Here is a 59,355-nt window from a genome sequence, read left to right on the forward strand (position 1 = left end):
CTCAATGTGTATTCTGACTCAGATCCTGTGAAGAGTATAATAAAACAGATTACAAAGTGCAAACTCTCCGATCCATATCATATTTTTTATTCCACATTTTGACACGTGCAACACCCTTATTGCAGTACCTAAATGAAATTAAAACATACAGCTACAGCATTGTCTGTAAATGCAAAAATAGCACAACATTATGAAAAATCATGCTTTAACAACAATGAAGGACTGCAATATTAAGTCCTATGAAATACTAGTTGCATTATGTCTGTGTATGTCACTAGACATAGATTGTCACAACTGTGCAGTGAGTAACTGCAGCGTTTTTCTTTATATTAATAAGCTCACATGTCAAAAATGTGTTTTTTCCTTGAATAAACTCACAAATTATTGTGGTAGGAGATCACCTTTGTCTGCCCTACACAGAAATATTACAATAACTAATCACATTTCTATTTTGCATGCAGAGAAAGTATGTATAGATACTATGTAATATGTGTGTATATATATATATATATATATATATATATGTGTATATATATATATATATATATATATATATATATATATATATATATATATATATATATATATATATATATATATATATATATATGTCAGCATAGCATCAGAATCTAAACACTCAAACTAAGCCACCAAAAATCGGTAGTGTCTTTGGAACTAAGTGCCCCAAAAATTTTTGAGTAAAAGTAAGTGAAACTTTTTGATATGTTTTCTCCAAAAAAGTTGAACACTTGGCTCATTTGTGTATTATTATGTAGTAATCTGATTACTAGAAATTTGACAGATTCTGTATTTTTCAATAATGCATATTGGAAATCAGTGAATAACTAAAACAGACTGTAGATAAAGAGTATAAAGCAAGTTTAACTGCTAAAAGCTGCATGAACACAAAAGCATTTCTATCTTGTTTGAGCAAAATGTTTGTGTCTCCGTCAGCTTTCAGGTACTTTCTATTCATTACAACTCTACTACCATGCTCTGATATTACATGTTCCTGTGGAGTGATCAGGCTGAAAGTGTGTTGTAGGAGGTTATGCACAGCCATCTGCTAAACACTAAGCTTGTTGATCAGTACAGCTGCAACACCTTTTTCCACTGGTGTCCAGTAGAGGGCCCACTAAACCATTCAAACCCAGATGCAGTGAAATACCCTCCAGCCAAGTCTCAAAGTGAACAGTCATGTGGAGCATAATGGAATGCTGAGTAGCACAAGACATAGTAACCAGATTTCTACAGCATTTCTATGGCTACGTTAAATTTTCAACACATTTGTTTTCATCTATTAAGCCTCTGGCTAACTTTTCGTGTACCCTAAATTTTCACACTTAGCCACCATTCCTGACCATGCTGACAAGAGAATCTGCATCTCCCTGAGGATCCAGGCCCAGCCTCTGGAGGTCCAGACCCATGGCTACCAGCATCTGGAGCAAGGTAAGCTCCTGCTGGGTGGTCTTATCCACCAAAGCTGGGCAGGTGGGGTTACACTGTGGCCACTGACAGGTATCCACGAGGTGAAAAGGACATCCTTTAGCCGGGGTCCTGTTGTTACGTATTGCTTCCAGACTCCTGTCCCAGCATTGAAGGGCGCGTGGCAGAGACGTGCCTCTAACTTGAAAATTTGTCCAGTTACTTTAGGAACAACAAGAAGGAGAAGTTATGAATTAGAAATAAAGAAAGAAAAATGGGAAGGTTGTCAGAGTTAGTAATTAAGGACCAGAAAAGGGCAAATGGCAGGAGACTGTTTTACTTTAAGGTTTGCAACTGCAAGTGTTGCAACATACAAAGCTACAAAAGACCTTGAACTTTCAGCTCCTGACTGTGATTGAAGTATACTTATATAAGACTGCAATGACCCATCAATGTCCATGTGAACAACTAAATAATCTCTATGTTAAAGTGGTACTGGGAGGCTAGAGAAAGTGTGAAGTGGCATTTGGTGACAATGTGGTTTGATGAACAAGCAAAACAAAAACAGCAGCATGAGCTCACTGGGTAGAGATGACTGCTGGGGAGAAAAAACAAGGGTGCCAGGTGAACTTGAATATCCATTCTTACCTTTTGGTAATTAGTGTGTGGGAGAGACAGGACGGAGCAAATACAGCCCTAAAAGACACGCAAAGAGAGAGCATTTGTTAAAATCCATCTTGATTTATTTTTCAACTAGCTACAATAAGATTTGAATCTAGTCACCGCGTGATGACGACTTTTCACAGGAATGCATAGATGGCACAGAGAACTTCGAGGAACTGTTGGATGTTAACATAGAATTTGATTTTCTGCTGTTTTAAATAGCTGGCAGTTCACTCAACAGTTACAGGCTTTGACATGTAAATGCTACTTCTGTGAAATGTACAAATGGAAAGTGGATAGTAGCTCACCACCACTGCTCTGCAAGCTCTAACAGTTTTTATAATTATAAATTGTAGCTTGAATTGATTTCCTGATCTATTAAAATGAATCATTGTATTTGCCACTATCAATGGTCAAGAATATAAAAAGAAAACACTAAAAAGCAGTTCCGCTTTGTCGCAAGGGCTTAATTTCAATTTCAGGTCCATGTGAACGGAGATGTTACGGCTTGTAATGGCTGGAAATCAATGAGTGCTAAACATACAGTTTTTATGTTCTGTTAATGTTAGTAATGTTTGGACGTCAATATATGATAAGTTCTACGGAACTTACGTAACATCTCTCAGGGAGTTTTTGAGCTCCAAGCCCAGGTTCTGGATGTACTGCCACTGCTCCTCAGACATGCTCTGTCCCCCTATATAGATGTTTTCCACCCTCAGCTGTTCCTCATCAAACAGCCACTGTACAATAAACACAGGGGCTATAGGGAAAATAACATTTAGTTGATCAAATGAGTAAATTCAATCAAGTCTATTAGTCACTTCCTGCCAGTTATTAAGCTGTATCCACACACACACACACACACACACACACACACACACACACACACACACACACACACACATATATTCCCCTGGATGACTAGGGGTCAAACAAAGTCAGGAACTACCTGAAGAGCTACATAGGGTCTTTTTACGTTCACCACCATGTTCATGATCTTTTTTTTCTGTGTGTACAATTTCATAAGATCTGCAGTTTTTTGTGCTGGCCTCAGTTGATGATTAAATTTGTTATTTAGACCAGTCTCTAAAAAGTTTTTATATTCAACAGCCAAAATGAAAAGATCCACCAGTTAAACATACTGTTACTAGCCACAGTGGCCCCCTTTTCAATGATTACAGTGAACTCAGGATGTCATGATCTAAAAGTTTATGCACCAGCATGGCAGTAGTTTACATAGAAAATCTCTTTTCTTTAATTTCAGACCTTGATTTTGAGATTTTGACTAAACATGTGCTTTTATATGCTTTGCTGATTTAGCAACTTTAAAATTTCATATATGTGACAATAAAGATCTTAAAAGTTTGCATCGAGGGCTGTGATATTCAGAAGGCTTCTATAAAATAGCTGCACTATTGTTGCAATAGTGCTCATTATTTCTGAACTGCTCAAGTCAGTTATATGGTGCATTTAAATATAAAACATCATCATAACCAAAGACACCAGTCAACACTCACAGGTCAAAGTAGAGTATAATCTATGACCAAAGAAGCACTTCCACTCCTCCCCTCTTTTAAAGAGCTGCCGACATCTGTCAGGAACAACCCCGTTCCACAGCCTGAGATAATAACGCACAGTTAATCAATAAAATTCAGGAATAATATGATTTTCAAATCCTACATCGGGCATAGGAAGAGATCTAAATATTGTCTTCACCTGAGTCCAATCTTGATAGCATCCTCAGGTGAGCAGGAAACTGTCTCAGGGCAGTTTGGTGATCTTTGCTGCTTGCTCTCCAGAAACCAGCCTGAGTCCACGAGGCCTCGGACCTGAGCTTCTGCACCAAGCTGCTGGAGCTGACTGGCCACCCTCTCAATGTTGAGCAAAACACCTGTTCCACCAGCGCTGCAGGGGAGCCAAGAAAATTAATAAATAGTTTGGCTTTGAGGGTGACATTTTTGTTTAGGATATCAAACTGACAGTGCATGCCAGCTCATAGCAGGGAAGTAAACAATTAGCAGGTTTCACATTCAGTTGATCCTGTTTTAGGGCCCGGGGACGTCTCAAGAACCATGCTGCTAACCTGGGAGGAATGTTCACCATTACAGGGCAAGGCCCTTTAATAAACATTATGTCACTGATCACAGTTGACTGTAAACATCTTCATTGTTGACAAGAGGATGCACCCAAAATAGGACTTTAATGGTAGATATGGAGACGATCCAGATGGTACAGAGACTCTTGTCAATCAGAGCACAATAAAACAAACTCACCTGCTACCAGACAGCATGACAACCTTGGCCTGCTTGATTCCTTTAGGGATGAGATCTTTGATGACCTCACGGATGATTAGGGATCCCATGAAGTTATATTCAGCTGATAATAAAGACAAGTATGAAGTGACTTTTATTCTCTAATTAACTGAACATTTAGAGAATACATGTTTTCTTATATCCAAAGGAGCTACGGTTACCTTATTGTAAAAGGTTTGAGGAAACTTACTTGCATTTGTATTCCTATCTCTGACTTTGTCCCTGCCTTGTCGTGGCCTGGAAGGGGGTGTTGGTGCAGGCCCAGTGCCGCTCCACACATCACTGGAACAGTAAGGGATGAATCTGCCATAAAGAAGACAATCACATTTGTTAGACTAAAGCTGGAGGCCCTGAAGTTGGTTTCTTCTCTCCCCCATAAAAATCACCTCAGGCTGGAGCTGACAACTTCTGTCATATATCAGAAAGTGGCAAATCTCTATTTTGATCACACAGCCTGCATGTTACTGAATTTCAGAAACGAAACTTTATCATTAAAGATTAAAATTGCTTGCATTGATGAAAGCAGAAAGTTAAAAATATCACCCAAAACACTACACGCATATGCAGCACTAAGATGCAGCCTGTTCACCATGCAGTATATATCCTGCTGTGCCACCAGACTTTTCAGACATTTCTTTCCTCAGGCTGTGCGATCACTAAAGTCATCCTCGACATTTCAACATAAAAAACAATCTTCAAAAGAAAGAAAGGAAGGAAAAAGAAAACAAAATAAATTATTTATTCGTCATTAATCGGTGATACAGTTTTGTTGTTGTGCTGCATAATTAAGTAATCTTGTCTGACATAAAAAGGGTCACTGACAGTGTTGCACTCACAAAGAATTGTGTTTTCAATCCTTTTTAGCTTATTTTAGGTCAAGCATATTTCCAGCTGCATTAAGAAGATATGTTTGCTGAATCCCTGATTATGCAACCTTTTTGTTGTTGTTGTTTTTCGATACAGTCATTTTAGGAACTGTAACATTAGACAATTTGTCCAACGTTTCACACACAAAAAATAACCTAAAACAGCTTTAGGAAGCGACCTTACAGCTAAACACAAGTTTTTTTATAACATTTTTCAGATTAGTGCACAGAAAAAAAAATGCACATTGTTAATTTAAGTTAATTTAATTTAATATAATTTTTTTCAGTTTTGGCCTGGATGTTTACGGATATTTGTAAATATTTATTCAGCATATTTTTCCTTAATGTAAGTAATGAACTGGAGAAGTTTTATGACATCCAATAAAAAAATCTACAACTTTACTCCTTTAAAGAATGAGTAAAGAATCCATAGAAAATACACATACTCAGTAGCACTTACACGTAGAAAACCTTACAGTTTTAGTCCTAATTTTTTAATTTTGAAGGTTTTTACAAAGACATTCTTCATAAATGTTACCAATCATATCTTGATTTACTGAATATTCTTTCCTAACAATTATTTTTCTGTCAAGAGGGTTTTAATATATATAAAGTGACAAAAGATCTTGATGTAAAAACATTTCATTCTGATGTACAAACATGTGTTTATGAAGTGTCTATTTAGTAAGATAACACTTCATTTACATATTCAAACATCAAAGTTCAGAAAATTTATAATACAAAAGAATAATAGTCTTTATATTTGTAAGTTGAATGTTTAATCCTACTCCCCTGCAATGTCTCCCATTATGTACAAAAATTAATTAATACAACAACTATGGGAACAAAGAAAAAAGTTGTCTTTATACGCCTTCATTAACTGCAAAAATACAAAGCACATCTATGCAGGTACTTACACAATATTTGCGTTATGCCAGTGTGGGTTTTCCTCAGCTTTAGAAGATAATATTCCACTTCCTGTAAATCCAACAATCACTCATTAAACAGATGTCCACTTGCCTCACTAGTCAAAGAAAGCAACTCTGTGGAAGCATCTATGAAAGGCATTCTGAAACACTGTCGGCTGACTAACCTCTTTTAGTTTCAGGCCACCCCGATGAGCTCATTAGTCGGGGGATATTTTGGTACCTGTAATCACAGGTCTCTCTGCTGTAGCAGCACCAGCCACCTAAATATAATAGACACTAATATTAGACATTCACATCCAAGATAGGGACACCCTTGTTAGCCCATCACACAGGCCTGTGAGGAATGGTGAAAGCAATGGTTGCACCTGTAGGCTGGTACACTAACAAGACCATAGTGTGCATTAACTGCATTATTATGGGGTCTTTACCTTACAATATAAAGCAGCTTGAGGCAACTGTTGTTGTGATTTGGTGTTATATAAATAAAATTGAAAAAAGATAATAATAACAATAATAATTCACAGTTGAGCAAAAGACTAGAGTGATCTCTTTAATTTACAAACTGTCAGCATGCAGATTGCTCATTTTTGCTGATTTGTCACTCAGTAACATGCAGGAAAATTATTTGTGTTCGATATCAGAGTACAAGTAAATTTGGAAGACACTCCACCGGTGTTAACCTCATTTCAAGTCTGTGACACGCAGCAACCGAAAAAGTTGACAGGACAAGATGACATCCACATTAAGATTCCAATGGGCGGGTGTCACGCTAAAACAATCCGACCTTAGGGACTAAATTAACCATATGGGGTTTTAAATACTCACCTTCCAGAAATAACAACCATCGGCGGCTTCCTCTGAATTCCTTTAGGTAAAACCTGTAGAACAAATTAATGAGGATGAGGAGAAAGAGAAGATAAACCATCTTTGTAAAATCACTGACTCAATCAGCAAACAGACATTAAAGAGCAAAAACAACCAGAACTTCTCACCCAGCTACTGTCCCATCATTACATGTAACTTGTGTGTTTGTGAGGTAGTGCAGCCTCATATCATCTGTCTGTTGTCCAGCTCCACGAGTCCCTGCAGCACCTTCCTGTCTTGATTCGGCTGAGCCTCCGGTGTTTCTGGAGGTGCTTCCAGTTCTTCCAGTGCTTCCTGAAGTAACATCAGCTGCGGAGGCAGACTGGCCAGCATCACCTTGTTGGATCCCACTAGACTTCTTTGTGGACTTTCCAGTAGCTTTAGCATTACGGTTGTTCTGACACCACAGTCCCCCAAGCAAGAGCAAGAAAACAAATGGACCCAGTATCTTCATATCTGAGGCAACATAAAAAATTAGGGACATGCTGATTAATTCATGCAAAACATGAGAAATCTTCAAAAACTTTCCAACTTGCAAAGACTTTACCTTTCGAAGAAGAATCGGTTTTGAAGATTGCTGCAATGAACCCCTCACCCCAAGGGTCAGGCAGATAACTGGTTCTGCTGGAGAGAGAGACTGGTGAGACATTCAGTGCACTGTGACAAGGTGCAAGAGGAGGGTCCCAGTCATGAGTAAGTGATGAAGTCTTGACCAGGTTTTGATGAAGGCTGCAAATCAGCGACGACCTTTATAGTGCCACCATATGGATCAGATTTCCTCCCATTTTCTCTTGCAGCTCCTCTCAGGCCCTGAGATCATCTGGTGACGACACACCGCAAGGGGAGGTACTGGATGGTTAGTGGTGAGGAGAAAAGATAACACACGCATCTCTTCGACATATTTCAATTCGTTGCACACACCCACCTTCAAGCACTTTCCCAGCTGACCGTACCTCATGCACAAGTTCTTTTTACCCCTAACCTCCTTCTTCTCCCCCCTCCATCCGCTACTGATTGCCATTTTTTTTTCTTATTTAAACATCTACATGGTCAGCATGACCGCACAGTCGCTTTGCATGGAATGTGACCCAGAGGTCATTCGAGCACCCACCTCAAACATTTTCTGACATGGGAATCAGTCGTACCGTAAGGTTCCCGCATGGTCAACAGTCTCAAAGCACAGGTGGAGGAGACTCTTCTTGGTTGTAGCACAATACGCATTATGCACTGCCTCATTCTTTTAAGTACTTTCAGTTTTACGAGAATAACAGAAATTTAACAATTTATTTACTGGGGTAAAGTCATTAAATAACTAATATAAAGTATAGGAGCGTGGTTTAGTCCTTTTCAAAGGCACATTAACAAAAAAACATATTATAATTAAAAAATAATAGCTTCTGTTCCTTTACTTCATTTAATAAAAAAGTGTTATTAAAGAACTTAAGATAAAAGGTCAGGCCTTTGCAGCACACAAATTATTCTTTGTACTTGTTTTATTTTAAAAAATGGGGGAAAAAAAGTTGAAAACTCTACAAATAGAAGGATTAAGGCCTTCTACTTATCAAAATCCCCATTAAGGTAATTCTTTGGAGCTTATTATGTCATTTGACAATCTGACTATTTAAGCATATTGTTTTTATTAACTCAAATGCAGGAAGATTTGTACAGTCCTCGCACAATTTTCAGTTCAGTTTAATTTTCAAGCACTTCTTTATGCAGATGATACCACTTAACACTTAACAGCTCCACTGTAAGACTTAACTTTAACTATTTTGCCATATTTCTGTGATCTACAGACGCTGATTATAATTAAAGGAGGACTGCTGAAGCAGTTTTATATACTCTAACCCCCTTTTGGTTCTTGTCTTGGGCTAATCACTCAAGCTAAAAAAGTTCAGTGACTTCTATCCTGCAGAATTAAAGGTTTTGTGCAGTGATGGTAACTTTACCCACAGCTTTGCAGAATTCTGTTTGTCAGGTTAAGTTAGTTTGCCTTTGGTGATGAAAGCGACAGAGTATTTGAAACTGATCTGTAGCTGTCGCCCCTGGGATGGCTGTAGGGTGACGTACCACCGATCACTAAGGATCATGAGCCCCAGAGCTCTAAAATTCTCATCAATGAAATGCACACCATCCCAGAGTGTCAATCAAAGCAAATAATGATTGCTTGGAAGGCCAGTGGCTACACAAGGCAGCGCAGGGCTGTATAGGGTAGTCTGGGCTGAAAAGACTGCAGGGTGCACATTTCAGAATGATAAAGCAAAGAAGAGAAAAATAAATACATTATGCCAAAGGCAAATTGACATCTCTATTGGAAAATTGTACAAACAGAAAACAGCACACTTACAATCAATGTAAAAATATCAACTAGATGCTTTTGGAATGATTTAAATCTTAAAGGTACATCCTGTATACAAACATTCCTATCAGGATACAGCCAAATGTCTGAATGCATTCTGGATGTACAGAAGAAAAATCATGATATATGATGATATAATATGTTGTCTGCAATAACCACCCAACCATTTAAAGACTTACAAACAAAGCAGACAGTTTTTCTTGGGTTTGTCTTATTGCCTTGGCATGAAAATGGTATTTTTGTCTCATTTTCAAGCACCTCGTGCTATTTTATCTACTTTCAACTATGGCCAGAAACAAAACAAAGCTACTCAAAAATATGTCTGAGATCGTATGTGCCTACACGCAATAAAAATGTAGCCTAAGGCCTATACCGAATTTGATCTACCGAGCTGAACAATTCTTCATTCCTTCAGTTGTCTTGAAGCATGCACACCACCATCTGTCTTCCCAGAAATCAATGCAACAATCTGTTTAACAGATACCTCAAATAGCTGAAAAACGAAAGAAGTTGCTGTAAATCTATCACCATTTCGCGAGAATGTCACGAACAGAGAGATGGCATTGCTGCTATTTTGTTATTCTTTCATATGGGATTGGACAGAGTGATACGTTTTTTAGTACAGGCCTCAGATCAGCGGATCAAAATGAATTTGTGCTCTAGATCTTGACTGATTCAACTCCCAGAGCATTTCAGTCTTGTCCCTTTGTAGCTTCTGCAGCAGACACTACCAGACCACCACAATCACACACTATGAGTGAGACCAGACATGCTTTTGGAGCCTATCACATGTGTATTTTTTCCTTTGAAAGACTAACATTGTAGATAACACATAAGGGGCTTGTGTGACATGCTGAACTTCACCCTGACCGGGACAACAACTTGACCCCTTGTGCAGCATGGAAGGCATTCTTTCTCCCCTTGTGTTGTTATGTTTCACAGCGAGCCTCCAAGGTCAGGATACCTCAGGCTTCGGGTGGTCCGGGCACTTTGTCTGCTGTGCATGTGTGTCATCACCAACCACAAGAGCTGAGGGCTCAGCCATGAGCGAGAATATTTGACGGCTGATAACTTCAAAGAACAACGATCCAGGGACGGCTGTCGTGATCTAAATTCCATTGCTTACACTGAAGCACAGAGAGGTTGCGACCCACGCGTAACAAGTATAAAGTCCAGCCCTCCAACTTTTACAGTAAACCTTTTTCTTTAGAATAATTAAAACTCTCATGGGCTGCATCAATACACCAGCAAAACTTTAAATAAGCTTATGATCCAAACCTAATCGTATCTTGAAGCCTCCTTTTCATGTTGCATGTAATCTGAAAATCTGCAAGAGCATCACTTTGAATCTGTGTTGTCACCAGCAGTGGAGGGCATAGCTGGACATCGAGGGCCATGATTAATAGGTGATAAGAGTGGCATCTTTACAAGCGACACGAAAACGAGCCTCAGGCAAGAGATATGAGACTTGGCCAGAGCACTACTGCCAGAGCTCTCCATTCAATCAGTGAGGATGACAGAAAGAGCCTTAGCGGGATCGGTGTAAAGCGCTGAGCCACTGCAGGAGGCTAGCAGGTGGGGTGGGAAAAACTATTCCTTAAACCAGGTGTTAAGAGGCCTTGCATGGTAACCTTCTGCAAGCTGCTTATGCATCACAGTAAATTGAGGAGGGTAAGCAGCAGCAATACAAGTTGTTGAATTCTGGGGGATGGGGGTGTAGTGTAACATACAGAAAAGGATAGATGACTAATGAATAAGTCTTGTTTGCTTTGACACACTGCAGCTCATTCTGCTGATCCCTTCACAGCCAACTATGTTCTGTGTGCACTTTATTCCGATTTCAGACACAACTTCATCCAAGTATGTTCCTTGAATTCCACAAGGAAAATGTTGATGTACAAAGGGCAAACAGAGATCAGAACACTAAAAGCCTCACATCATGAAAGCATATTGCAGATTTGTATTACTGAAGTTCATAATGATGTTGCACAACTTGCACACGTTCTGTTTTTCCCCGAACAATTTAAATCAGTGGAGGTACAATTTGGAAACGACACTGGCAGAGAGGAACCTTTTTTATTATTTTTATGGACTTTTACACTTTCTAAATATTCTTTTAGATTTGCATTAATTGCTGAAGATGTTTTAAATATTATATACAAAGTAAATACTAAAATAAAGCGACGTGCTGGTAAGTTCATACCCAAGCAGCAATTCCAGGGCTGAAAAATGAAGTCAATATAGACATTGCAAAAACAATACAGTTAACAGTTCCTAGAATGACCACTTAAGGTTAGCTGCAAGAGCAACCCGTCCCCATCACCCCCACGTAAAATTCAAAAACTGTATATGAAAGTCCGATGTAGACTCTACATCTAAAAGGTGAACCCAAAAGTTTAACCTGTTCTTTCTAATAGCTGGCAAAAGCAGACCCTTCTGGTTCAATTCAGACTGTGGCTGTGAGAAAATGATCATTTTGTAATTATGATTTCTGATTTTAGTCAAAAAGGACAATAAAGAAGGTCATGCTTTATGGTGTGTCTTTTGTAAGGTAGCGATTAACCAGAGCCAAAAGTGGATCTACCGGTGGTGGAGTGATTAGCATGTTGACTGACAGAAAGAAGGTTGAACTCTTACCTCGACCTTTCTTTAAGCCTTTCAGTGCAAAGATATGTATGCATGTTAATTGGTGATTGTCTGTTCTTGGCAATAGATTGCAAATTGCTGTATGAATGTACACTTTATATATATAACTTGTAATCTACAGCCCTTTGAATGGTCAGTAAGGCTGATAAAGTATCATAGAAATGTGAGTATCCATAACATATAGATACAGTCTATAGTTATATAGACATATTTACAGACTTTTTTAAGCTATGTTCTCCTTTTATAAAAGCAGGTTTTATAACTCCTGGACTTGAAAACTATAAAGGCTAAAATTGTGCATTATCAGGGTTGTAGCCTCTCTGAGTGAAAGGTGTTTGCAGGTTAAACCTCATTAGCCTGGTTGTCTGTTACCACCACAGCTGATTTGAAACAGGTTTGGTTTGGTGACTTTTGGCAGATTTTTAATGCAAGTGCTAATTAGCAGCTGTGAATGCACCTATCTAAATAAGATAGCTAGCATTAGCTGTTCACTTAGCACTGCTCTCTCATCCAAATATGGTCACCTCTGGTGACAAGGAAGACATGATGAAAAGGCTCTAATGCAAATTTCAATTATTGAAAATAGACATTCACAAATAAGTGGCTGAAGTCACAGTGGCTACGCCCATTTACATTTATATACAATTATTTATAGCTTTAATTACTGACTTTACACTATGCAGTTCAATGGCTTTGCTCGTGTCTTACCTAAGTGGGGCACTGGTTCTGATAGAAGGATGGTTGTGTTGGTGCGGGACAGTCAATAGCTTTAAGCATCTTTGGAGCTCATGACATAGTGGAGCAGCAGCGTGGCCTTGGAGTCATGCTGGATGAGCCACCATGCCTGTCAGTATATTGATTGATACCAGTGGAGGGGTCACGCCATGCTCAACTCCGGCACTCAACAATAAGTCCTTCACACAAGTCCTACAACTTCATCAACAAACTATCACACTACCCCACGTGTAGGTCCCATCTGAAAAGAAGATGGGACATAGATGTCCATTTTGATGTCCATTTTCCATTGATTCAAATACATTTCAGTTAAATAAAATAGTTCTTTATTAAAGAAATCATATATTTCTTATTAAAGAAATCATATATTTTATACCACAATGAAAAGGGATCATTCGGTGCATCCCTAATTAAAATTCCAAAAGAATTCATCTACTTTAGTTTAGGATTCTCTGTGGATGCTAAAGAGAAAAGGAGACATGTAAAAAGGGTTTAAAGGTATGTGCCCCAGAAAGCAGTTTTCCAGCTGAGGATTTTGGTTTTATTTGCAAAGATCATGATGAAGCAGTTAAATCACAAAAGCAGCATAGTATTATGTTCATACTGATTCTACAGCCATGCATATACGCACAAAATATTCTGCCAATTCATGAATCATATGCACTTAGCAAAATTACTGGAAATGGTAGGGATGTCAAAACAATCCATTTCATTTTTGTTGAAGGGTCTCTGTTGAACTTACATTTTACATGAAACATTGCTTGATAGCGTGTTTTCATACTTACTGATTCAGTGGATTTGACAGAACGAAAGATTTGTTGCACTCACAGACACAAATAGATCTATACTCCAGACTTAACTTCACCTAAAAGTTCTTTGATCTTGCAGTTCTATATATTGAAAATCATTCTGAAATGTATGTGGTTGAATATGGATAAGTTTTTTGATATGAATTAAAAAATTTTAGGTTTTGCACAGTTTAACCTTCCTAGAAGACTGACCTTGATGTGTTTTTCTCTCACCAAAGCCGTTGGTGGTTGGCACTGCACGGCAGGCCATAAATCACAAATTCCAGCTTCCAGTGATGTCAGTCCTTTGCATCTTGTGTTGTCACTTCACAGTGTGAAGATGTGAACACGTGGTCACTCTTTCACGCCACACACCCCTCAGTAACCCAAAAGATTTCCAATATGTTTAGGCATTTCGATGCATTTGTACATACACATATGCACAGAGCACACTACACTCATTTACATGTCGTTAAAAGGGTGGGAAAAAATGAATGTGTTACAGCTCAAACTAAAATTTACATAAGTTAGTTCCTCAATGCAGAACAGAGATCTAAAGCATATAGTAACATCACACCACAGGTATTTACTGTATGTGCAGACATACCGCAGAACAGTAAAATGTTTACTGTTTGCTATTTATAGAGCATGGCCGTTGACCTGGAAAACCAGATGTAGATGAAAAGCTCCACTGAGTCCTCTTGATTTATAAAACCCCCCAAAACTTCAGATGGATGTAAATTTAAAATATATAAACAGAATGCAATGACTTGCAAATTATTTAAATCCTATATTTCTGTAAAAATAGTACAAAGGCATGACATTAAATGCTAAAAAATTAGATTTTATTTTTAGATATTAATGCAGCATTTTGAATTTGATGTAGCAACACATTTAAATAAAAAGTTATAGGGGCAACAAAAAACACATGAAACATGGTGAAACATCTCACATTTAACTAGTAACAGGTTAGTAACCTCACTAACCTGCAACTTCAGAGTCTATCATATATATATATATATATATATATATATATATATATATATATGTATATCACCTCTTGAAAAAACAAAGTGATTGTATTTGAATTAAAAAGAAAGAACACATGTTGAAAGCTGCCAGACATTCATTAAATCATATGAAACTACTAGCAAAATTCTATCTACTTAATTCCTTGTGCTCTCAGTTCTAGAGAAGTACTTTTTTGCTATTAGTTATCATAAACCCCAGAAAGGCCTTATTACTGGCAAACACCAACTATTAAAGCCAAGAAGTAATAAAATCTGTATCCGAAAGATCTTATGACTTATAGGGATTTGTATTTTTCGTGCTGCTGAAGATTTACAACTGCAATTATTCATGGGTAGCAAGACAATCCCAGTTTAGTAAAGTTTTATTGCTCTCTTCAAATTCTTGTTGCCATCTTCTCAGTCTGTGTTTCAGCAAATTCCTTTTGATACTGAGAAAAGAACCTAAACAATGCACATGATCTCCTGATGGTTTTAAATGATTGAAGAATTGACCAGAATGTGCAGGCATTGTCTATATATATATATATATATATATATATATATATATATATATATATATATATATATATATATATATATATATATATATATGTATGTATAGCACACCATTTGTGTTTACATATGGTAGATAATTTAGATGTAGTCTATAAGGTTAAAGGTTATTAACACCAGAACTGTGACTAAGTCATCACTCGTCTTTTTATATACCAGTAATTTCATCAGCTAACACTACACTACAAAAGGAGCTTTACATATGTTGCTTTATTTAAACAGTTACACCTTGCTATAAAACTGTCAGCACTATTAATCGGGTTCAAAGATAATGTATGATGATCTACCTTTGATTTGCAAAGCTGCCTACTGTCTCATGTTTCTGATCTATAGTGGGTGACCTCCTGTGATTATGAAAGTGAATGTCATGCGTTTCCATCCTATCCTGAGATCGTGAGAATACTCCAGGCTTTGCTCACAGTAATTAGTACTTGGTGACGAAAATCAAATAACATGCAGTCAATAAAGGCAAGCAGGTACAAATAAAATGGAAAAATAATGGGGAGATGGGGATTATGGCAGCCACACTCATGGGTCAGTTGAACTACCTACTGTAATTATAAACTCTATGTATAAAGTGGCTGTAGCGAGCATTCATCCACTGTAACCCAATTCATTTCTTTTCCTGGAGCATCGAGTTAGCTTTTTTGGCGATTCTTTGTTTATTAAGCCAGATTTAACTGTATTCGTATGAGAGGATGAAGTGCTTAGCTTGGTTCACAAAGCGCATCCAACCAGGGCTCAAATGTGAGCAACAAAAGGTCTCGAAAGCTGCACTTCCTCAAGCAGCCACTTGAGGCTGGGTTCAAAATATGATCCTTACCCATAGATTACCAAACTAAAATGACTACCAAGAGTCAAAGAAAAAGGCACAAAGTTATACTGGTGCTTTCCTTTTACCTCGAACGTTGGAGCTGGAAATGACGTCATACCCGAGTTGACAGCGCTCCAGTAGCAGTAGTCAGAAAAACTGGTGTTCGTTTGCTCCCTAGCAAGTTAGCCTTTCAGTTTTCACTGGAATATAACACAAACACTTTTTTCCCTCCCCCCATTAAAAACACTGCTGTAGCGCATTCATGAATACACCCTGGTTTAGTTTCTGTATTTAGCGAGTAACAAAAACCTGACGTACCTAAAACACTGATGGACATTAAACAATTCTATTTTTCAGGAATGAAGGATAAAACTGCATATTAACCCCTGAAGTCAGGTCTATTATTAAAAAAAACAAACTCCTCTGACCTTATGCTAAGGTAAATGGATCTTCACACAGGGCTGCAATAGCATAAAGCAAATGTAAAGATTGACCTGCAGTCAGGCACCCACCATTAAAAAGCAGCTGAAAGTGAAATCTGCATATTTCAATATCTAATCTAACATGTGCAGGCTGAACCTCTTATGATCGCACAATCAAACTGAACATTTTACTATGACTCTGTCTGTGGTTTTTATTTTATTTTTTATCTTTATCAATTCACATACAATGAATAAATATCAGATTTTCAGTTTTTTAAATAACATTATTATCTGCTCAACCAACAGGATGATTAATACCCCCCACTACTGGCCATGAGTCAGCATGTATCATATGCTTATGCTCAAAAAAAATGCTAAAACTAGGAGAAATCAGGTTTGGGTCACAACTGAATGGACATATGGACAGAATGATACTGAGTCAGGGGGGGAATGAACATTTGGCTCAAGCTACACAACCTGATGAATATTAGGGGCCCCTGGACAAGCCTTCTTGCTCAGTGACCTAATGTACCCAGAACAGCTGTGTGAGGCTGCTTAGCAGTTAGGCCTGGATGACAAGTCATTGCTCAGCTTGATATATGAACTATTACATGTGAAACAGAATGGTATGGTGGTGGTAGCGGTGGTTGTGTGTGTGTGTGTCTGTACTTGGATTAATATGTTCTTATCATGTGTGTTTAGGGAGTCTAGCTTTTGGTCAAAGGCAGCTAAAAGTTATTAAAATATTGGTCTTTGCACTCTTGCCGAAAGAGAAACACTGAAACAACCTAAGGCACAATTATATGAAAAATATGTTATGTATGTGGAGGTAACTGGATACATGTACAAATGGAAATATCTAAAGTCCATGAGTATCTTTATTTCACCAGTTTCTCACTTTCTCATCAACACTCTGACACTTATCAGACAGGCAGACTGACCTTCCTGCAGCAAGCACAAAAGTAACACAACACAAAAGTAAAAATTTGCCTTCAGAAAACAGAAGCAAGGCCTGACATTTATTATAGAAATGTCTGCCTCCCAGAGCCTGTGTATGTACTGTAAACAACACCCAAGACAGGTAACACCAAGTGTCTCTATTTTAACAGATATGATCAGGTACAGGTACAATGTGTTGAAGTGCTTCATTTACATTTACAAAGATGCAGAGTGAGAACACAAGTCCAAATTAAGTCATTTACAAAATTGAGTCAGAATAACAAAACAATTCAATTGCTTTAAGAACAGCGTTAGATACGTTGGGAAACATATATTGCAGCTTTGCAACCTAACTGTATTGCATTTTTTAATAGCCAGTATCCAGGTACCTAAAACACAAGAGGAAAAAACACACACACAAAACACACATTTAGGCAGCAGTACTTTCAACAACTTAAAAATTGTAAAGACAGCTAAACACTCTAATGAAGCAATATTTATTTATTTCTATGTGGAGTCATTTTTCTAATTGATATAAAAGTTTTCGGTGCTGTCAACAAAGCAAAGGTGGCTATTTTAAAGAATCTAAAAAATAAGAAATGTAAGAGTTATTTATCATTTTTTTCTCTGGTACATAATTCCACATATCTTGCTTCATATATTTGATGTCTTCAGCATATATCTATAATGTAGAAAGTAATTAAAAAAAAAAAAAAAAACATTGAATGAGAAGGTGTGTGTTTTGACTGGCAGTGTGTATATATTACATTTAAAGACATAAAATACACTTACATTTTCAGCATCGTGCGCCAGTCCTGTATCATGATGTTCCATCTCATCATCTCTAAATTCCTTTATCACCTGTTAAAAATATTCATGATAAAACAAATTAGTTAAATTAATTAATTAAATTTCACTGCACAAAATTCTAAAGCTATTTGGCCTTGAGTTGGTTACATTAAATCCATTTTCTTTTCAAAATAACTGCAAATAAATCAGTCATGAAAAACTTTATACACCATGGTCAGAAAATGTGTATCTAATAAGATCTGCTTTGTGCTGAAAAGCGCTTTGTCCCCATCTGGAAAACATCCAGAGAGGTAGAGTCACTCTTGAGCTCCTGACAGTATATATGAAAAAGCCACTGGTGAAATGCCAATTTTATTCCATGTGCTATGATCTGTGAAGCTGCGTTGGTGTGTGGAACTTGTCCAAATTAGAAGTTAAATAAACTTCGACCTGCATCAGTGCGCAGTAACAAATGTCAGTAGCCATTAAGTGATGTAATTGTGTAATGGCGAAAGCACTGAAGTCAAAAATGTCAAAAATCATGCTGCATAGCCTTGGAGAAATTGCCTATAAAACTGTAAAACTCTCCAAGTAAACCTGAACTGTACTGAACTGCTTAGATAAACAGAAAAAATTCCACCCACGAATAGATTTAACACTGAAAGTCAACAGTGATCCAGGGAGAGAACGAGGCTGTGCCAGAGGTTTGACTGTGGTTGGCTTACATGAAAAAAAGGGGAAAAAAAGAAAATGATCCAGCTGCTAGGATTACACTAAATAATAAATGAGTGAAGTAATCAACAAATACAGTTGTAATTTTTTAATAAATACAATTAGAAATATGCACAAGCTAACTATAAAAGAACGAGACCATTTCAGACTCATATTGGCATTAATGGAATACAGACATCATTGAATGAAATTTTCCTCAAAGTTTGGTCAAACACAATTTAAGGTGGCTTTATTTATTTGCTGGTCAGATAACTCTTACTTAAATGTAGTAATGTTAGTAAAAGGTGATTAGTGATTAGGTACAAAGCTGTATTAACTAGCTTGAAACTGAGTTTAACTGATTAATTATTATTTAGCGTGGCTTGTAACAATCACCATAATCAAAAACATTCAACATTTATTTCCATTTTAGTATGCTAGACTCTAATCTCTTTTTTTTTGGAGGGGCAGGTGCCTAATATCATCGCCCTTTGGCACCTCTTTAGACTCAGCTGTTGCCACAATCTCATAACGAACAGTATGAATTTCATGCACAGTAAAGGGCAACCACAGAGCAGAGCTACGGAGATAAGAGACTCACTTGTAAGAGTTCAGTGTATCTCTCTGGGTCCTTCTCCATCAGAGTTCTTATCTGGTTGTTATAGTGTTCAGTGATACTCTCTTCCACTGCCACAGTACAGGCCATGGCCCCTTCTTTTCCCAGTAATGCAGATGATGCCCCTTCAAAAGAGAGAGATACATACTGTTAACATTTAATGAAGAGATTTCCTACTGCTTACTGTTTATACACTTGTTAATGACACCTCAGGGAGCCATTGTGAAATTCAATAATCATTACTCTTTGATGCATTTGTTTATCTTCTCAGCAAAATTTGTCTTTATGTGTTGTACCAACCTAATACAAACCCAGCAATATTCCAGAAAGGTAACAGTGCTGTGGGGCGAACTCTGTTCTCAGCAAGAATTTCATTGAATTTCTCAAGGTGTTTCTTTTCTTGATCCCACATTTCCTGTAGGAAAAAAGCGCACAGTGCCAAAATCTATGGACATATACTCATGATGAAAACATACGAACACTTTTAACATTTTTATAACTGTATTTATATGGAGAGGACCAAGCACCTACGCATGATTGGTTGTTATACAAGAAAGGTAATAAGTTTACGTTGATAGAAATCCATTAGATTTCTTGTTATGTCTGATCTTTCTATAAGCATATACAATTTTATAACACTGCTAACACACTTCTTTAGGCTTTTCCTAAACCTGGTAACAACAAAGAACATGTTTGATTTACTCAAAGCCTTCTGTCACTGACATTTTTGCAGTGCATTCCATTAAAAAAAAGAGGGGGGAGTGTACAGCTGTCTACAATTTTTGAGGTGTGGAGATATGAACGTCACTTTCATTTTTATTGCACAAAAAAATCAGGACCATGAGGCTAAAGTGCAAACTGCACACAGAAACAACTATCCAATGCAGCAGCTAACATTAGATCAGCTCTTTCAGTGATGAGCAATAAGGCCTCTGTTAGTTTAGCCTCTATTTCTAACAATTCCTAGTTCTATATGCCATGTCTAGAGAACTGACTGTGAAGGAAAGATCTTGTGTATGTCCTCGTTAGTCAGTGGGAATTTAGACTTTTTATATGGTTAACTGGTAATCATGTGACAATTCTTCTCAGGTTGTAGAAGAACTAGGATGTAATTTGCAGGGGAGTCTATATGTCCCTGCCTGTGCTAAGAAAGTTTTACTAAAGTTTTTTTAACAAAAAAAACGAGAAATGAACTGGATTCAGAATGTTGGGAGACTCAGAAAACCCCTAGAAATACTGTTTATCAACCACATGCCTGAGAATTAACATCAAACAGCGGTGAGATGTGCAGCCTGTTCTTTCATCTTATTGAATTTCATCAGCTTTGCATCTGACTGCTGTCTGCAAGATCCTGCAGAAATCATGTGCACGGTTTACTGGCTTTACGTAATGGTGCTGCAGCTGCTGTAACAGGCTGATGGAGAGGAACAGACATACTCGTATGTAAAAAGATCAACCCTAATACAGGCATCTTTCACTGCATCATTCAGCTTATTTCATTTTAAATATTGTATTTAAGAGGAAGGAAGAAGAAGGAAGATTTAAATGGATTGCTACGTTCGCATTTGTCCAAAGAGGCAAACATGACACTAAGAGTACTGTGCATAATCATTTAATTAAAAGTAATTTGAGTATTCTTGTAAAAGCTGCAGTTATGTTTAAATTTATAATAATTCAATAAACTTAACCACAGCAACAACTGGGGGCTGAACCCCCCTGTTATTTATTTGTTTTTTTTTTAATAAATTATAATCTTGACATGACACAGAAGTAATGAAATGATCAGTTTATATCAGTTTATTCGGTTAATACCTGAATGAATGGCCCAGTCTTCGATCGACCCAACACTGCCATCTGGCCGGCGTAGATGCGGTTGGCTCCATATTCTCCAGCATGGTCCACGCGCAGCATCCGGTGCACCATCTCCTTCTCCTCACTGTCGCGCGGGGGCGGAATTACACCGTAAGCGCGAGAGCTCTGCTGCAGAGTTAGTGCTAAAACAAAGTAAAAGACGTACGTAAAGCTCCTTCAGTCAACCGCCTTGAAGCTGAAACATTTATAATTACACGACTCTTAAGTGCCCACTATGAAGGTCACGCATTTACTTCGCTTACAAACTAAGTAAATGTCAAGAGTTTGAGTTGAGAAAACTGACAATGACGAGTAATCTATCAAATATTTGATTTAGGCTACATTACGTTTACAAGTGTAGACCCAGTCTAGTCTTACACCTACAGATAAACGTAAACTGTATGCACTGATAGACGTTACATATTGTGAGGGTTAGATAAGTGTTTTTAGCATGTAGCACCGTAGCTCCCAGGTATCACTGCTTACCTCTGCATTTTAAACACTGACGAATCATTGCTGTGCTGTTACTCTGTGACCAGTGGCAAAAAACTCTAAGTGCGGCTGTCTGCATGATAGTCCGGTAATGGTTTAACTAGCTGTGTAATTAAAAAAAACGTACAAAAACATGCATCAAACTGACATTGAACGCCAGTAACTGCACGTAACGGACGTCTGCTCTTCTTCTTCGTTTATTTAATTGCGGGCGCCAACTAGTGTTTAGGATGTGTTACCACCACCCATCGAGTTTCCCTCCCTGGGAGGAGGAATATTTTCTCTGTCAAAAATTAAACTAAAAACTACGTTTTTGAAGTTTTTGGAATAATAAGTTAAATTTAGGAAAATAAAAACCAGTCAGTTTTTTTCGTTGTAGCACAGCCTGGCTGATGATCAGACTTCTTGACAAGATAGCTGCCTAAACAGTAAAGTGTTATATTTTGATCATGATACCTATTTTGAAGGTCGCAAATATTGATCATGCCATTTTATTATATTTAAAAGTTAGGATGTGGCATTAACCCATCACAGTTGGTTGCTGGTTATTCTAATGTGTGAAGCACAGAAAGAAATTTATAGGTTTTGCTATAATTGGTTGGGTGTGTTGCACAAACTAATTAGTAAAATAAACTGAGAAGTAAAAGAAGTTTCTGAACAGCCACATTCAGGACAAAATAACCTTGTTTCACTACAATGTGTCCAATAATTTTTGAGGAATAGTGATTCTTGTGAGTTGTCCCCTCACCTCAGCCTTCATATGACTGTTGCTCTCTAAGCAGGACTGCTGTGGTTAAAAAATAAAAATTCAGAAAATTCTTCCAACTGGCATTGAAACTAGCTTGGCTGTTTCAGGCTGTTTTTGCTGTGCGTGTTATACTAAAAGAGTATGAAATACTAATATGCAGTAAGTAAAAGTAGCAATACCACAGTGTTAAAATAAAATACAATCCCAGCCTATCTAAGCCTATCCCAGCTGATTACCACTCCTACTCAGGGCAAATATATAGAGACAGAAAAACACATATTACATGGGCATGTCTTTGAACTGCTGGAGAAAACTGGAGTCCCCGATGGAAACCTACACAGGCACATGGAGAACATGGAACATTAATTGAAATTCAATTTAATTCATATAGTGACAAATCACAGTAGCATCGCCACCTCAAGACAGTTTATATTGTAAGGTAAGGACCCTACAATAGTACAGAGAAAACCTCAACAATCTGATGACCCTCTATGAGCAAGCACTTGGCAACGGTGGTAAGGAAAAACTCCCTTGTAACAGGAAGAAACCTCTGGAAGAACTGACAGAAAAGGGGAAGCCACTCCACACAGAAATGCCCCAGTTAACCAGAGGACTCAAACTCAAGATCTTCATGTTATGTAGTGACAATGCTAACCACTCCACCATGTGCTGCCCAGACTCAAACTTCTGTTTATTCGTACTAAATACTAGTTAATGCCTCAAGAAGGAAAACTTAATCATCAGAATGGCTAATTTCAGGATTTTACACATTGTACTATAAGATATTTATTGTTGATTCATTGAGAAGTACATCTCTTTACATTCCCCAGCTTGTTTAGCTATTTTATCCCCTTGTGATTTACTCCCCATATAAGCCTGACCTATGGTTCTATAAGATGTAGTTGCACTATTGTTTAGTATGTTTAACAGAGTGTATCTGGGCTGTTTAGGTAGCCAGTTTAAAAAAATAATATGTCCCTGTGCAGTTTATTTTGTTCAATCCACTGCAATACTGTTACAATGTATATAATTTTGGAAACAAAGAACACCTTAGAGATTAAGTTTCCTTTGATCTGTCAATCATAATCTATATCTGCCTTATTTCCTTTTGAAAAATAGTTTCTATAACTGAAATAAAACCAAATTTTCTTTAAAATAAAGATCAGAGAGAAGAACATGTCAGAATAACCACTACAAAATGAGCTAAAGACCTCTGTGTTTCCTTATGTAACACTTTTTCTTTTACCATTTAGTCACTTCCCAAACAATTCCTTCCTTCCTGCCCCCGTGCAAAATTATAGTGCATATATTTTTGCATATCCAAACATGTCTCTTTGTTTGCACACAGATCAAAATATCCTTAAAGGTTCGTCACAGGATGGCATGCTTTTTAAGAATCATTCTATTAAAACAATAGCGAGAACCTTAAAGAGAACTGATTTATATTAAAATTTTCTGTAACGATTTTTGTCAGTACTGGAAATCAGAAATTCTCTTGACTAGAATAAAGGTCTGGAAGCAGTGGATCATCAATGAAGCTACCTTGTCTGAAGGTTTGGTTTGTTGATTTTTAATGTGAGGCTTGCAGTCAGCATGAGCAATTTAGAATATTTTATTAAAATATTGCTTAGCTTACAAAGATACCAGCTCATATTAAGAAAACACAATGAGCTTTGAAGTACTTTATTAAAAATCATTATACCTAAAATATTCAGCACAAAGCTGCAGGTAGTTCTTTGGTGCAAGAAGAAAGCCTGAATATGTTCATCAAGAAAACTGAGAAACTAAGATACATTATATAATGTAGTCTTATTTAGTTGTTGTGCCTCCTCATTCTCGGTGTTTGCTTCAGCATGACCAGGAAGGACTCAAAGTGATCTGTTGTATAATCCTCCATTGAGTCACTAGCTGCTTATTGCTGTGCAGGTTCACAGGGTCAGCATCCTGGGCAACTAGTCACTAGCCTGTCGCAGGATTATATCACAACACAAACAAATCCACACTAAACACGTAATTTAGAGTTCAACCAGTTCACTCGGCCTACGTATCTTTGCCCTGTGGGAGGAAAACAAGTATTTAAAGAAAAAAGTAAATAGAGAAGAGAAAATTACCTTCTGGTCGCACATGCTCATTTTTTCTGCGTCAAACAAATCATGAGTTTGCCTTTTGTTTAGGCTTGTTATATAAGGGAGCAGCCGAAAGTGACACAGAATTTAAGACTAAACATTCAAGCGACAAAAATGAGGGGTTTTTAGGAGCAACTAGAGATGCTGGTGATAGTCAACAGATGGCAGTGTTGCACAGATTAAGATATTTAAGCAATCTCTGTCCTCTCCAGCTGGTCCCAGATTCCATGGCAGTTTCAACTTGTTGATATGCACTTCAGTGAGGCCTTCCCAGCATTTTTTTAAATTTTATTTTAAATTAAAAAAAAATTGTGAAAGTCACCACCTTAAATCATAATAGCTGGTGGTCTAGGCCTAACCCACCACCTGTCACTGTTATTCGCCTGCATGATATTACTTTGTACTTTTATTTAGTAAAATGTTTCCTGCTTTTGATGAATAAAAAAGAACTACTTTGACAAAGCACATAAAATAGTTAGGACAGAGGAATCTGTGGAATGATGAGGTCGACTGCTGCATAGCTGCGATGGTCATGAGTAAACAAGGCCAGGATAGTGAATGGTGGGGTGTGTCGGTTTTGTCTGTGTGTGTGTTTGTGGTGAGACGCCCGGTTATGTGTTTCCCTATCTGTCTGTCTGACTGTGGGTGGCTACATATGTGTGGCTGCACGTCGGTAAATGTGGTTTGCCTTTGTCCTTTCTGCCGGTGTGTCGGCCATAGGTGTGAGCGAGGCTAGATTAAAGTGAGCAACTTACCCAGGAATACAAACCCAAACAGGTCCTGGGTTGATTTTGTCATTTCTTTTTTTTTAATATTCAAAATATAATTGTATTTATTTCTTTGTGAATTTACACTATAGCCTAAATCTGTCCTGCATTAGTATAATTTTGTGCTGATCTTTTTAAGTTGGTTACTAAAGGATACAAGTTAATATCCTGTTTTATCTCGATAATGTGGGAACCTCCAGGGCTGATAAATAAACCCAGTTTAGAACTGCTAGGAATGACTTCTCGAAGCTGCCTCCAAAGCCAAGTCGACTACCATAGACACCCATGTTAAAATGCCCAAAGTTACAGCCAAGTAAAGAAAATAAAACCGTTTTTAATTTTATGACTTTTATGGAGGGGTGAATTTTTATAGAAATTCACGAGTTTAAATTATATTGAGGTTTAAACTTCTGCTTAATTATGTGGCCATTTTATATCATTTTATATATCCATTTTATATCAGGTGGGTGGTATTTACTCATGTTCAGCATTCAGCTGTGTTAAAAGACAGTATATGGAGCTTTGGGGTTTCTCCAGTAAATAGTTTTCCGTTAGCCCAAACTAATTCCATCCATCCAGCTTCCACTTATCCAGTTCAAGGTTGGGGGGCAGTGGAGGCTACCCCAGTTACTATATCGTGAGAGGTGGGGCACCCTGAACAGGTTGCCAGTTTGTCGCAGGGATAACACTAAGTGATGCCCATTAACACCTATGGCCAATTTAGAATCACCAGTTAAACCCTATGCATGTCTTTGGACTGCAGGAGGAAGGAGGAGTACCCAAAGTGAATCCACACAAACTCAGGGAGAACATGCAAACACAGCCCCAAGCTGTGAAGTAAAGGTGTGCTGCACTGTTGTGCCACTCTCCAAATTTAGCTTTCCCTTTAATATCACAATATCATATTAATAACTAAGCTACATTCAGCGATAAGTTCCATCATCAACTATAGTCAAGTTCAGCTAAAAAAGAAAAAAAGGCTTCTTTTGAATCTACAGAAGGCCATAGCTACCATCTATATGCATATGGACTGTTGTTTTTGTCTGCTTGTTTATTTTCTTTAAAAAAGTTTGCTAGAATTTTCTTTGTGGCCTCTTAGGGAAAATACAAGTTTTATATTAATATGGCAACAAGACGTTACCATCTCTTGCCTGCTGGTCAATGCAAGTCAGATATTTAACTCATTTTTGCTCTATTTTTTGGTATCTAACAAATTCTGAAGCTATATTTATCTTATAGGCTCCTAAATGCACAGCACTAAAACAGCTGCCTGCTATAGTCGAAAACAATAAACTACACATAGCAATCAGAGTAATCTAAAACAGCATAGCTGTGGGTCAGAGAGGTAAACAGAAGAAGTTCTTTTCATATTGCCACGTTGTTCTCTCATCATGAAAATGATTTGATCCTTTATTATGAACACTGTTTCTTATAATTTATTATACTTATTATTACATCTTGTTAAACAGCTCTTTGGTGGAGAGTAGTACTAAAGTGAATACCATAATTATTTTAGTCTAACTTTTCTGACATCTTGCACACACCTAAGAAAACCGGTTTCAATCAAAGTTATACATAAAACCATATACATCAGCTAAACTGTACTTCATTGTTATTACAGCATGTAAGTAATATTTGTATTCTGGTTTTCTGGGCTAGAAAACCCAGGCCAAATGTTTGCCTGGGGCAATGTAACAGAGGTGTGAGGCATCACACGATAAATCAAGTGGCTTTTAGATCATCTTTAAGTAAATGTCTGTCAGATGTACATTAATTATGAAGGCATAAACATTTTGTTTCACATAACAGTGCATAAATGAACAAATTAACTTTCAGTTCAAAACTTCAGCAGCACAAAAGAAAGTACAGACCAACAGAAAGTGTTCTAGTCCTCAGGTGTGACCGATGAGGGGACTGAAAAACAAACCACAGAGCAGCAGAAGAGTAAAATTGTCTTTTATGTGCACCTGTATGTATGTGTGTCTCTTTGCGTAGTGTTTACATGCATCCAAGCATGTGTGTGAGTCTGCACACCCTCGCTCCGAGGCTCTGGTCAGACGGTGCATAACTGTGGTTGGACGCAGGCTAAGCGCCTCTAGACTACAGTGAGTCAACAATGTCTGCTCTCAGTGAGAGGAGACATGATAGGTCTTGTCTCATTTGGTCCCTCACTCATGTGGTGGGACTCCCAAAATGTGTGTGTGTGTGTGTGCATGACTTTAAAGTAAAATTAGCTATTTACTCAGATGTAGAATAAAAGCAGAATGCGTCAGTGTCTGTGTTTACATAAGTTATGTTGTACATGATGCCCCTTTAAAAAAAGATGAATGTGGACAAAGGTTTTTAGAGAAGGGCCAAGTTAAGGAAAATTCTGAAGCCTAAGCATTAACTGTTCCCTTTCCTTTATGAACCTTCTCCTCAGTAGGTAGTATAACACCTTAAACCTTCTTTCTTATGCTTTTTCCTGGTTGGTAGCCCATTTTAAGCACAGCTTCTGCCCAATTCTCAATGTCTCAATCTCAGTGTGATATCCTATCACAGCTAGACACCCTATGACCCATAATTGGGCAACTATAAGAAAATGGACAAATGGATGGATAGATGGAATTCATTAATTAACTTAACCTAACCCTAACCTTAATTGTCACCTAAATTAAAGAGCAAGTTTATCTGAAAGTTGGGGCAAATATTGTGTATTGTAAAATTGCTGCTTAATTTGATATGATATGTGTCAAGGGGCTCCATCGTATACCAATTTAAAATAAGGCAGACACAGATTAAAAACTGTGACTGTGACCAATAAAAGGTTGCTGGTTTGATTCCAGCTGGAGACACAAACTCCTTTGGGGGTTGCATCAGGAAGGGCATCTGATGTACCTGTTGTGGTGATCTCTTGTAACAAGGGAGCAGCCAAGCGTAGCTTTTTTAGATTTGTGTGATCTACCTCCACTCAAAACTGGAAAAAAACATATTGAATTATTTTATCAAATATATGAAAAGTAAAACAAAAACATTTGTACTTTTGGATAAATCCACACAGCACAAATCTCCAGTGTTAAATTAACACTAGAGAGTGTCCATACGGGTCCACTCCTCTGAGTGTTAAATATAACACTGTTGAGTGTTAAATGAACACTTTGGACAGTGTTATATTTTTAAAAGTAATCTAGTCAGTTTTGAAGATTAACAATGACTAACACTGAGCAGTGCTGATTTTCTAACACTGGAATCTTTTTAACATTTTGAGGTATTTTCCAGTGTTAGAAAATCAGCAGATTGTCCGTTTTGAAGATTGTTAATCTTCAAAACGGACTAGATTACTTTAAAAAAAAATATATAACACTGTCCAAAGTGTTCATTTAACACTCAGAGGAGTGGACCCATATAGACACTCTCTAGTGTTAATTTAACACTGGAGATTTTGCTGTGCAGTAATCTGTAAAGTTCATGTTTCTACACTGCCAAATCTCCAGTGTAAGTATCTGATCTGTGTGGATTAGTTTACTAAAATCAATTAATTCTTTTAATTCAGTTTTACTCATTAGATTTACTTTTTGTTCAAAACAACATGTAACTTATGGTGGTTTATAGTGTAAGGTAATGTGCTTAATGTATTAGAGCAAGAACCCCAAAGATCAGACAATTATTACTTACTTATGTCTAAGTACTTGGGGACAGTGGGGAAGAAGAACTGCCTTTCAGCAGCAAGAGACCACCTGCAGAACCAAGGTCAGGGAGATACAGCAATCTGCTATGACCGGCTGAGGGATGAGAGGAAAAGAGAAGATAGAGAAGAGGAACAGTTCCTTATGTAAGTGACGGTTGCAGACTCTCAGTGTAATTCTTCTTGTGACTGTTTTATTCTTTAGAAAGTTGAACTCCAGTGTTTGAACTTTCCAGGTTGGTGGTTGCATCTACATGCCTTGTCTGGTTGCCCAGCCTGCATTACACAGATACAAACACAAGTGAATTTCCAAGAAATCAAGGGTGACATAACAGCTGATGTAATGCAGGGTTATACATTGTTATTTACGGCCATAACTCTTATGTCACTAAAAAAAAATCACTGGAAAGTTTGAATATCTGCTGACTACACAAAGGACTACATATCATTCAAAATAAACACACTGCTTTCATGCAGCTTTTAATTTAGAAATCATCTGAGGCCTATCTTCCACGCACTACAGTCTGTATTTGTCTTGCGGTAATGGCGTTAAAACCATAAAATGTGAATAACGCTCTAATCTCACTGTCTTCCATACTTACTGAGCAATGGATGTTTAAAATATGATAGATGAAAATGCAAAATAGAAAGTCCAAATATAGTTTCTAGACAGTGATGTAGGATTCATTATGTGGTGTAGAAGCATACACACAATGCTCCACTTCTCCACATCAGTTATGCGTATTGCATAACATTGTTTGTAAAGCATCATTTCTCCTCCTACTCAAACAGAAAAGATTCATCAAAATAGCTGAAAATGCAATAAACACAGTCCCAGTGACGTGAAACTGAGAGAAAGCACATACAGTTTCAGGTAAGTTGTTCATTTCTATGCATGAACTAATACTTGTACAAGAAGATCATGCTGTACACTTTTTAAAACTGGAGATTTAAAAAGAAAATCCTGACACTAGAAGCCCTTTAGTGGGTTTTCTCAACATATTGGGCAAATTTCCTCATCATTATATATTCTGAATTTTCATAATCTAATATAAAATCACAATTTGCGATGGGCTTTTTTTAATGATATTTTCACTCACATGTATAAAAGCTTTTTCCATATTTTGCATATATATTAGATTTATTTATTACAAATTTATTACATACTTTCCATTTTCTTCTTTCCTTTTAATGTAGTAATCCCACTCATAGATAGATAGATAGATAGATAGAGTAACTCAAAATTGTTGTTAGTGGTCCTATGTTGGTCTTATTGCTTTATTTATTTATTGTTGATGTCAAAGCAGCCTGCAAAGTAAGGTGTAGTCTTCTACAACACTTAACCTTAAACCTTAAAAACCAAGTCTACATCCACACTGATGCGTTTTCGTTTAAAAACGCATCGTTTTCTCTCCATTTTGGCCCCCCGTCCACACTGAGATGGCGTTTTCTCTCAAGGAAAATGCAGCGTTTTGAAAATGCTCTCGAAAACGCATACATTTGAAAACGGTGCTTTCGCGTCGCAGTGTAGACAGCGAAAACAGAGACTTTTTGAAAACGATAATACATTTTAGTCATGTGATGCAGTCAAGTGACCAATTAAACAAAGATAGCAGAGGGCATTATACAGCAGTTGTTTTGTTTGCTCTCAATTTTGACAGAAGATTAAAGATTGATATCAGTTTGTACATGCTCCAGATAGCTTGTACTCAAATTCTTTAATTCTCCCTCGCTTTTGCAACTTTGTACTTTTGTATTACTCACACCAAAAACTCCACCTCATTGTCAGTCCATTTAAAAAACTCAGTGCTTTTCCTCGACATTTTGCTGCGATGTTTCAAAGAGCTGAAAAATAAATAAACGGCAGACAGAAATGAGGCAGGTCGAATCTTCTTGTGTTTCACGCATGCACAGTACTGGAATGTAAGTGTTTTTGGTCGTTTCAATATGGACGCACAACTCTGAAAACAACTGAAAACGATAGTGTGGACGCGGAGCATTTTCAGACGAAAACGCTGTTTTCAAATCTATCCGGGCTAGTGTGGATGTAGCCTAAGGTCAAAGTGCAAAGTGCAAAATCAACAACTGTAAACTCCCCTTAGATGGCCTTTAGAGTTGTGGTTTTAACGCCTACTGTTGTGCATGTCACATTGGTTTTATTTATGATCTTTGAGAAGAGTTGTTAATGGTCACAAATATAGTCTGGTCTGTCCTTAACATTGTAAATTCTTTAAAAGTACGGTATTCTCCCTGAAAACAACACTTAGTCATCCCAGATTGTTGCAAAAGTAGGTTGAGAAATAAATTAAAGTTATGCAACTTTGTTTTAAAAAGCCAACCCTTTTAGGGTTTGGTGGTATTCCTCTGGAAAAGGCAAGATGTCTCATAAAACAAAAAGAGATTCATTTTCTGATTCAAATTCACCAAGTCTCCTAAAATCCCTTCTAATCCTTTTTATAGATGTACAAAATTAAAACCAGAGGAAAGTGATTTCTCTTCTATTATTGAATTGTTTACACTTGAAAAACTATCTTGTGCACCATGCAGACCTAAATCACACTCTAAACCGCCTGTTTTCATGGACACTAGAGAGTGTATTTAGCGTCGTCTGGTACAAGTTAAATGGCCCTTGTCTGTCTGGCAGTATTCCTTCTGTGATTTTTTTTATACACTGAAGGGATAAGAGAAAATATTTAAATGTGTTTTTCACCGTCGGAAAATTGAAAATATATGCATGTTCAGGCAGTCCTCATCAAACCAGAGATTTCTGAATGAATCAGTCACATAATAACCACTGTTTATGATAAGAAGCCAATGGAGACACATTCATTTGCTACCCGACACAAGACTATTTCAAGAAGGCACATAAACAAACCCAGGAGTCAAAAGTACACCCTTTAACAAATTAGATTTTAGATTTACTCAAGGGCAAGCTCAGACACAGAGGCTAGTTTATATAAAGGAGGTGTGTTCACTTTGAGAATTACCCAGGAAAGGTGATGCATTTGAGAAAGAAGATCCACCAGAGACTTCAGATAGAGCCATAACAGTTTTCCAGTTTTCACACATTGTGGACGATAGGCTAAAGAATTCAGGGAAACAATCCAGTTAATAAAGGGTGTGGTGAGAAGCCTCCGTTTATGAAACCTGTCATTTTACTAGAATTTCCAGTTAGCCACAGGATGTGGCTCACATTGCTTTGCCATCCCAAGAGTTGCTGTCCTATATGGCTTTCCGGAAGCCTGTTATGTTTGTACTTACTGATTTACAGAGTGCAAACTGCAGGTTACCAGTGCATGAGTTCATAATAGAACAAATAGTCCCGCAACAGGAAGCTATATAATGAGCACCGCTGTTGAAATTTGGATATATCATGTGGGGAGATATATGATTGACTGCTCTTTTTCCCATGACTGAAGACAAACTTGAAAAAGTGCTGACGGAAAGTATTAATACACGGAAATAATACTATTGCTCATAAATACTTTGGCATGTTTTGATGTGGCTGGTTGTTACAGCAGAAAAACATAAAGATAAACTTTTAGTGTTTTGGGGTAATTTTTACCACTTATGTGCTCATGCTGGGATGATGAGCAGCAAACACATGTTAACAATCTTTTTTTACTGTTATTATGAAGCACCTATGACTCAAATGAGTGTTATACATTTGACAGGAATCCAAAAGACATAAAGGTAGAAGTAAATCAGATCAGAGAAGTGGCTGCGGCTGACCTCTGTGGTATTTTCTGTGTTCTGTTAACAGATATGACATTGCAGTATAACAATAAGTGGTAAAAAAAATTCTGCCGGTCATCACTTCATCATTTTACCACACTGCATTCATCCCATTTGTTTTCCACCCTGAAAAAGAAGTGTGTTTTTACAGCCTGCAGGGAGTGTATGGTTCCCTAATAAATGTCACAACCGCGATCCAGGCCACCCCCTCAGTTTTTCTTGGTGATATTTTTAGACAGGCTCTGTCCACAATCCTGAAGTGAAAAGCGGGGGAATTGTTTTTGTTGATGCTCGTCTTACCACTTCAGTGTGATGACTCGTGATGAGCTGGTGCCTCCATACGTCACAAGAGGCCAGAGTGAGTGGGAGTCGGGCTCTGGGTTCCATTAAGTGGGGAGCCAGTCACTGAGAGAATTAAAGTACTAGTGACGCGGGACTGTCCGTGGATCTCCACTCGCTACTATTTTTGGATAGCTGCAGGTCTGTTTTGAGTTTAGAGAGAAGCCACAATATCCTATTAAGCATTGTTAAAGCAATGTTTACTCAGTGGCTCTGCTTAGTTAAACTGCGGCCTCTTTGTCTCTACAGATGCTGAATGAAACGCATCACAAATGGTTAGATAGTGGATGGATGGAGGAGTAGTGTGAGGTCAAAAAGTCACCAGATTTGACGCTGTATCAAAGTTTACCCTTTTATTTTTTGCCTGTCGCTGCAGGAATTCAGCCATGTTGTGACCTCTTAGCTCACAGCCAGGGTCTCCGGTTTGTTTAGACTATCTAAACCATATTGGACTGTGGTCCAAACTGTGAGGCAGAGTCAGGTCGCATAGCTGGGTAGCTGACGCATAAAGCGCAGCTACCTAACAACATGTGTGTGGCTTATATTTAGTAGTTAAAAAAAATAGGCTTTGCAAATTACCCTAAAGAAGTGTGCGCAGTTGGTGCGTCATCAAATTTAATTTCAAATAAATGTTGATGACTGAGATTACAAAACAATGCATATGAATTGTTGCTATTTTAGATCATCCCAGAACAAAACAGGAACATCAAGATTACATTCCCACAGAAAGGAACATGTTGATTCCGTGAGAGATGTGTCTGACGTTTTAATAAACTGCAATTTGGTTCTCCGCTGGAAACTATGTAAGCACAAACTAACACACATATTCAAAAATGGACTTTTTGGTATAAGAGAGGAAATAAATAGAACCTTTAGAAAAGCAACTACCAAATAACTACTCTTCCAAATTCAAATTCAGAGAAAATCTTCATCATTGTATTCTAAGTGGCTCATGCACTGCCAAACACCATTGCCAATTTAAAAATCAAGTATTGAAGAAGTGAAAAAACACACTTTTATTTTTGAAAAACATTAATAATTTGAGTGCTGACTGCTTTGTCACATTTCTTCTTTCCAGATTTTTTTATAATGAGACCAAATTTATATATACATACATACATATATATATATACATATATATATATATATATGTATGTATATGTGCGTGTGTGTGTGTGTGTGTGTTCCTGTCTAGCTATCTTTGTGAGGACCGAAATCTGCATTCTACTATACTTGTGAGAACCAACAGTCACTTGTGAGGACACACACCGGTCCTCACAAGTTTGAAGGCCTTTTTGAGGTTCAAAATGTGGTTTTAGTGTCAGGGTTACAATTAGGTTATGGTTAGGTATTTAGAGATTATGGCTTAAATAGTTTGTCTTAAATTTTATTGCACGGTCCTAGGTACCGGCTGAATCATCCTTTTTCCCCCTTCTTCGGCTCTTCTCCTTCTCATCCTCCTCCTCTTCTTAGACTTCTTCTGTACATCCCTTCATGTGTTGTTAATTATTAGTCCTTCTCCCAATGTCTTTATTCTCCATAATCCATAAAAAGGGTTAGGGTTAGGCATTCATTTTTAATAGTTAGGGTTAGGGTAAGGGGCTAGGGAAACCATTATGTCAATGAAGGTCCTCACTAAGATAGCTGAACAGGCTTGCGTGTGTGTGTGTGTGTGTGTGTGTGTGTGTGTGTGTGTGTGTGTGTGTGTGTGTGTGTGTGTGTGTCAAGCTAAGTCAATGTAAAAACTAAAAAAACAAACAATACGCGTCCAAACCATCTCTGCCATTACTCTGGTTGGCCGTCATCCAGCGAGGTTTTCCTCTGAAGAGTAATCACAGCACAGTCTCATTCAGACACCTTCAGGTTCCAGGGCAGTTGAGAAAATGATGGCAAGCCATCTGTTGTCTGAGCAGGAAAAGAGCATCTTTACTGTGTCTGAGGTTTGGAGATGTCAGGTTGTGATTGGAGTCACTAAAAGAAAAAATATGCAGCCCAGCAATTACCTTGCTGATTCTAGATTGGTTATGCAATCATAGTGTCTCCTAATGTTGTGCAGCGCAACTAAAATTCAGAGTAAATAACATCTGGCCATGAGCAGGAAAGTTTTGGATCTTTTCTTGTAAGTTTGAGTGTATAGTAAACAAGAGATGTTGTACAGTTACATTAGAGGACTGCTGTCAATTTTCCAATCCTACAGTCGCACAGCTTCGGTCTCTATATTTTAGCCTAAGACATAAGAATCCAGACATATTTCACTTCCAAACAAAATATAGACCACGTTTTTTTAATTACCTTATTATAGTGTCAAAGATCTGAAATATCACATGTATTTTACATTTGCATTTATTGATAATGACTTATTTTTGGAAAGTAACAGTAATGCAGATTTGCCTTTTTATTTGCATCTCCATAACAAATACCAAAGTTCTACCTTTGCTGGTTAAGCGTAAGAACAAATCATTTTTCCAATTTTTTACAGTACAAAAATGCACAAAACAAAAATAATTGGGATTGCCTTTTTACTGAAGGTCCTAAACAAGCTCAATTTAAAAAAAAAAAAACTGTGGTTTTGTGAATAAAATGTAGAATTGCAAACATGATCTGAAATTGGTTACATGGTGTGCTGTCGGCCACCATCAGAGACCTTATTTCATTTTCCTAGTATAAACAATTGCAGGGAATTTGGCAAAGCTCACTGCTCAGACAGAGTGTGATCACTCTATTGTTAACATTGCTGTAACAATTCATGTGTAAATTTGTCTGTTTGACCCAGATTTGTTTGCTGGGCTGAACTTCATGAAACACCATGAAATGAAAAACCATTTTACTTGTTATTTGTACAAAAAATAAATAAAATCTCACTGAAATATGACTAACAGGGGACAGAACTATATTGTTTTTGTTTATTAACCAAAAGTGTTTCAAGGCTAATTTAAAAAAAAAAAGGTTTATTATTAATGAATTAAAAATATAAAGTCACAATAATTTTGGGTGCGCTGTGGTCAACAACTGTTTTGTCCATCACTGTAGGTGTAATATAATAAAAGTCATAATGAATTACAACTGTGAAACCAGAAAACAAGCATAAAAAAATAGCTAAAGCTGACTGACTGGCTTTGTAAATGATGTTCTGTCACAAATTCGCAGTGTCACATGGCTGTTATTCCCTACATGTCAACGAGTAACTTTAAAAGTGAAATATAAAGCTGTATAAGAAACTTTCCTGAACATTTCAATGTTTTGGAAACATGTGTCTAACCTGTGATTTCTTACCATGAGAGCTTAGGAACTGAAAAGCGAAACAGCTAGCCAGCTCTGGTGCAGTTAAAATGAACTTGATGACTGATGTTTTTATGAGAGAGTCAGTGAGAAGACTTTACCAAAAACATGACTATTCTTCCCTCGTATCATTCTGTAGATGTGTTGGGACATGTGAAATATATGTAATTAGACTTGGAGTTTGACTACATGTTAGCATGCAAGTGGTTCACCAACATTCAGAGATGTAGTTTTTCTGCCAATACTGTATATGTTTGGGTTTTGTTTTGTTTGTTTGTTTGTTTGTTTTTCATTTTTGGGGTAGTTAACTGTTACAGCAACAAATTTAGGCCATAAAGAGCTTTTTTATTTTTATTTTGCTATCGTGTCTGTACTATAATTGTCCTTTGAAAAGTCCTTTCTCCTTTTCTTTCGTGACCCCGACCACTGTGAAGCAAAAGTGTTCATGAGGCGGCAACCACCACTGTATAAGCATGTGCAACAGGACCTGAGTGTTCACACAGACATCACATGTTCACACAACCTCATCATGGAAAAACTGTATTTTCTGGCAATTACTATTTATTAACAAATGTTCTGCTGCTGCACGCCCTTAAGTTAACTGGTTTACTTAATAATCCTGCCTGCTGCAGTACTTCCACCTGGGCTCTAACTGGCATTCCTTCTGATTTCACTCTAATAAAATAATTGATAATTTTGTATCAACTGTTTTTTCAGAGTAGCTTCTTTCAATGTGAAATCCTTTGTAGTTTTTCTGATCAACACTTTCTGTGCTATTGAGCAGATCTGTTACCTCCACCAATATGAGATGCCAGTCTGATACGGCTAGACCAACTTCAATGGCATCATCTCTCTATGTTACTATACTTGCTGAACTGCTTATTTCACAGTGTGTGAATAATCAGTCCTTTTTGTGAATGAGCAGCTCTTCGGCAGGTGCCCGGGCAGCAGGGTGATAAATACTTGTCGGCTTGTATCACTCGCAGGGTCATGTGAGAAAGGTCTAGACTCTGCAGACTGAGAAAATGGATCTGACACACTAAGATCATACGTGCAGTGTCTTCTTCATCCCGCCAGTTTAAACAATACAGCAGTCGTGCTGACAGACAGGAAGCAGAAGTCAAAGCTCAAGCAAAGAGCAAAGCTTTAAGCACGGATTAAGATGGCACTGTGGGTTAAAGCAGGAGGGAGAAAAGCGGAAGGCAGAGCCCAGTTCTAATTGCTTGCGTAGGCTGACACATGTGAATTTACGGGCTGCAGTGGAGCAGTGCCACTCATTTAAGACTCTTTATTTAAGAGCTGAGAAAAAAAACACACACATAACAGATATTTTGTTCACTTGTTTCCTAATCTGTTTAAGTCTCCTCTTTTCACTTTGCTGTTGCTAAATTTGTCTTGCCTTGCTCAAACGTAAAAAGCCAAAATGACACCATTATTTTGACTAGACTGTTTTCCTCCCAGAGAGAGTGGCCAGAGGAAGTGTAGGTGACCTAGACTGGTTAACCACCGCACAACCACGGGTTGGCTGGGGCACTGCCACCCCCGCAGCCACCCTCTGCATCCAGCGCCTGCCAGGTCCACATTACTACTACTACATGCCATGACCACAAGTGGCCCCGCTCCAGTTCTAGCGTCCCATTGGGTCCACGCTGGGTTCTTTCTCTCTCCTCATCGGTATAAACAGTCTGCAGTCTGGCCATCGACTGGCACGAAGCTCATTTGGGTCGCATTTACAGGCCAGACGTGCATATGTTTGCATTTGGGTCTGTAACAACAGTTTGCACAGCGCTTGCTCTTCACTGCATGTGCACAGTTCTGCATGTGTGTATTGTTTTTGTGCTCCTTTTTCTCCACGAATTGCAAAACCCAACCTCAAGCTCCTGTCTGGGAATGATCAGCTGAGAACTCGGTTGAGAGGCTGCAGTGAAGGTTATTTTTGACCCAAGACAGGATATTAAAGTGTATCTCTGGCCAATCTGCAAACCCATAGAATGTATAAGCACGTTTACTAACAAGCTTTTTTAGGACCCATTTAGAGGAGCATAACACAGAAACTTCAGGCTAGATCAAGTAAACATAAACAGCACAATGCAGAGCCACCTTTTGGGAAGATTTCTCACACGCTTCTGAAGCCATTTACTCGATGTTGTCATCTTTCTACTGCTGATTAGAAAACACAAACACACTCGGCCACAGAGAATCAAGCCTCAGTTATGTGAGTTAAAACAAAAAGGGAGCACATGCCAAATCTCTTTTTCTCTCAATGTTTGGACCTGAGGTATTATTTGGGACAAAAGGTGCACTTTCAGCAGCTACAGTCACATACACACACCACCCACTTCATTGGCTGTGATACACTGCCTGAGGTGTTTCGGACCATTTCTTGGTAGCAGCAATGCTCCACTCATGCTTTAGGACTGAGACATAACACAACACTCGGTTAGACCGTGAAAGTTTAGATCTGACAGTCAGCTACATTAAGTATTGTTACACTAATTCATTTTCTCTTAGTGCTTATTGGTTACTGTTGAAGTCAGCAGGGTAAGCTTTAGGGAAAATCTGAACTTTCTAACCCTCTGACCACACCTAAAAAAAAATACCTAACACAAAATATTTATTGCTAACCAGTATTTTTAACCACAATTACAGTTGCAGATTCCCTCTTGGTGTCTTCTCTATTTGCACCATGAAACAGCTTTGAAACCAAAAAGTGTCACTTTCAAATGAATTTGCATGTCATGTTGCATAACATTTTGCAGTAGAGGCTAACTAAAGTGCTGAATAAAAAGCTCTTGATTGCATGGAGGAGAAGCATAAAGTGATGAGTCACTTTTAAAAGAATAATAATCTCATATTTGCACATGGCGAGACACAGGGCCTGGTGGTGGTCTGCCTCTCTGCCGAACTTTCCATGTTTCTTCTTTGTGGTGATGATGCCGGTGGTGTTAGTCCCAGTCAAGACAGTGTCATACTTTCCTGCGCAGCTGCTGTGCTGAAGTTTTCCCTTGTGTATTACCCGGACTAACCAGCATCACGCCATTTCGTGATGCTTTTCAGCAGACTACAAACAGCTTTGAGACCACTCGCTCTTGTTTTTGCACTTTTCAATTATATAAAAGCTTTTTTAAAGTCAGATTTTGCCCCAGTTTCACATTACAGATATGCTGCATTTAAGTATTTGCACATATTCCTTAACAGACTAGTGACAGTAATACAAGCAACCAAGTCCCCCTCTCGTCTTTCAGTTTTTTCACAGACGAAAAGGATACAGATTTACTCAAATGTAACCCCCATCTTATTCAGCATGATGATGTCACATTTTCCACTAACAGCGCATGTTTTAGCTCAGGAAGATGACTAATTAACCAAATATATTATATTCTTACCATATCAGCAATTTGTGCAATACTTGGAAATGCATGTGATGCTTTGTGCTACCAAGATAGTTCCACAAAAAAGTGTTTAGACTAAAAATAGAACATTTCAAATACACAGCAGCTCAAATATTATGACATACGCTATAAGTTGGCGCTACCTAGGCTTGGTGAACTGATGTAAGAAAATCTTCACTGCTAATATCTTGGATTTGTGCTAAGTGGAGATCTTATAAGCTTGGTATTTATCTGAGTGTGGCTAGTCTCAGTTTACAAGGTATGTCTATGCACAAACAGACACTTTGTGGTCAGACAACTGGCTGTTTGGGATGTGGGGAAAGAGGGGAAAAGAGGGAGCAAGGCAGGAGGTGAGGGGCACTGAGTGAAGATGGGAGGAGTGTGTCTGGGTGTGGAGCTGTCATCCCACTGAGGGGAGTAGCTGTGGTGTTTTGATCAAAATCCAGAAGATGTGGGAGAGAAAAGAGGGGTGTGAGTAAATGAGGGAGAGAAAGAGGGAGAGAGAGAGAGAGAGAGAGAGAGAGAGAGAGAGAGAGAGAGAGAGAAATATTTCCACCCACCCAACAAGGAGACACACTCATAAACAGCAGGCAGACTGAGTGAGACTCAGAAAGACACAGAATCTCAGGGCAGCACCAGTTCAAACAGCGAGGCAGACAGAAACAGGGTTTCATTGAGAGAAGCTATTTTATTAAAGGGCAGGAAAAGTCACACACTCAAACAGACACACACAGTAATAAACACAGCGTACCACACAGACAGACAAGCGAGGACCGGCTAAACCCAAGAAACACAACCATTAGTCTTTTAGGACACAGTATCTCTCCCCCCGTCACACATACATACACCCACCGGTGCTGTTGCAGAGAGTCTGTGCTACCCATTGTGAGGAGCAGTGCTGATCGAGCCCAACAAGTGGAGCAACAGGGAGGAAGGAGCCAACGAGTGGATGGATGCCTTTTGCAGACTCAGTGGCCTGGACCCTCTGTGGGTGAGTTTATGATGTGTTCACTGACCCTGGAATCACATTGCATTACTGAGTGTGTGGTTTTTTCAGCCAAGGTCACTTTTAAACAGCATTCATTTCAAAAATGAGGTATGTCTTTTTAATTCTTGCCTATTCCTGCAAAGATGCCTGTTAATTTCAGCTCGTAGTTGTCTATGAATTGCTAAATATGAAATCAAAGATATTTTTGTCATTTTGACAGATTATATTATGAGTATTAGCATTTGTTTACAGAAGTGTTGGTGTATAAACACACTGGTATAATTCTTGGTGACTCTCCTAAACTTGTTTTAATCTAATTATTTAAATGATCAGTGCCATTAGCATTAGCCAGATTAGCATTTTGTCCTTGGATACCTGTTGTTCATTGGGATTAGAAGGATTACTGGCACTAATTAGTAATACAAATTTTGTGTGTTTAGGGAGAAAACCCCCATACATTGACCTTCTCAGTATTCGCAGCCAGTATTACTAATTCTAATCTAAAGCTTCTCTGAATGCCAGCCTTTACCTTTGATGAATACCACAGTTGTGTGTTTATTGTCATCCTGCGGCATAATTCATAACAACGAGATGCTGATTGGATGAAATGCATCACAGTGAGTGTGCTGCTCTAATTGGAAAAGGTTTTTAGTCTTGCATGTTTGCAAGTCTCCACACTCTAAATCCCGGCTCTAAAATAAAAGGAACGGCTGTGATCCAACTGGAATGCCAGGATTATTAAATGCACTCATTCCCAACTTGACTTTTTCAACCCTCGTCCTTCCTCTTTCACTCGGTTTCTGGTTCTCGTTACTTCTTGTTCTCTGTTTCTGCTCCTGCAAAACCTCAAAACAACTGCCATCAAACACTGTTGGGAAAGTGAAAATGTGTTACTGTATTTTGTGCAGCCCTCGCTGCCATGAAACTTCAAAACACAGATGTGCTGTTCTTACGGGATGTTTTAACAGATGTTTCTGTCTTCTGCTGGACACAAATATCTATTGCTATTAACTACACTGGCCTTTTACATGTTTTGGAAATGACATCATTGCTGACTCACTGGTCACAGCCTTGGGGCAGCAATGCGTATTTATATGGATCTAAAACTGAAATTGTAAAGTCCAGCTCAGCAATCTGTTCCAGCAACACCTGACCTGAGAGGTTTTAGGGCAGACAAATTTGAAAGGGGCCAATTTAGGAGCTAGGATTGTGTTTAGCGTCTTTCTTTTTAGATCAACCTAATCTATAATTTGAACAACAGGCCAAAGTGAGGTAGACAGGGGAGTGATCAACGCTCCCTTAAATTACAGTCTCTATAGTTTATACACGTCACATGCTCACATTGGGTAATCCTCTGACAGTTCCTCAAAACTCAAGGGGATTGCAACACGCTGAATTGGTTTCTGAAATAAAGGGGATGTAAAAAGCAACAATGAGCAGATTCAGAGGACAGTAAGTGTCTCTGTTCTCCACTCTCAAATCACTTTGTCAGGTAAAAATAGACACTATTGGCATCTACTAGAGCACTGACACCATTTCAGCCAAGGGTCAGAATCAAGCAAAAAGCATAAGAAAGAGCGCAGAGAGGCTTTGACGGGTTGGATGTCATCATAAAAGTGCGCTGCTCATCTGCCTGCCACTGACCACAGAACTCAGACAGGTCTGTGAAAGTAGCCACCCACTCGCTCCTTCTCAAGCAGTTTTTTCACTTAAATGGATTTTGATATGCCAAACCTCACAGAAGCCACTGTTATACCATAGGTGCAAAATCATGCACTCGTTGCATAACCTTAACCAGATATGTAGTGAAGCTGTATGTGAGAATCAGACTTTTAAGGCGAGGCAGCCAAAGAAGTGTATCATTATTATTGCTAGTAACTGAAACAAGAGCCTGACAGTCAGATCATGATTCAGACCCATGTGGCAGTAAACAGTATTGACTGATGGTAAACTTGAATTAATCACAGTTGCTCAGACATGTTACCAGAAACGACAGCGTCAGTCTGTCCAATGTCTCACCTGCCGGGCTTCACTCAAAAGCCTGTGTGTGGACAGACGGTTGTTACATAATAATCTCGCAGCTGCCACCAATTTTGGCCACTTTACCTTATCCCAGTTGGAATTCTACCAGCCGAGCCAGACGTATGTGCCACGCTAGAGGCTTTAAAACCACTTCCTGTGGTGACTCCCCGGGGCAGTGTTGTTAGCACAGCCAGACACCCTGCCCCTCATTAGGGCAGCGAGGTGATAAACAAGGGAAGCTTGACAACAACAAGCCATTTAGCCCCAAGTATCTTTTTTTAACGATAGACAGACTATCTTGGTTGTGCTACTGTTACGTAATCTCAACACTTTGGCAGCATTTGCTCAACACACCTCGTCTGCACAAACTTTTATAGTTTATGGGCTTCATTATTACTGTAGTTCTTGACCTCATCGTTTAATTTGTTGACAGTTACATTGTCCTACTCAAATTGGGAAACAAGCCAGAGACGTGGTGAGGGGAAAAAAAATAAAACATTCAAATACTGACTCAGCTTTTTAGCAAAGGAGACCTTTTCCAGCTCGCACTCTCTCGGGACTGAGCACAGATACGTTTTCTGTTGACCTGCTGTGGTTTCGCTCTCCACTGGATTGATGGATGAAACGTAGGACCTGCACCAAGTTGGGATTCTCGCCACTTGGTCCCTGCCTGCTTAGTCTGTCAGATGATGAATATAATCTCACAGTTTGACCTCGGTTTCTGGCTTTTAAGTATATTCTTTCGATCTGAACTTTTGAACTTCTTGTTTTCTCTCTGCTGCAGGACTGGAACCGTACATGGTACACAGCCAACCCAGACCTAACCCAGTGTTTCCAGAACACAGTGCTGGTGTGGGTCCCCTGTATCTATCTGTGGTTGCTGGCCCCTTTCTACTGTCTTCATCTCTACTGCCATGACCGCGGACACATTCAAATGTCCTGTCTCTGCTCTGCCAAGATGGTGAGACATCATTTTAAATGCTGGCCAGTCTTCAGTTTATTGTTTAAATTTTTCCCATGACAGAAAAAGAAAAAAAGACTAAACATTTGCTAGGTTTGTGTTGGTTTTTTTTTGTTTTGTTTATTTTTGTTTTTAGCTTCTCGACTCATTCTCCTCTTACTCTCTGCTCTGTTCAGGTGTTGGGTTTCCTGCTGGCTTCATTTGGCTTTGTGGAGTTCTTCTACATCCTGTTGGAGAGGAGCCAGGATATCCAACACCACATGGTCTTTCTGCTCAGCCCCATTATACGCAGCATGACTGTGGTAAATACTGTGGCTCTTTTTCTCACACATGTACACATCTATCCAAATCAAACTCCAGTTGTTTTAATTAATATTTTATTGGCCTGGAAAAGGTTACGCACACTTTAGAACTTGCATGACATTTGGAACATCAAGGATAGGAGCAAGGTGTGTTTATCAATTCCTTATTTAGCCAAAGCACTGCACTGTGTTCTTAGTGTTTGTACTAAGGGGGGAACTACATGTCGTCAGAATGGGAGTGATAACATTAAGGCACAAATACTTCAAGAATAAGAAAGCAAGAACTACAATGTAAGGTTATTAAACACAGACATCAACTGTAATATTACTGCAAAGCAATTATCTAATTGTGCATCAGCCGTCCATAATTTCTATATATAGATGCACCATTGATTTGTAGATCTGACATTTGTTCTTCATTCAGAGTAGCTTTAGCTAACAGAGATGTTTCGGAAATATTTCAGCTTGTGTCCTGCTGGTTCACATGTCACTGTGCAAATATACAGTATGCTAGTCAAACACTGAGGTCCAAAGATGCAGAACTATAGCAAGATTTATGGTGTAGCAGGCAATGCAAATATCACAGTAACCTGCTTGTATTTGACAATCACTCATTGGACTGCAAAGCACTTATATAATGAAATCACTTCATGTGGAGTCAATGTAAGTGCATATGTATGTGCAAAGTTCCAATGCAATGAAAGTGTGACTGTTAGGTACTTTGGCAGTGGCCAAATAAACCAAGTATAATGTATCAGATATTTTGCAGCATGGATCCCTCTTTTACAAAATATATACAACTGTGATCCATTATGGATATAAAATTTGCAAGAATATGACTGAATATAATGTGGCAGAGTATATACCTTGGAAACAGTATACACTACATAATGAAAAAACACTGCATAAATCATAATATTTATTTTAGGTGATGATCTAGTGTATACTGTTTCCAAGGTATGTACTGTTTGTATCTGACACATCATCATGCATCATGATGATTGGTCAATTATGTATTAGAATTCAAATGAGCTGCTTAGTGGCGAAGAACATTGACAATGGCATGGCTTCAATCCCAATTAAGTCCATATGACTGTCTTCCAACTTTGTGGTCTGTCTATAAAACAAAAACACACAAATCCAGCAAATACAAAGGTGATGACACACAATTGTAGTCTGTGTTAACCCTAATTACACAGGAAGATTCGGTCTTTATATAGCCTACAGGTGTACTGTTGGATTGGAAGTTTAGATGCCAGATGCTTCTCTGAGCACAATTCTTCTGGCCACAACTGTATTTAAGTTCAGTGGGTTCAACTGCAACGCCTTAGCAAAGAAGAAGAAAAGATAAAAGACAAAATAGCCCTCCGGATACCCTAGCAACAAGAATCCTCAGTTGGGTATAAACCAAACCCAAAATTCAAAAAACCCCAAAACAAAAAGCTCTGACTCAAATGTTTAGATCTGAATCAGTGCAAGACATATGCAGATTTACATAGTCTGGAAGAGATCTTTAATCTTTACAAATGTTGTTTGTGTCTTCCCTCGAAACATCTCGAAGCAAACCATACTGGCCTCCACGACCCAGATCACAGTCGTGTCTAGGGTGAGCGGTAGAAGGTTATTTATAGAAAATAAGGCCCAGCGTGCAATCAGAGAAATGTTTTAGCCTTTGTTGATAGAAGAGTCCCTGAATGTTTCTGAGAACATCGATCCCACTCATTTTCAGTACATCTTAAATGATACTTAACTTGGATGAGAAGGCAAAGGAGAAGAGGAGTACAGCTCAACATGGGTGGCATGGCAAGTTTAAAATGCTGTTTATCCTGAGCAAGAGTGATAGAAAGTACAATGCTATGCAAGGGTGCAGAGCCCAGATGGGAAGGGTCCTGTGAGCTTACAAAGTTGTCGTATACGACCCACACAGTCGTATAAGTTTACGTACTGCACAAAGCTCTCTCTCTCTGTAGCCTCATACAGGTTCTGCTCAGTCTCACTCTCCAAGTCAGACAGCTTTACCCACCTGTGGTCTTTTCAGACTCTTGAGTAAATATCAGCACGTGTTTGTGTTAAAAATACACTGAGACGTCTCTTGTATCAAAAGGATACATCTCAAAAAAGGTCCCTTATTTGGAATATCTAATTTCTCACACCGGGGAGGGGGGTGGGGGGGCAGACAACAAACTCCTAAATCACATTAAGAACATGTCTCCAATCTTTTAATCTACGTGCCAGACTTATCTTTATTAAAGGATATAATTTTCTAGATGTTGATTCTAGCCACATACCACCAACCAGTCCCTGGGTGCAGGAAGGGAACACTGTGCTCTTGTTGCTCTGACCAGTTTGTTTTGTTGCCCTTCAACTCAAGTTAGTCTATGGGAACGCTTTCGCCCAAGTCAGTCAGCCCACGAATGAATCGTGGTCAGTACGGATGTAAAGTACACACATGACACCGGCTATAATCAGTAATGCCATGACGTAAAGCTCCTATTCCATCCCCAGCACTGCACACTTCCCATGTAATTATAAGGTCGGGGTTTGATTCAGGCCTAGTGATGAAGTTAGTTCCACCCACTGACTCCTACAAACAGATGGGCTTATGGTTTGCAGCAATATGGTGGCAAGACAGAGCGGAAAGCTAGGAATAAGCGCGACCTTCCTCTCGTACGCTGACCTAAAGCTAGTTTGATGGTAAGGTTTGGACTGGGAGTGATGTGATCATATGTGTTTAGGAGCAAAAGAATTTTAAAAAAGAAGGTTTTTCCCATGGGCTTGGTACAGCATGAAATACATTCATTTATATTGATTCATCCCCAGTGTTAATCAACTAATTATCGCTAAACAGTAGCATTTTAGCATCTTTTAGCTAACTATTTTATCTTTATGATCACCAGCAATGTCTAGTTTAACATAGTTAAGAATATTGTTCCCATATGCAGCAGAGGAAAATACTTCTAAAAGTGTATTAAATAACAGTTGAAGTTATTGAATTTTGCATTTGTTCAATCTTTATATCATGCTGGGCTGTCCCACAAATCCATTTTTACCATTCACTGGCACTCTAATCTATTGTTATGTAACTGGAAGATTAACTGTGGCATAAAAATGTCCACTTTTTCTCAAATTTCATTTGACGATAATCTTAAATCTCCAGTAGTTGCTACACAGGCAGTATTAAAGCATTTCATGTTTAGTTGGCTAAGACCACAAAATTGAGTTAAGAGAGGGCTGGACTGGCATTGCTCAGGCGCATGCAACCACAAGCATTAATAGGCTTAAAATCTTTTGCTAACAGCACTGCTATGCTATGTATATAAAGCAGTGAATGAATAAATCAGGCCAGTGTTGCTGATTTTATGTTAAAAAAAACAAATATGCATTTAAAGCAGAATAAAATTGCATTGAAAACTATTAAAGAAGCTACTCAGTTAACTAAAGTATTGCTAATTATAATAGCTTCGGTCCTAAAGCCAGTGTTGGGAAGGTTACTTTTAAATGTATTCCATTACAGAATACCGAATACATGCCCCAAAATGTATTCTGTAACGTATTCCGTTACGTTACTCAATGAGGGTAACGTATTCTGAATACTTTGGATTACTTAATATATTATCATGTTGTTTACAACTACGTGAATGTACTATTGCTGTGATTTATTACTGATACTGAAGGTCCGCGGCTCCGAACCGTAGTAAAGGGACCTCTGGCTAATACGTCGGGTTCCGTGTCGGGCTCGTAGCTGAAAAATAGCTTTACTTTGTTGTCTGGGTCAACTTTGCTAGCGAGAGACAGAGAGAGGCGTTGAAAGGCTGCTCCAACGGAACTTATTTTTCCCGGAGGAAAACACGAACACAGCGTACAGTTGAGTCTTAATAGCTTACTTACAAATGGGCTCGTCAGGCACTCTTCTTGGCTGCAGTGGTTATTATTATATTTACATGCTTCCAGCTCCCGTTTTTGCTCCGTGACAGCTCGGACTTTTCCTTTTTCTCCCTCCCTCGCTCACAGACACATAACGTGTATGGTAGTCCATTCTCGCTGCAGCACGGACTACACTGCCCATGAGGCTACATTCTTTAGGGCCATGCCTGTAGCATTCTGCCTTTTAGCTTAGCACAACAACAACAACAAAAAAGCGCTCTCTCACCCAGGAAACACGCAGAGAGAGAGAGAGAGAGCGTCACCCTGTAACCATGGCAACCGTAACGCTGCCGCCTGGAACAACAGAGCGTAGCTGTCAAACAAAACCAAACAATCCTGACCCGCGACAATATGAAACAGGAAAGTACCGCCGTGTAATCCATTTATTTCAACAAAGTAACGGTATTCTGAATACCACCTTTTTAAACGGTAACTGTAACGGAATACAGTTACTCATATTTTGTATTCTAAATACGTAACGGCGGTACATGTATTCCGTTACTCCCCAACACTGCCTAAAGCACACAAGATTCTTTGACATTTGTGTGTTTTGAGTTGGCATGTTGTTCACATCCCCTCTTTACTGTATCTATGGCTTTCCCTCCAACTTCCCAAACACATTCAAGTCAGGTAGAGCAGAGACTCTAAATTCCCCATATGTGTGACTGTAAGTGCGTGTCTATTTATATTCTCTCTCCCTGATGGGCTGGTGAGCATCAAATGTGTTGGGGAAAATGAATGAACAAATGAATAAATGTTTCATCATCACTGCAGCAAGAATGTTGTTTATATTAGCATAAAGATATTCACTCGATTTACACAAAGTGCTTCAGGTTGTTGCTGCAAAAAAAACGTTATATAACTGACGGACCAGCAGTTTATAACAGGACAGCACTGCGGCTCGTCCCGGGGTAACCAATGTGGGTGCTCATTATGAAACCTAAATCCGCTTTCTCCCCACTTGGTGATGAGCTGGCACGGTGAAGTGACGTCTCACTTGGCCAACCACTCGGTGAGGGACCAATTACAGAGGTTCACAAGCAGATGCATGCCTCCTCTGTGCACAGACAGATAGCCAGCATGTCTAAACCAAATTAGTCTCTCTTTTTTTTTTGCTTGTTTGTTTGTTTTTTGGAGAAAACAGGAAAGTATATAGGACAGTGTGGCATGCGGCGTACATGTGTCATTTTTATAAAGAGAAAGGAGCCAAGTCATATTCGTGTCTGCAGCCAGGGAATTCCCAGAATCAGAGCTGGTTTTTTGGAGGTTTTTATAAAACCATTGACCGCATTACATTAGATCACATGAAATCTGTGCTCTGTGGAAAACACTCGCACTGACAGTTGCAGCTAATAGAAGAGAATGAGGTTCTGTGGTTCCACGAGTGGCATCCGGTGACACACGCAGCCATTAAAAGATCGTCTGTCAGCATCCTCGGGTCATGCATTTATTTTAGTAAGCAAGATAACATTTGTTAATATTAACCAGAAAAAACAGCTTAGTGGCAGTTTTATTCCCCTGCATCAAGTGAAGGTTTTTTTCATGAATTAAATGTTGTGTAAAATGTTAACCGTAGTTTACTCCAACGTTTGTCAGTGTTTTTTGCAATTTATTTTGTTGCTACTGTATATGAAGTTTGCACTACATTTATTAGTGGATTGTGAAATTATTGTACTGATTTCTAAGCTGTTAGCTGTTAGCTAGTATGGCTCATTGTTGGTTAGGTGAGATACGATGAGCATAAATATCACTTTCTTTGGATTTTTGCAGAATATCAGAATATTCAATTAACCTGAAGTCGTCATATAGACATGAATCCAGAGGCATTTAGAGTCAAAAGAAAGCCTTTTGGAAGATCTCTGTTTTTAAATTTATAATGCAATCTATAGACACAATGCCAATTAGAAAGCAATTGACATGACTATACACAGACTATGAAAGTACTAAATCTGAGTATCCCAGAGACTGAAAAACATTGTTGTGCTCTACAAAAGTTAATTCCTCCTGGTCCTTTTGTCCGTGAAGTCACTTCAGGCAGTATCAACGTGGCATCACAGATTGGAGTTTGGCTCTCCTCTCTCTGGTGCTCTCTGGGATAGAGTTGTTTCCTGTCCTGTGTTGCAAGAACCACACATGTTAACTGTTAAATTAAAGTCTTTCTGTCTCTCTTTCTAGATCCTGGCCATGTGCATCATCCAGTTGGAAAGAATAAGAGGCTGTCGTTCCTCTATATTCCTCTTCCTGTTCTGGGTCTTGGCTGTTGTTTGTGCTCTGGTGCCTCTAAGAGCAAAGATCCAGCTAGCCATGGATGAGGTATGTGGTTAGCCTATTAATGAATATAAAAATAAATTTACCCTTTAATATAAACGATATCATCTTGCATCCAAAATGACTGAAATCAAAAATAGGCTCATGCCAAAGTGAATTTGTAAACGTGCCCAGTCTGAACTTTGTGAACCTGCCATGTCTAAACACCGTGAAGAGGTATCTAATCAGCTGTGCTCCTACCCATAGTCTAGACACGAGACTCCAGCAGCACAGCTTGAGCTGTACCCTGTGTCAGAAAAGAATTTCTATTTTATCCCCCAATTTTAACCAAGGTAGCCCAAAGTTAACACAATGTGTTGGAGGATGACACTGCCAATTCTGGTCAAGCCTGTGTGTGTTTAGGGTTTCCTTTTCTTCCTGTGTCTCCTGTCAAACACAGCAATCATTGTTGTATGGAGTAGGTTTGTATTTTTGTGGGGCAGTCGAATTTGCATTTCCATAAAAACACACACACATCCATATTTCTGTTTTATCGTTTCTCAGTGTGACATTCCCATACTGCTTGGGGGAGAGTAATGATGGGCCTGGGATAAATGCTGGTGAGACATGGCAGCCCAGGGTCAGACCAGAGGAACGTCAGCGCTGTGTTTATGGGCCTACACTGCTGTAAACACAGCCAGATGGAAATCTATGCATTCACACATAATGTAAAGCCATATGTGATTTACACGCAGATGTTTTCATTTCACACATGCGGACACGTGAACGGTGCACACATGTAACCACTCATAAATTCATACTATATCCTCCATACCATATTTCTAGTTTATGATGAACCGTATCTACGTATTAAATTTGGTTAATCCCTTTAGGCTTTTTACCACATCCTCTCCTCCAAAAACTGTTGTTGCTGCCAGCTAGAAGGTATTATACGTCAAGACTGGCATTTAAAGTTTCAGATTTGCAGGCAACTCCCCTAAAACTCATAAAACAAAGGAAGTTATAATTCCTGGTAGACTAATTGGCTTAGTCTACCACAAAGACAGTAAACTGATTACAAAAATTAAATGTAATGTGTCAGCTACTGAGACAGATTTTGTTTTTATGCTAAATAGTGGCGCTAGGTATCAAGCATACAGCCACAAGAGATATCACTCCTCTCAACTAACTTGGGAAGGAAACTGAATGTGCTTTTTCCTAGAATGTACAAATATGAATTTAATACTCATACAGTTGCAACAGAAGTTGTGAGGAATTTCCAGGATCCCATCGGTAAATAAAAATTGGACTGGATCTCAGAAGTAAAACCAAAGAAAGGAAAGATTTAGGCAGTGAATAGTGACATTATAGATCTGTTTAACAGTTTCAAAATTGCAAACAAAATATTTTTAGTGTTTTTTTGACTGGTATATTTCAATGTCTGTAATTTTAAGTTGGTTCATTAATTAAAAATGCAGTTTTGTTCCCAGTTATCCTGGCCAGTATTTGTTTTCTGAGGGTTTTACTATAGCGGTCATCATTAACATCTGTACTGCTGCATGACAAAATACAAACAGTAAGAAGTTTTCTTTTGCTGTGATGAGCTATAAAAGAAGCGGAGGCTGCACAGCTCAGCAGTTTTATTCAGTGTGGACTGTATATAGCGCCAAGATGTATTCTAAATGTTTACAAAGAATGTGTCCATTTCAAATTGCAGCGTTGACAGCTCAAGTTGACGGAGTTCATGTTTGCGGACCCTTGGTCATTCTTAGCTGCTTGACCTACATTTTTCCCACCCACTCTCCGACCATCCTGACCCTGTTTTTCACAGTGTGGCCGGATCCGTTTGGCTTCTTCGTATCGCCTTTCTGGGCACGGCACCACACTTTTCAGAGAAAATCATTTTACTGTTTACCATGGCTCCAACTCTTATGCATAGCCATACTGCTGCACATACACAGCACACAGCCTGTGGCAGTGGCTCTGACCCAGTAGTAAACAAAGCCTGTGCCAAAGTTTCTGTATGTCAAGAATAACATGCGAGTCCTACAATTCGCAAAAGTCTCTGAGTGGTTAATATTGCAGCTGCTCCCTTGATTGTAAGTAAGGGTGCTGGTTTGTGAAACCACAATTTCCCTGTTTACAGATACGGGCTCTTAGCGTGACTGCGAGACAAATTTAACTGTTGTTTCATTTATAAAAAGCACACCATTAAAGACTCTGGGTTTTCACCCTGATTTGGCTTAAAGATCCAAAATACTCTTTATTGTGTCTGTGATCCCGGTGCAGAAACCATCCTCCGCTATACGGAGTGCGCTCAAAGGAAAAGCTATATAAAAGCTATATAATGAATTTTGTGCTGTTGTGAAACTGCACACAAAGCCACAGTGGTGACAAATGATCCATTGTACCACAGTCAGGATGTTGTGTGATTTGTTAAGTAATGTTGAAAGAGATGAAACAACCAAAATACATTTTGATCCAAATGAAAACCCTCGTCATGTCAGAGCAGTGTTATTTTTTTTGTGGCACGAGCTCAGCCGCAAAGCCAATTAATTGTGTCCCTAGTTTAAAATAAATGTCTAAATTGCAAAACTTGCTTGAAACCAGTAAACTCAAAGAACTTTAACTGCAGCATTCTGACATTATCAGCTGCCTTTTCATTGCTTTTCCTATTTATTTATTCCACAGGGCATTGCCTCTGATATTGTACGATACCTCGCCTTCTTCTCCTACTTCACAATCCAATTGGCCCAGCTATTCCTGTGCTGTTTTGCTGACCAACCTCCAGAGGGAAAAATCATCTCAGAAAAGGTAGGCAGAGGAGAATGTAAGCCGCTTCCGTCAAGAACATCCTCTCTGATTCAATACCCAGGAACGAAAAATGCCAGAGTGGCTGTCCTGTGGTTTTCCGCTTTTGTTGTGAAGACACTTTTCACTTTTGGAGGAAATGATGTGATTCACATCCTCCTTCCTTTCACTCTCACATGTCCACTTTGGCTTCCTGTGAGAGGAGTGTGAATGACTGTGTGTGTGTGCCTGTGTGTCTGCATACCTTCAGTACTGCTCACTCACTTTGTGAGATAACATCGAGACCACTGCTAAGAGTCTGTGACCACACAACAGAAAAGCAGTTACTTAATACAGATCTCACTACCCCATCAAACATGAGCTTGGTAAAACGTTGTTGAGCTCAGAATAATACGCTGATTAGGAGCAACTCACAGGTGAATGAAAATGAGCCTCTAACTTATCAAACAGACATATGATGTAATATTTCCGCAGTGGTAAACAATTGAAATAGCTGGAAAAGTCCCCTAAGAAAGTGCTGGCAAGTAGCAAGGAGGTTGAGGGTGCAGAAGCCACAGTCTGGCGTGGTGGACACACCCATTTTCCTCCACCTCCTCCGCTGCTCTGCCCCACGCTCTGGTTAGAGTTACTCACAGGAAGAGAGGAAGAGGGGAGACAGAGAGTAAGAGCACTGGTAATGATGAGAGCAAACACCCCAGTGAGGGGGTGGCAGGGTGGAGGAGATGCCATAAAGTTTGCGTGACGGGACAAACTCTCTGTTTTTCTGCGTGTGTATCCACTTGTTATAGTTTGTGATGACACATTTCCACTCAGTCTGCAGCAGACCTCAAAACGTCATATTCACCCTGCGCTAACACTGAGCACTATTTGTTCTGTTCTGTGGGAGTTCATGGCCTTTGCTCCTCAGACTGGACCACCTGAGTGTGCAGTGTTGTTTGTGCACATTAGCATTCTTAAACACAGCCCGCACAAGCGCACCATTCAACCATCAACCGACGGACTCTGTTAGGATGTGTATTTCTCAAAAACCCTCAAGTGGTGAGAGATTTACTGCGAAAACAACAGTGAGTCTGGTCTTTAATCTGTTGCAGAATCCCTGTCCTGTGAAAGATGCCTCTTTCCTGTCAAAGATCCTCTTCTGGTGGTTCACTGGGTAAGATGGTTCTTTAAAACCCTTTCATTTTTAGGCATCGGCTGACTCACTGCAGCAACAGTTTGTGCTTGTTTACAATAATATGTTTGTTCTGTTTGAATCATTTCCCGTGTTTCCTCCTCAGACTTGTCGTAAAAGGATATCGCACCCCACTGGAAGCAGGGGATCTGTGGACCCTAAGGGAGGAAGACAGATCACAAAAGATCATCTCAGATCTGGAACAGGACTGGACAGCTGAATGTGCCAAACTTCAAAAGTGAGAATTATTTAAATTTGATAAATTTTATTTGGTACTTTGGGTATTTACAGTAGTACTGCAATGCACTTTGCATATGCATCTGTATACCTCTCTAGTATGGCTGGGATTACGCTCCTTTAAGACACGTACACAAACATCTGCAGACACCACAAACACATAATTGTTCTCATTATACTACTTTCTAGTCCACTTGGAGTCTGCTCGGGGGAAGCATGTGCAGTTGGTGGACAAGTCTGTGGGGTCACCGCAAATTGGAGGGTACAATAACAGCCGTGCTGAGCCTCACATGCAGCTGCTGCTGATGAAACTTACATCATTCGTACCCTAGTGGACTCTCGTGTACTAGTGGATGCAGAATCTATAACAAAATCTGTTACAGTACTGGAACGAATAGCATTATTTTTGTGTCAACCTGATAAACAGTCATCTTTCAAGTCCTCAAACTGCAATGCTGACTTTCTGTTGAAAATTCTTATTTAAATCCTAACCTTAGGTAACCACGTCTTTATTGGGATCATCAGCTTTATTTGTTAGATTTTAGAAGGCATCTGCTTTTACATAGTTCTCCACATCAGAAGCATGTAAAATGTCGGCATACTCCTTTAAAGAACCGCATCTTCAGCTGTTTAATGTTTGATATGTATCAGGCAGCAGTTGGTGCATGAATCTGCAGCACAAAAGACAAGGACACGACATGTGCAGGAAATGCACGTGCTGTCTTGCATGTTTCTTCTGTCTTGCTATTTTGACATAGGACTGTGATCCCCTGTACTCCTCTCCTTATTGTCATAGCCAAAAATCAGTTCCATTTTATTGCAGTGTGGTCAAACATCAACATGGGGCTGGTCGAATTAATGACCCGAGCAGAGCAGAGCTGTAACTGTGGTAAATTAAAACTTGGGATGTCTCATCACCACAGGCATTTAGGGCTAAAAATAGGCCCAAAGAGAGTCATTTGAGGACAATACAATACCATAATGTCAAGACTAGAGACTCTGTGCCATTTCCAAGGCTTGTTAACAGGATCCAGTGCTTTGAAAGCAGTTGTTAAGTCTAATAATTATTTCAGCAAATAATGCTTTTCTAAGCTGCCAACAAATTCAGCGATGGCACGAAAAACAAGTGCTTTTTTAGAGTTTTACATCGGAGACTTGAAAGGCAGCAGCATGTTTGTGCATCTCTAACATAGATGTCTGTAACTGTGACCATGTCTTCGCTCTTTTAGGCAGGAGAAAGCCTTAGCATCAGGTGTGGCGCTGGGAAGCCGACTGCCGGAGCAGGCTCAGCTCCTCAGGAAGTTGCAAAAGGAGCAAAGCTCTGGCTTCTTCCTCCTCAGAACACTGGCACGCAAATTCGGCCCGTACTTCCTGACTGGTACTCTGTGTATAATATTCCACGATGCCTTCATGTTCTCCATCCCTCAGGTGCTAAGGTAAGAGTGCACCAGAACCTCAAATTCTGCTTTTATGAAAGACATGTGGCTTTAAGTAGATGTAGTGTGAGTTGCCAATATTTGCAAATATTAAGTGTATCTCAGCCAATACCATGAGGCCCATGAGTATTTTTTTTCCATTGCTGAAAATCCCTTAGATAGCAGTTCTCTCATTTATATAATCCACAAATGTTGTTGTGACGATTTAGCATAAAGATAGAAATGAAGTAGTCTAGTCTGATAGAAAGAGGTTTACTTAGTGCAAGAAACTGTGCCATTATATTTGGAATGAGATACTGTTGTTGAGTTCCCAAATATAGCTTTTTCACTGCTCAGTGTCCCACAAACCAAATGGCATTGAGTGTACTGTATTAAGGAAAGCTCCAGGCAGACCTTTCCAAACCTCAGCTCTGACTGAAATTACCTGGATGCACTGCAGACCAGGCTAGGGTAAAATAAAGTTTTATTGTTTTACTGCTGGGAAAATTCAAGAAACAGCAGACAAAAATACAAGCGTCTAAAATATCTCTTTAAATATAGAGATAGACAGATAAATAGCGTTAAGGGATTTGGTGATTTATGACAACTGCCAAACAACAACAGAAGCTGGCAGCAGTGAAAACAGGTCATGGCCGACCCGCCACCCGCCTCACCATCCCACCAGTCAGACTGGAATGTTGTTGTTGATGCAAAGCACAGAATCAGTGGAAGTGTTAATTACGGTCATAGAGCTGTGAGCAAGAAAAGTAGACGAGACCACAGCCCTCTTTGCTCCAGTAAGGAGGACATGAAGAGAGGGAGACGAGGCTCTAAATGGCAGAAATGCAGTTGGACCACAATAAGGGAGCCGCTGGCCAAGTGTGAGGGCAGCCTGGCCACAAGCTGAGCTCTGTTGTGCAACCCAGGCTACTTTGTGATGGCCAGTCAGCCAGCAGCCACAGCAGCGCTCAAGGACATTGGCAAAAGCACACGAAAAGAGTCACATAATACCAGATTGAATCTGTAAAAAGAGTAAAAACCTGTCTGTGCCTGTTTTGCTTTGCATCATTCGCAACTTTCCAGGAAAGATATAGAAACAGATCCTCAATACAGAGGTTGAAGACAAAATTGAACATGTGCAACCATCTGAAACATTGCGATTAAGTATCTCTTTGTCCTCCTCCATAGTCTTCTGCTGGATTTCATGAGAGATGAAGATGCACCACTGTGGAAGGGCTATTTCTACGCCACGCTAATGTTCCTCCTCTCTTGCCTTCAGTCCCTCTTCAACCACCAGTACATGTATACTTGCTTCACAGTGGGAATGAGGGTGAAGACAGCTGTCATGGGCTTGGTTTACAGGAAGGTGAGTCACTCTATATCTACGGACATGAAGCCACTAACCGACACAGACACACAACATAAATTATGTCTCAAGTGGCACAAACAAAAACCTTATCTTCTTCCAGATTGGAATATGTGATTAGCAGTTTTACCTAAGATGAATGATTGTGTGAAATCTTTACGAGGATATTAAATTACACTGTAAACAACGCTAAAATTTCTCTGTCTCTTTTGTTGTCAATCCAGTCTTTGGTGATAAACAGCTCTGCCAGAAGGACTTGCACTGTGGGCGAGATTGTGAATCTGGTTTCAGCAGACACTCAGAAGCTCATGGACTTTGTGGTGTACTTTAATGCTGTCTGGCTGGCTCCAATTGAGATTGCGCTTTGTCTCTTCTTCCTCTGGCAGGTATGTCGAAATGCAGTGTTTTTACAAAGCGTCCAATTCATGCACAAATGAGGCCTAACAGAGAAAGAGAAAAAAAACAAACCTTGAAACAATCATATCCTTTCTTTTTTTTCAGCATCTTGGCCCGTCAGCTCTGGCAGGAATTGCCACTGTCATTCTCATTTTTCCACTCAACGGATTCATTGCAAAGAAAAGAAGCAAGCTGCAGGTAAAAGCTGTTACAGGAATCCTTCACACTTTCGTTCCAGTAGCCCAGACATCTGGCACGTCAGGTCAGGGATGCCACAGCTGGTTTAGATAGTGACTGAAGAGCTGTGTGGGTGTTTGGCCTGTATGGTGCATTCTCCCTTGTCCTTTTGATGTCTGGTCCATATAACATGCTTGAAAAACAATGACAGGAAAGGGTGGGCAGTAGAAAGGCATAATTTTTCATTTCTTTGGAAAAACAACAGAGGCTTCTGTAAATTTGGATGCCAGTTTAATCGAACTTTGTCTTGAATGCAGTGACCGCATTCCTGGCTCTTTGTTGTTTCCTTGTTATAAAATTCACTAAAATGTAACAAGCAATAAATTCTTACTGAATTAAACAAGTTCTGTGATGTTCAAGAAAACTACTACAGCTGTAATAAGGGGAGTCAAACCCATGTTCACAAATGCATGAATCCTGTGGTCTGCTAATTGTCTATCCACTGTGCCTCAGTTCCAGCTTTGCATGCGGTCTTTTTCAAACAATACTGAGTAAAAACCCCTGTGTCTGGTCAACAGGAGATTCAAATGAAGTTCATGGATGGCCGTATCAGACTGATGAATGAGATCTTGAATGGGATAAAAATCTTGAAGTTTTATGCCTGGGAGAAGGCCTTCCTGGAGCAGGTTTTGGGCTACAGAGAAAAGGAGCTCAAGGCTCTGAAGAAGTCTCAAATTCTCTACTCCATCTCCATCGCATCCTTTAACTCCTCTTCTTTCTTGGTGAGAACAATCATTTGATAGACTGAAGGTGATTGCTTTCAGGGGGCTAATGCTACAATGTCTCTGCTGCAGCTCATTTAATGCTTAAAATCTAAAGAACAGATGCCGTGAAGAACTTAGTGGTGCTGTGAATTTCCTCATCTTTACAGAAAGGTATCAGTCAAAGCCAGTAGTATCTATTGTCTCAGCCTCTTCTATCGAAAAAATACAAGAAGAATAAAGCTTACCTCATGAAATTACATTTAGGCCACAGCTCCACAGGTCCCCATTCATTCACGACTCTTGCAGGCACCATACCTTAAAATAGTAGCATTCTACTAGTAACTAGTATTTTCTCAGTCATGCTAACGTGTTGGCAACCACCAGGTATAACCATTATACCATCTTACCATGCCAGAAATTACAAGTGTTAAATATCACATCTCAATAAGGTTGTGTTAGATCATCAAATCATTAAGATTTATCCTCTGGATGTGTCTGAAGAGAATTTCATCTTATTCTATCAAACACCTTGCTGGAGACGCAAAAAATAAAATTATACATAAGCGGCCTTATTTTAAAGATTCAAGTCTACAGAACAATAAGACTTGGCTAGACTTAGGGTTAAGTGACACAGACAGGGCGGGGAAGTCAGAAAGTAGTATCAGACATTTAAAGCATTGCTGCTGATTTTCGTCTCGACGTGGGTTAAAGTATATTGAC

At 39.0% G+C, this 59,355-nt stretch overlaps 3 protein-coding genes across 3 annotated transcripts in view; 1 reads left to right on the forward strand and 2 right to left on the reverse strand.

The window, feature by feature from the left end:
* Nucleotides 1-629: 629 nt before the first annotated feature.
* Nucleotides 630-7,867, reverse strand: notum2 (notum pectinacetylesterase 2). The gene is made up of 12 exons (XM_063475479.1): nucleotides 7,607-7,867; nucleotides 7,188-7,515; nucleotides 7,021-7,073; nucleotides 6,360-6,455; nucleotides 6,184-6,244; nucleotides 4,591-4,703; nucleotides 4,362-4,464; nucleotides 3,805-3,993; nucleotides 3,606-3,706; nucleotides 2,701-2,848; nucleotides 2,074-2,121; nucleotides 630-1,647 (listed from the first exon to the last, which is right to left on the reverse strand). The coding sequence occupies exons 2-12, from the start codon at nucleotides 7,511-7,513 to the stop codon at nucleotides 1,344-1,346; spliced, it is 1,542 nt and encodes a 513-aa protein (XP_063331549.1). The 5' UTR covers nucleotides 7,514-7,515; nucleotides 7,607-7,867; the 3' UTR covers nucleotides 630-1,343.
* A 7,440-nt stretch (nucleotides 7,868-15,307) lies between these two features.
* coq7 (coenzyme Q7 homolog, ubiquinone (yeast)) lies at nucleotides 15,308-21,983 on the reverse strand. Its single transcript, XM_063475480.1, has 6 exons — nucleotides 21,799-21,983; nucleotides 21,274-21,455; nucleotides 19,762-19,876; nucleotides 19,447-19,586; nucleotides 18,138-18,206; nucleotides 15,308-17,734 (listed from the first exon to the last, which is right to left on the reverse strand). The coding sequence occupies exons 1-6, from the start codon at nucleotides 21,881-21,883 to the stop codon at nucleotides 17,657-17,659; spliced, it is 669 nt and encodes a 222-aa protein (XP_063331550.1). The 5' UTR covers nucleotides 21,884-21,983; the 3' UTR covers nucleotides 15,308-17,656.
* A 28,280-nt stretch (nucleotides 21,984-50,263) lies between these two features.
* abcc6a (ATP-binding cassette, sub-family C (CFTR/MRP), member 6a) overlaps nucleotides 50,264-59,355 on the forward strand; it is a 17,065-nt gene continuing 7,973 nt past the window's right edge. The window contains exons 1-9 of the mRNA XM_063477321.2: nucleotides 50,264-50,364; nucleotides 52,990-53,112; nucleotides 54,201-54,262; nucleotides 54,387-54,518; nucleotides 55,747-55,953; nucleotides 57,121-57,298; nucleotides 57,523-57,684; nucleotides 57,800-57,892; nucleotides 58,450-58,653. Coding sequence (XP_063333391.2) covers nucleotides 50,356-50,364; nucleotides 52,990-53,112; nucleotides 54,201-54,262; nucleotides 54,387-54,518; nucleotides 55,747-55,953; nucleotides 57,121-57,298; nucleotides 57,523-57,684; nucleotides 57,800-57,892; nucleotides 58,450-58,653 — 1,170 coding nt within the window. The 5' untranslated portion in view covers nucleotides 50,264-50,355. The remainder of the gene's footprint in view (nucleotides 50,365-52,989; nucleotides 53,113-54,200; nucleotides 54,263-54,386; nucleotides 54,519-55,746; nucleotides 55,954-57,120; nucleotides 57,299-57,522; nucleotides 57,685-57,799; nucleotides 57,893-58,449; nucleotides 58,654-59,355) is intronic.

Source organism: Pelmatolapia mariae, linkage group LG6 (genome assembly GCF_036321145.2).
Source record: "Pelmatolapia mariae isolate MD_Pm_ZW linkage group LG6, Pm_UMD_F_2, whole genome shotgun sequence".
Taxonomy (NCBI): Eukaryota; Metazoa; Chordata; class Actinopteri; order Cichliformes; family Cichlidae; genus Pelmatolapia; species Pelmatolapia mariae.

What these genes read in the sequence shown, in the direction of transcription:
- notum2 (XM_063475479.1), bottom strand. Translation starts at nt 7,513, where the DNA reads ATGAAGATACTGGGTCCATTTGTTTTCTTGCTCTTGCTTGGGGGACTG. An exon ending in GTGGCCTGAAACTAAAAGAG is followed by an intron (nt 6,245 to 6,359) that starts GTTAGTCAGCCG and finishes TTGGATTTACAG; the next exon opens with GAAGTGGAATATTATCTTCT. An exon ending in AACTCCCTGAGAGATGTTAC is followed by an intron (nt 2,122 to 2,700) that starts GTAAGTTCCGTA and finishes CGTGTCTTTTAG; the next exon opens with GGCTGTATTTGCTCCGTCCT.
- coq7 (XM_063475480.1), bottom strand. Translation starts at nt 21,883, where the DNA reads ATGCAGACAGCCGCACTTAGAGTTTTTTGCCACTGGTCACAGAGTAAC. An exon ending in TCAGTGTTTAAAATGCAGAG is followed by an intron (nt 21,456 to 21,798) that starts GTAAGCAGTGAT and finishes ACTTTGTTTTAG; the next exon opens with CACTAACTCTGCAGCAGAGC. An exon ending in TATTGCTGGGTTTGTATTAG is followed by an intron (nt 19,587 to 19,761) that starts GTTGGTACAACA and finishes TCTCTTTTGAAG; the next exon opens with GGGCATCATCTGCATTACTG.